The 72,089-nt window shown below is 33.8% G+C and overlaps 1 protein-coding gene across 1 annotated transcript; it reads left to right on the forward strand.

Annotated features, from left to right (window-relative positions):
* Window positions 1-18,056: 18,056 nt before the first annotated feature.
* On the forward strand, window positions 18,057-58,056 carry LOC142346149 (uncharacterized). The gene is made up of 9 exons (XM_075398657.1): window positions 18,057-18,084; window positions 18,804-18,833; window positions 19,395-19,517; window positions 20,135-20,197; window positions 32,507-32,689; window positions 39,029-39,256; window positions 45,285-45,530; window positions 45,940-46,164; window positions 57,830-58,056. The coding sequence occupies exons 1-9, from the start codon at window positions 18,057-18,059 to the stop codon at window positions 58,054-58,056; spliced, it is 1,353 nt and encodes a 450-aa protein (XP_075254772.1).
* The last annotated feature ends 14,033 nt before the right edge of the window (window positions 58,057-72,089 follow it).

Consider the following 72,089-nt stretch of genomic DNA (forward strand, 5'->3'; position numbering starts at 1 on the left):
ACTAGGCGTAACTCCAGAACAAACTTAAGTCACACCCTAGGAAGGAGGAGAGATGCTACTGCAACAGACAAACTAGCACAAGCCATTTTGGGGCTTAACATATGAAAATAACAATTTAATTTTCGGCGAAAAGAAGTATACTAAAAGGATGAAAAGAGCAAGAATTTTACTAGCCGTAACTCCAGAATAAACTTAAATCACACCCTAGCAATATTCAAACATAAACAACCGATCAGCATACCAAAAATATTAAACAACCTACAGTATAAGTTAAGTAATATGCTGCGCTTCTGTGGTCTATGATGCTGGAAAAGTTAAGAAACAATCTAGCCGTAACTACAGTATAAATTTATGTCACACCGTAGAAGGCAAGAACACAAACCAACTAACAAGCATACAACTACACGCAAACATACAGCAGCAGAAATCAATATACTACAACAGGGTTTCTAGTAAATTAGTAAGTTGGAAAAGTCCAGGAACCAACTAGCCGTAACTCTAGAACAAACTTAAGTCACACCCTAGAAAGCAATAAGACCAAAACAACAAACCAGCATACTAGCTTAATCAACAAACTGCAAAAAAAACACAACGTTCTTCATCATATATGACAACATACTACATCGAAATCCGGAAAAGTAGACGGAGAAACGAACAGCAAAGTTTTGGGAGAGCGACGTTATTGAAAAACAAAACGGAACACGGACGATTGACGAGTGAAAGGACGAAAAGGACGCGTGCGAAACCATACTAAAACGAGCGACGTAACAAAAATCTCGGGATTCGATAACTTTTTTGTAGGCCGGAGGTTGTGAAATTTTTGACACCTTTTCTCTGTATTGAGTTTCACACCTTCTCTCAATTAACGAACCTTCGATTGAAAATAATTATTTAGACGAATTTTTCAAAATTTTATGCCTTTGTTCATTTTTTTTTTAATTTAGGTCAATTTTTCTGCAAACCCGAGATTTCGGAACGTTAATGTAGTAAATTGAACGGTTTTATACTAGAAAGTATGGTTTATCAATATGCGGTTTTGATTTTTAAAGTTTTTTAGAATTGCGTTAAAATTGGCTAAATTTTTCAGAAAATTGAACACTTTAGCATAATGTTTTCTCTTTTTTCTCAATATCAGAGGTAATTTTTTGATATACGAACCGAAATGATCACTTTTTTACAAATTTTCGACAATTGTACCAAAAATTTTCAAAATCGATGTTTTTTTTTGTCTTAAAAATTATGATATGTATGGTTTGATGGTGACCGGTTATCTAAATAGCGGAATTCTTAAGATATCCGCGTTGAAAATTGCGGAAATCCTAATATAAGATTTCCGCGTTGAAAATTGCGGAATTCCTAATATAAGATTTCCGCGTCGAAAATCACGGAATTCTTAATTTAAGACTTCCGCGTTGAAAAACACGGAATTCTTAAGATTTCCGTGTCGAAAATCACGGAATTCCTAATTCAAGATTTCCGCGTAAAAAAACGGAATTCTTGATTTTTTTTTCTGATACCGTTAATTTTTTGATAACCCAATATGTTTGATAGAAAATTTAGGAAAATTAGGGGTAGGAGTTTGCCGTCTAAATTCAAAAAAGATACATCAAATTTTGATATAAAAAGTTTCTGAGATATAAAGAGTTTCTGCCTTACAGTTTTTGCATGTCAGTAACCCTTCTGTCCTCCAATGTGAAGTTTTCCAAACAAAACAGCTCCAACACTTGCACCTCAACAATCCACCACAATTTGCGTATTCTTTGTCCTTACTGGAGGGTCAGATTCTGACTCTGTATTTGAGGCACTCCAATTTGCTCAAATGCTTCTCTAGTCTTTGCCTTTTTGCGTTTCGTTTCATTCGTGCGTCTGTTTGCTTCGCACAATCTCCTTAGCCTCCAGAAGCTTCCTCATAGTGTTATTCAAAATGAGGTTAACAGTTAGACCCTCGAAATAAATCGGCGTCGTCAATTTCGGAATAATTTGCTGATTTGAACGCCCATTTTTCGTTTAGTTCGCTGAGAGCGGCCATTGCCTTGGCAATGTAAGGTGGATGCGTAGGGCCATTTGAGAGGGTGCGGGTGCTTTTCTAGGTTTGCGGATGAGGATTGACTTTTGGAAACGGTGGCTCGTATGGAGCGGCTCCAAAATGTAGCTAAAAATCTATTAAAACAACAGTCTACCGATAAGGTTTCAATTCAATATTTTTTCATATACAGCAACGTCTATACGAAGCAAAGGTTACAAAACAACGTCATAAGTTCGTTATTATAAAGCAACGTATAAGCTCATCGATGATAGCAACGAAATAAGACTGTGGCGAACATAGCAACAAGTGGTTTTTTAGACGGCAATTTTTGATGCTCTTTTAGCCGGTATTTTGTCTGATAACGAATCAGTTCAGTGCCAGTCACCATTTTGTACCAATGCATCCAAAAACCCAAAAATTACTGAGCCGAATCATGTCTTATTTGATAGGTCTTATGATTAGATTTACTTGAAGTTATGTTATTTGCACTTTTTCCGAGCTTTGTACGTAAATTGGAACGATTTCTAAGCGCATTTAAATACTCGATTCTGATTGGCTAAGAAAAATGACGCATTTTGATATATTACTCGCTTTAAAATTATTTACTTGTTAACAATCATACACTTCGCCTTTCTGCAAGGTGGTGAAACAAAAAGTACAGCTCGATTAGTGACTTAATACTTGACATACGCTAAACACTGGCTATCGGTCTGCAAGAGAGTTTGAGAATCGTTGTAATGAAGTGAGCAGTTTCTGTAATCATTTTTCTCCTTGCCTGACAATACTTTTTTCCCCGAGAGACCCAGCAGAAATCTTTTCACTGATTCTCGCACAAACCCTTGATCAGGGCTCTATGCAGAAGGCATCGACACATGAACTACTTCTGGTCTATAGATACGGATCAAGACTTCTTCATTTTTAATTTAAGAGTATCAGCTAAGATTCTCAATAAAAAAGATAAAATTGAATGCATCAAGAGGACAGACGAAGTTTGTAGAAACTTTTGAGAAGTGACTTTGTAGTAAAATACGACTATCTGTGTCTCTTTTCCCCGCAGTTTTCTCTCTCTCTCTCTCTCTCTCTCGCTCTCTTTCTCTCTTTGATAAGAATTGTAGGTGATTATTTGGCGCAACAAATCAATTTATAAATAACGGATACAGTAGTCCCCAATTTGACTGGATTAATAGAGCTTGTCTTTTAAAATGTCGAAGTGACATTTCTAGGAAGAAATTGTTTATCCGAAGACGCTTTAAAGTTTTTTTTAGCTCGACGGTTGACGTAAAAGTTGAAATCTAATTGATAAATTTAAAGCTGACAAAAATGCAAAAAAATTCTTACTCGCAAAGAACGACATTTCCGGACGCATCTTCAACTATTCACTATCCGGGACGGAAAACTTTATAAAAATGGGAACCAAGTATTGCACAGTGAAGACGCATACTCTTCACTACTTAAGATGCATCACGACGAAGGTCATCCTAACCGCGTGAAACTTGAGCGTCTGGCTCGTGGCAAGTACCACGTCGAACGATTACGTCCGATTTGTCAGCGAGTTGTGACACAATGCCACGAGTGCCAACGTCGTATCGGGGTTCGTAAGACCGGACCTAAGGTTCACGTAAACAAGCGGCGGGTAGAACGACGGTGCAAGCAATTGGGGATACCTTCTAACGGTACCCACACGCTTTCTCCAGCTTTCAAAAATTGAGTTTTATAGCATATTGCACGTACTACGTTTAAATACGAGGATAATTAAGTAACTGAATCGTTTCAGTTCCGAGTCCGTTGACGTCACCCAGTTCCGAATCGAGACTCTACGTACGAAACGGAAAGGCGTGAAAGAAAGGGCAGGGGACGATAAAGCAGCGAGCGGGAACGTCGGGAGTACTATGCTAGCAGACCACATCAACAATCTCAACAAAACAAACTAGGCGTAACTCCAGAACAAACTTAAGTCACACCCTAGGAAGGAGGAGAGATGCTACTGCAACAGACAAACTAGCACAAGCCGTTTTGGGGCTTAACATATGAAAATAACAATTTAATTTTCGGCGAAAAGAAGTATACTAAAAGGATGAAAAGAGCAAGAATTGTACTAGCCGTAACTCCAGAATAAACTTAAATCACACCCTAGCAATATTCAAACATAAACAACCGATCAGCATACCAAAAATATTAAACAACCTACAGTATAAGTTAAGTAATATGCTGCGCTTCTGTGGTCTATGATGCTGGAAAAGTTAAGAAACAATCTAGCCGTAACTACAGTATAAATTTATGTCACACCGTAGAAGGCAAGAACACAAACCAACTAACAAGCATACAACTACACGCAAACATACAGCAGCAGAAATCAATATACTACAACAGGGTTTCTAGTAAATTAGTAAGTTGGAAAAGTCCAGGAACCAACTAGCCGTAACTCTAGAACAAACTTAAGTCACACCCTAGAAAGCAATAAGACCAAAACAACAAACCAGCATACTAGCTTAATCAACAAAATGCAAAAAAAAACACAACGTTCTTCATCATATATGACAACATACTACATCGAAATCCGGAAAAGTAGACGGAGAAACGAACAGCAAAGTTTTGGGAGAGCGACGTTATTGAAAAACAAAACGGAACACGGACGATTGACGAGTGAAAGGACGAAAAGGACGCGTGCGAAACCATACTAAAACGAGCGACGTAACAAAAATCTCGGGATTCGATAACTTTTTTGTAGGCCGGAGGTTGTGAAATTTTTCACACCTTTTCTCTGTATTGAGTTTCACACCTTCTCTCAATTAACGAACCTTCGATTGAAAATAATTATTTAGACGAATTTTTCAAAATTTTATGCCTTTGTTCATTTTTTTTTAAATTTAGGTCAATTTTTCTGCAAACCCGAGATTTCGCAACGTTAATGTAGTAAATTGAACGGTTTTATACTAGAAAGTATGGTTTATCAATATGCGGTTTTGATTTTTAAAGTTTTTTAGAATTGCGTTAAAATTGGCTAAATTTTTCAGAAAATTGAACACTTTAGCATAATGTTTTCTCTTTTTTCTCAATATCAGAGGTAATTTTTTGATATACGAACCAAAATGATCACTTTTTTACAAATTTTCGACAATTGTACCAAAAATTTTCAAAATCGATGTTTTTTTTTGTCTTAAAAATTATGATATGTATGGTTTGATGGTGACCGGTTATCTAAATAGCAGAATTCTTAAGATTTCCGCGTTGAAAATTGCGGAAATCCTAATATAAGATTTCCGCGTTGAAAATTGCGGAATTCCTAATATAAGATTTCCGCGTCGAAAATCACGGAATTCTTAATTTAAGACTTCCGCGTTGAAAAACACGGAATTCTTAAGATTTCCGTGTCGAAAATCACGGAATTCCTAATTCAAGATTTCCGCGTAAAAAAACGGAATTCTTGATTTTTTTTTCTGATACCGTTAATTTTTTGATAACCCAATATGTTTGATAGAAAATTTAGGAAAATTAGGGGTAGGAGTTTGCCGTCTAAATTCAAAAAAGATACATCAAATTTTGATATAAAAAGTTTCTGAGATATAAAGAGTTTCTGCCTTACAGTTTTTGCATGTCAGTAACCCTTCTGTCCTCCAATGTGAAGTTTTCCAAACAAAACAGCTCCAACACTTGCACCTCAACAATCCACCACAATTTGCGTATTCTTTGTCCTTACTGGAGGGTCAGATTCTGACTCTGTATTTGAGGCACTCCAATTTGCTCAAATGCTTCTCTAGTCTTTGCCTTTTTGCGTTTCGTTTCATTCGTGCGTCTGTTTGCTTCGCACAATCTCCTTAGCCTCCAGAAGCTTCCTCATAGTGTTATTCAAAATGAGGTTAACAGTTAGACCCTCGAAATAAATCGGCGTCGTCAATTTCGGAATAATTTGCTGATTTGAACGCCCATTTTTCGTTTAGTTCGCTGAGAGCGGCCATTGCCTTGGCAATGTAAGGTGGATGCGTAGGGCCATTTGAGAGGGTGCGGGTGCTTTTCTAGGTTTGCGGATGAGGATTGACTTTTGGAAACGGTGGCTCGTATGGAGCGGCTCCAAAATGTAGCTAAAAATCTATTAAAACAACAGTCTACCGATAAGGTTTCAATTCAATATTTTTTCATATACAGCAACGTCTATACGAAGCAAAGGTTACAAAACAACGTCATAAGTTCGTTATTATAAAGCAACGTATAAGCTCATCGATGATAGCAACGAAATAAGACTGTGGCGAACATAGCAACAAGTGGTTTTTTAGACGGCAATTTTTGATGCTCTTTTAGCCGGTATTTTGTCTGATAACGAATCAGTTCAGTGCCAGTCACCATTTTGTACCAATGCATCCAAAAACCCAAAAATTACTGAGCCGAATCATGTCTTATTTGATAGGTCTTATGATTAGATTTACTTGAAGTTATGTTATTTGCACTTTTTCCGAGCTTTGTACGTAAATTGGAACGATTTCTAAGCGCATTTAAATACTCGATTCTGATTGGCTAAGAAAAATGACGCATTTTGATATATTACTCGCTTTAAAATTATTTACTTGTTAACAATCATACACTTCGCCTTTCTGCAAGGTGGTGAAACAAAAAGTACAGCTCGATTAGTGACTTAATACTTGACATACGCTAAACACTGGCTATCGGTCTGCAAGAGAGTTTGAGAATCGTTGTAATGAAGTGAGCAGTTTCTGTAATCATTTTTCTCCTTGCCTGACAATACTTTTTTCCCCGAGAGACCCAGCAGAAATCTTTTCACTGATTCTCGCACAAACCCTTGATCAGGGCTCTATGCAGAAGGCATCGACACATGAACTACTTCTGGTCTATAGATACGGATCAAGACTTCTTCATTTTTAATTTAAGAGTATCAGCTAAGATTCTCAATAAAAAAGATAAAATTGAATGCATCAAGAGGACAGACGAAGTTTGTAGAAACTTTTGAGAAGTGACTTTGTAGTAAAATACGACTATCTGTGTCTCTTTTCCCCGCAGTTTTCTCTCTCTCTCTCTCTCTCTCTCGCTCTCTTTCTCTCTTTGATAAGAATTGTAGGTGATTATTTGGCGCAACAAATCAATTTATAAATAACGGATACAGTAGTCCCCAATTTGACTGGATTAATAGAGCTTGTCTTTTAAAATGTCGAAGTGACATTTCTAGGAAGAAATTGTTTATCCGAAGACGCTTTAAAGTTTTTTTTAGCTCGACGGTTGACGTAAAAGTTGAAATCTAATTGATAAATTTAAAGCTGACAAAAATGCAAAAAAATTCTTACTCGCAAAGAACGACATTTCCGGACGCATCTTCAACTATTCACTATCCGGGACGGAAAACTTTATAAAAATGGGAACCAAGTATTGCACAGTGAAGACGCATACTCTTCACTACTTAAGATGCATCACGACGAAGGTCATCCTAACCGCGTGAAACTTGAGCGTCTGGCTCGTGGCAAGTACCACGTCGAACGATTACGTCCGATTTGTCAGCGAGTTGTGACACAATGCCACGAGTGCCAACGTCGTATCGGGGTTCGTAAGACCGGACCTAAGGTTCACGTAAACAAGCGGCGGGTAGAACGACGGTGCAAGCAATTGGGGATACCTTCTAACGGTACCCACACGCTTTCTCCAGCTTTCAAAAATTGAGTTTTATAGCATATTGCACGTACTACGTTTAAATACGAGGATAATTAAGTAACTGAATCGTTTCAGTTCCGAGTCCGTTGACGTCACCCAGTTCCGAATCGAGACTCTACGTACGAAACGGAAAGGCGTGAAAGAAAGGGCAGGGGACGATAAAGCAGCGAGCGGGAACGTCGGGAGTACTATGCTAGCAGACCACATCAACAATCTCAACAAAACAAACTAGGCGTAACTCCAGAACAAACTTAAGTCACACCCTAGGAAGGAGGAGAGATGCTACTGCAACAGACAAACTAGCACAAGCCGTTTTGGGGCTTAACATATGAAAATAACAATTTAATTTTCGGCGAAAAGAAGTATACTAAAAGGATGAAAAGAGCAAGAATTGTACTAGCCGTAACTCCAGAATAAACTTAAATCACACCCTAGCAATATTCAAACATAAACAACCGATCAGCATACCAAAAATATTAAACAACCTACAGTATAAGTTAAGTAATATGCTGCGCTTCTGTGGTCTATGATGCTGGAAAAGTTAAGAAACAATCTAGCCGTAACTACAGTATAAATTTATGTCACACCGTAGAAGGCAAGAACACAAACCAACTAACAAGCATACAACTACACGCAAACATACAGCAGCAGAAATCAATATACTACAACAGGGTTTCTAGTAAATTAGTAAGTTGGAAAAGTCCAGGAACCAACTAGCCGTAACTCTAGAACAAACTTAAGTCACACCCTAGAAAGCAATAAGACCAAAACAACAAACCAGCATACTAGCTTAATCAACAAAATGCAAAAAAAAACACAACGTTCTTCATCATATATGACAACATACTACATCGAAATCCGGAAAAGTAGACGGAGAAACGAACAGCAAAGTTTTGGGAGAGCGACGTTATTGAAAAACAAAACGGAACACGGACGATTGACGAGTGAAAGGACGAAAAGGACGCGTGCGAAACCATACTAAAACGAGCGACGTAACAAAAATCTCGGGATTCGATAACTTTTTTGTAGGCCGGAGGTTGTGAAATTTTTCACACCTTTTCTCTGTATTGAGTTTCACACCTTCTCTCAATTAACGAACCTTCGATTGAAAATAATTATTTAGACGAATTTTTCAAAATTTTATGCCTTTGTTCATTTTTTTTTAAATTTAGGTCAATTTTTCTGCAAACCCGAGATTTCGCAACGTTAATGTAGTAAATTGAACGGTTTTATACTAGAAAGTATGGTTTATCAATATGCGGTTTTGATTTTTAAAGTTTTTTAGAATTGCGTTAAAATTGGCTAAATTTTTCAGAAAATTGAACACTTTAGCATAATGTTTTCTCTTTTTTCTCAATATCAGAGGTAATTTTTTGATATACGAACCAAAATGATCACTTTTTTACAAATTTTCGACAATTGTACCAAAAATTTTCAAAATCGATGTTTTTTTTTGTCTTAAAAATTATGATATGTATGGTTTGATGGTGACCGGTTATCTAAATAGCAGAATTCTTAAGATTTCCGCGTTGAAAATTGCGGAAATCCTAATATAAGATTTCCGCGTTGAAAATTGCGGAATTCCTAATATAAGATTTCCGCGTCGAAAATCACGGAATTCTTAATTTAAGACTTTCGCGTTGAAAAACACGGAATTCTTAAGATTTCCGTGTCGAAAATCACGGAATTCTTAATTCAAGATTTCCGCGTAAAAAAAACGGAATTCTTGATTTTTTTTTCTGATACCGTTAATTTTTTGATAACCCAATATGTTTGATAGAAAATTTAGGAAAATTAGGGGTTGGAGTTTGCCGTCTAAATTCAAAAAAGATATATCAAATTTTGATATAAAAAGTTTCTGAGATATAAAGAGTTTCTGCCTTACAGTTTTTGCATGTCAGTAACCCTTCTGTCCTCCAATGTGAAGTTTTCCAAACAAAACAGCTCCAACACTTGCACCTCTACAATCCATCACAATTTGCGTATTCTTTGTCCTTACTGGAGGGTCAGATTCTGACTCTGTATTTGAGGCACTCCAATTTGCTCAAATGCTTCTCTAGTCTTTGCCTTTTTGCGTTTCGTTTCATTCGTGCGTCTGTTTGCTTCGCACAATCTCCTTAGCCTCCAGAAGCTTCCTCATAGTGTTATTCAAAATGAGGTTAACAGTTAGACTCTCGAAATAAATCGGCGTCGTCAATTTCGGAATAATTTGCTGATTTGAACGCCCCTTTTTCGATTAGTTCGCTGAGAGCGGCCATTGCCTTGGCAATGTAAGGTGGATGCGTAGGGCCATTTGAGAGGGTGCGGGTGCTTTTCTAGGTTTGCGGATGAGGATTGACTTTTGGAAACGGTGGCTCGTATGGAGCGGCTCCAAAATGTAGCTAAAAATCTATTAAAACAACAGTCTACCGATAAGGTTTCAATTCAATATTTTTTCATATACAGCAACGTCTATACGAAGCAAAGGTTACAAAGCAACGTCATAAGTTCGTTATTATAAAGCAACGTATAAGCTCATCGATGATAGCAACGTAATAAGACTGTGGCGAACATAGCAACAAGTGGTTTTTTAGACGGCAATTTTTGATGCTCTTTTAGCCGGTATTTTGTCTGATAACGAATCAGTTCACTGCCAGTCACCATTTTGTACCAATGCATCCAAAAACCCAAAAATTACTGAGCCGAATCATGTCTTATTTGATAGGTCTTATGATTAGATTTACTTGAAGTTATGTTATTTGCACTTTTTCCGAGCTTTGTACGTAAATTGGAACGATTTCTAAGCGCATTTAAATACTCGATTCTGATTGGCTAAGAAAAATGACGCATTTTGATATATTACTCGCTTTAAAATTATTTACTTGTTAACAATCATACACTTCGCCTTTCTGCAAGGTGGTGAAACAAAAAGTACAGCTCGATTAGTGACTTAATACTTGACATACGCTAAACACTGGCTATCTGTCTGCAAGAGAGTTTGAGAATCGTTGTAATGAAGTGAGCAGTTTCTGTAATCATTTTTCTCCTTGCCTGACAATACTTTTTTCCCCGAGAGACCCAGCAGAAATCTTTTCACTGATTCTCGCACAAACCCTTGATCAGGGCTCTATGCAGAAGGCATCGACACATGAACTACTTCTGGTCTATAGATACGGATCAAGACTTCTTCATTTTTAATTTAAGAGTATCAGCTAAGATTCTCAATAAAAAAGATAAAATTGAATGCATCAAGAGGACAGACGAAGTTTGTAGAAACTTTTGAGAAGTGACTTTGTAGTAAAATACGACTATCTGTGTCTCTTTTCCCCGCAGTTTTCTCTCTCTCTCTCTCTCTCGCTCTCTTTCTCTCTTTGATAAGAATTGTAGGTGATTATTTGGCGCAACAAATCAATTTATAAATAACGGATACAGTAGTCCCCAATTTGACTGGATTAATAGAGCTTTTCTTTTAAAATGTCGAAGTGACATTTCTAGGAAGAAATTGTTTATCCGAAGACGCTTTAAAGTTTTTTTTTAGCTCGACGGTTGACGTAAAAGTTGAAATCTAATTGATAAATTTAAAGCTGACAAAAATGCAAAAAATTCTTACTCGCAAAGAACGACATTTCCGGACGCAGCTTCAACTATTCACTATCCGGGACGGAAAACTTTATAAAAATGGGAACCAAGTATTGCACAGTGAAGACGCATACTCTTCACTACTTAAGATGCATCACGACGAAGGTCATCCTAACCGCGTGAAACTTGAGCGTCTGGCTCGTGGCAAGTACCACGTCGAACGATTACGTCCGATTTGTCAGCGAGTTGTGACACAATGCCACGAGTGCCAACGTCGTATTGGGGTTCGTAAGACCGGACCTATGGTTCACGTAAACAAGCGGCGGGTAGAACGACGGTGCAAGCAATTGGGGATACCTTCTAACGGTACCCACACGCTTTCTCCAGATTTCAAAAATTGAGTATTATAGCATATTGCACGTACTACGTTTAAATACGAGGATAATTAAGTAACTGAATCGTTTCAGTTCCGAGTCCCTTGACGTCACCCAGTTCCGAATCGAGACTCTACGTACTGATCATCCTCGGTACAACTGCGTGTGCTCTGCTCTATCGGTAGTTCTAACGGGTGCCCGCACTTCTGGCGGAATTATCGAGGACTGGGTGAAACGCCTGCGGAAATCGGGACCGAACCGTTATTTGTTTGATCTTCCCGATGGGGATCGTTCGAGTGAATCGACCGAGGATGTTAGCGAGCTGAGTTCAACCGACCTACGGATGATTGCCCGGGCGCTCTCAGTTAATATTTACGTGTTTATTAGTTCACCCGGACAATCAGAGGGTCATTGGGAATGTTACACGGGCAGGCACGCTGGCCCGTCGTTTCCCGCAATCTATCTTGCATTCTCGGTCACGGACAAAGGAACGGGTCATGTTAGCCCAGTACGGAATGTTGTCCCGAAACCGCAATAAACTAAATTCTAAAAAACAAATATACAACACGATAACGATGATGATGCGATGATGATATGATGACAGTTAATAGTTTAAGTTCTAGTTTGTGTAGTATTAGTTTTTATACTCCTCAGCTCTCATTATCCTTAACCACTCCTCCCTTGTGCGGTCTTCTTCATGCTGACCAACACACGCATTTCCATATTTAATAATTTTATTCTCCGCTTTAATTCCCTGTCTGCTAACTTCCTCTCCCAACTCGTCCCCAACACCTTCATAATCTGTGCTCCTCTTCTAACACCCTTATTCATGTTAATTTTTCATTGGCAGTTTACTGGATAGCAATATAACAAATCAGATTATGGTGGGTTTTGGTGTCAAGTAAACAAACTCAGCAAATTTGCGTTATTGTTGGTTCATCAACAACTCCGTCGGCCTTCGTGTTTATGGTCATCCTAATATGGTTAGTTCAATTTTACACGTAGGCATTTTGAATTCAGCATGATCTTTTGATTGGTATTCTGGGCCGCGGAAGTGTTATCTTTTGAGCCTTGACTTTTCATAGGTGAAGGAAATGTCTTTTGATAATGTCTCTTCAAACGCCTTTTTTTGCAAACATTTACATAAAGAATCTGCTTCTTGCACACAAAAGCAGCAAAGTAGCAAGACTAAAAACCCTTGCCTCAACCCAATCCCATTTAGTACGCAGTTGGAACCCAAAAAGTTCTATGATTCTTGACATGAAGCAGTTATCGCAGCTGGACTAAATTGACAAATTCGCTTGAATGAGACTAGGTAAATTAAGTCTAGTGGTCTTCTCATCGTTAGCTATGATGAGAAGCAAGGTTCTTCGGTTATTTTTCCTTCAATGTTATGAACTAACAATCTATTAAAAACAAGGCAGATTTTGATGGATTAGTTGTTCTTGTAACTCGCAAAAGTTGATGAAGCATTCATACTGACTGCGTTATAAGCAATATTGAGCCTAAATTTTAAACGAAGAAATGCAGATTCGTGATACGAAATTTGGTTGTTAATTGAAAATAGTTTTTTTCCCTAAATTTTAAACGAAGAAATGCAGATTCGTGATACGAAATTTGGTTGTTAATTGAAAATAGTTTTTTTTTCTTTCTACATATTGAGCTGGTTTTTCCACTGTATGCTACAGATAAACAAATAAATTATTTACCAAATTTTGACGACCATGTTTTCTCGTGATAGTTGAAACAAATGGCATTTCATGATTTTCTGATTGATTAAACGCTCAAATAGAAGGAAAGAAGGTTTGAACTCAGGCGGATAGAGAACTCTATTTTAGGATATAAACCGAATTTACGATTAGCTGGATTGAGTTGTTTTCGTTCTGAAATGTTTTTGAATGAAATCGCATTAACAATTCGTTTGATGGACTTTACTAAAACCTTTCTGCTTCTCAGAGCATTGAATATATTAAATATGAATATTTTAAAGCAGTAAAATAATTACCATATGAAATTTATAAGATAATTTAAGATTTATAATAAATTATTAATTTGATCGAAAAGTATTGGAAATTACGTTCAATTGGAAAATTTTGCAAAGCTTTCAAAGTATGAAAAGTAATTTGGATATTAACGGTCTAAGTATTTGTCATTTGTCTTCCCATTGTATTTAATCTCTTCGTATGTGATTGACCAAATATTCCTATAATACAACTGTTGAGGAGGTTGAAAAAATGACAGATGTTCTCATTGATATTTAATTTTGCAGCTTTCAACCGCAAACGATTAACGGCAAAAAAATACATTTTTTTCCTTTGATTGTCAATTTGAAAAGCGTATGCTATCAAAGATACTTCTCTCAATAGAAGGTATTTTAATTCGAAATCTATTCAAAATTCAAACACAAGAAAACATTTGTCACTGAGAAACTTTCATTCTTACAAACGAATAAAAAAATAATATCGCACAAAGTAAGAACTAGTAAGTCAGTTATTTAATTATACAATAATTGTTCCGACGCACTTGTAGGGGGAGAAACTATATACTCAGATGTTTTTTTGTTCAGTCAATTTTGGACGATAGATATATTCATCATAGAGAGTTGAGACTGGTAACATTAGAAAACCCGTCCAGCTTAGAATGTGGAAATAATTTTTATTTTACTTTCGGTTTTTTAAGCTAGTTATCGAGGTTCGAAGTTTTGTGAATAGCAGACGGAATTCCGATGCTTTTTTTGCATTTTCCGCATTTTTGATCAATTTTTGTCTATTTTGCTAAATTTTATCAATCGTTAGAAGCAAAGCTATTGTTTTTAAAACTAAGGATAGAAGAAGCTTGCCAAAAAGTTTCATTCTACTCTTTTGGTTGACATCTTTGCTAAATTTTCCAATTATGAGACTTTGTTTAATTAAAAAATGGCTCCAAATTCGCTTTTTGTTAATCCCACATTGACGAAATACGCCTGAAGTATAGATCTAACATCAGCAGTCACGATCATTCAAAACTCCAAGAAGCTAGTTGCACTTTCACTTACAGAGGAGTTTTCTGGAGTCATAGTTTTGCCCATGTTCCGGAAAAAGATCTTAATAACTATAAAAATGCATCATTTATTTTTGGTTCAAAGAAATATTTTTTCTAATTGATCTAATATGCAAACAAATGAAATAGTTATTTCTTTATGTTGAACCCGCAGATCCTATTCACAGCTATATGATGCCAAAAAAAATTATATTACGTCTTCAGAAACATGTAATTTTGTAAGGCTTTGGTAATGTGTTTCTGTAATTTTTAATTATACTCTCTGTTCTGACTTCATTTGTCATTCTTTTTGCAAGCTCCTCATAGCCAAAGATCAAAATTGGTTCTATATGGGCTATAGAAGAACTTATTCAAAGCTCTCAGTTGTTATCTGATGCCTAATTTTACTTTGAATTTATTTTTTTGGGAAAGTTTCCCTGAAAGTTGAATTTTGCCATTTGTTTATCTTATATACGTCCACATGTAGCTAAGTCTCAAAATTTATGAAAAAATGGGTCTACGCATTTTCAAAGAGAGCAAAGTGTGATTAAAGTGTGATATTTTTTCAATGCTGTTTTTTTGTTGCCACATTATCTCACTTAGCAATTGACCCGATTGTCATTAGAAAATTATGTATTTAAAGATTTCTTCGGTGTTCTTCTTGAGTAGATTATGATGTTAGCGGTTGCAACACCACTTTCCTGTCAAATTTAATTGTTCTTATTTAAGTATTTTAAAGTATTTTTTTTGTTTTTGCCGTCTTTTTTGTAGTCGCCTGTATAGTACGAATAATTACAGGTTTCAATCGTTTCCTATGAAATATAATTCATTTTTTTGATGAGCACAGTTGGCACGTACTGGTTTTAATTGTATTTGGTTGTTTTCAAAAACAGAAGTGTATATTTCAACTTCGCCCTTTTGCGCACCCTCGTCAACCTGTTACCGAGTCTCAATTTAGACATGTATCATATTTTATCTGATGAATTCAAGGTTACTTTCTTCAGCTCCAACCACATTTGATTTCATTATCTTTTTGTATTTTTTTGAAATCTGGAGATTGCTTTTGATTGTAGCTAATAACCGGATTTATTTCATTTTTATGTTTGCTTTGTCGCGTAATCCTATTAATCCCGTAGCAAGTCTCATCGGCCCTCTAGCACAGCATTTTTTCACTTAGATAATTTTTGAAAGATGTTCGAATGTTTCAAAGTTTTTGTTCTCCTCCCCATCTGGTGGACAATTTAATCAAAAACCTGGAGAGGCGGGGTCGGAACCATAGGTGCGAACGCACTTTGTCGAGATTGCTTTTTTCATGATCTATTCGAAAGTTGGCTTAAAACAACCGCTTTTTTCGTGAGTTTTCAAAAATTAAAACAAAAACTGAGACTAATAGTTTCATCAAAAATGATGGGGATAACTTATAAACTTAAAAAATTATTATTCAATAACGGTAAACAAGAGCTCACGAAATTTCCGTCTTTCGACGGAGCTCACAAAAACTTCTCAAATAATGATAGTCAACATTTTTTTAAAAAAACTCTTGCGCTCGAATAATCAGCGCAGTACATAAAAAGATTTTGTATCGTCAAACAACCAATTATAGCCATAAAACTTTTGCCGAACAATTAAAAAGAAAACACATAATTTACTACATTTTTGGTTTGAAGCTTCCACAAAGAACGAAATACGAATTAAGTTTTGTTGCTTTATAACTTCATAAACTGCCTTTATTGGTATTCTTGATGGATTTGAATTAAAGAGGAGCGACAAAAAGGCTGAATGTAAATTTGCTTGAGCTCTAAAAGTAACTACGACGAATCAAAGCAAATAATTTTCACATTGATAAACATTTAAAACAAAAGTTTTAGCTTTGAACTCAAAAGAGAACAAAGTTTTCCCCTACACTGAGTTTTAAAAGTTCAACTGGACCTCAGTAATCATTTTTTTTTTCAAAAAAATGTGTTTAATTGTTATTGTTTTAAAAAAATCAATTGAACGTGAAATTGACTAAAAAATTGTCAATCGTCTGGAAAAATCATTGTTTAGATAAAGTGGACATGATGATGCTGCCCAAAAAAAACAAAGAATAAAACAGATCTGATTTTCAGAAAGCAATAGAAAAAGCAAGCAACAACTATCATGAACATATTATCATCAATTAAATGAACAGCAAGAGAAAAGAAAATGTTAAGTTCCTGATAGTGCCTCAACCTCTGGTTTTTCTCGCCAACTATTTCATTTTTCGCCAACCTTTAAAGACCATTAGCAGACGGACCGGACCTCTGATCAGACCATCACCTGACCGAAGTAACCTCTGATCATACTTTTCAGCGCTCGAACCAATTTCTAGTCCCTAAAATTTTTGCCTGGAATTACACTATGTGCGTTTAACTTAGATCTGGTCAAAGGTTATTTTTAATTGGGTCATCAGCCTGGGTACCCAGGTTGCTGTGGCCAGACTGAATTAAGCTCTGATGGAACAATCTTTGAGCGCACAAATGTTTTCGGTGCGCTCGGATTTCATGTTTTGGAAAAGACTTCAAACGCATTTTTTCCTGACAACTCGTGTGATTGTAGGTGAATTGTCTCTGAGACTGTCTGAACAGGGACAGTTTCACGCAGGCATTTTCCCCATTAGAAACCGAATCCAGCGCATACTAGTCTGATTAGATGCCAAGTCGAGCAATTTTTTTTTTGTTTTTCAAGAATTTTGTTTCTGACAAAAGTTGTCTTAGCTAAGAGTCAACAATACAGCAGCTTTCTGATCAGAATCCCACGGAATGTCTGATGGTGTTGATCAGGGCATGAGGTTCAGCTGATAGAAACCCCCGTCCCCTCATGCAAAAATTTGTAAGCACTGTAAATCAAGACGTTTTTATGCAGGGCTGTCTAATTTCATCTATTCAGTTACTCAGTAATTTTTTTAGCACTTAGATACATTTTTATAAGCAATACTTTTAGAATTGACTTTTCGTTATTTGAACGTATGTTTAAATAAACCATTTTTCTTGAGATGAATATATGATAGCGCTACTATGATAATCGTTCATGTTCAAAATCATTCTCTGATCAGACTATTTTTAACGCACTTTAGTGTTGGGTTTGTTCTTTTTTAGGCGGGAAGTATATTTTCAAGGTAACTCCCAATTATGATGAACACAGCAATGTTATTAGCCGCAGTTTTTCACCTCACGGCATCAATGACATCATTGATGCACACTGACTACAATTTAGCCATCACTAACTCTGAAAATCTGGATCTGAAACTTCTGATTTGGGCTGAAAATCAACAAGTGTGTTACTCTCATTGCGTAGAGAGAGTAGGCGAGGAACCGAGAACAGTTGCCAGGTTTTCAAGAAATTTTCAAAAATGTGAATGTTTCCTGACTTTGTATGATTTCCTGATCCAGTTTGAAGACACTGATCCAATGACGTCAGAAGTGTTCATGTATTCACGTGAGTTTGAGTTAACGTTTGTTACCTTTTAAAACCCGATCAATATAGTTGCGTGTTTCTGTAAACTGTGAGGCGGATTCTTGTCAATTGTTGTCAAACGCTGAAGACCTGTCAACACTAAAGTTTAGATTTGTGACCTGTCAAGTCTAAAAGGTGACATGGTCAGGCAGGGCTCTGATGCAAAACAGATCCAACATTTTCAACTTCACTAAATCAGTATCGATACTACAGACATAAAGGGATATAGTTATCGATAAACAAGCCTCAACTGGAAAGAGTTAAATTTATTATAAATTCCCATACATTTGATCGGAGCGTTGTCTAGATTTCCATTGAACCGAAGTAATTGATATTTGAGAGATTCCAGATTCAATTATCAAGTTCACGCCATCTATGATTCAAAAGATTTTTTAGTCTATTTTGGTATAATCGGACACAGAATCAGGTCACTTGTTAGATCTTAGCCTCTTAGCAGTGCTCCCTCCTATGCGACTTTAGATCTAGTCACTATCCTGAAAATTTTGAGATCTTTATCCACAATTTTTTTCTTCTGAGTCTTATGTCAGTCCGAAAAATTAGAGTTGCGTTTTACCCATCAACAAAGGAAACCTTCAAACTAAGATAGGTAAATTTTGTTTTTCATAAATCTGCTCGTTTATATTTTTAGCAAAAAATGATTATATACTGCATTGGAATTTAATAGTTTCTATTTGTTTCAGACTCTCTGCAAATTCAGGAAACAGTTGATAGTAAGTATCTCAGTGTCATTCCTCACCTCGCAGCTGTATCAATACAGATCGAATCAGAATCTGATACAAAATTTTTTCTTCTTCATATGAGTTGTTTCGGATACATTTCGCAATACCTGCAAGTTGCAAATAATCAAAATCCGAGAAACTTGTATTTTGACCTTAGAAGAACTGCAATTATTTAGGGCCTAATATGCCAATTGAATTCAACCAATTCAAATTTGTATCACCAAATCCCGAAGATATGTTTTTCTAATACACAGTCTAATGATCTATCGTAGCCTAAACCAAAAATACAAAGCCTTGATTATTATCAAAATCGTCGAAGCTTTTCCTAAACACATGCACGCACGTGCATGTTTTGACATGCTGAAAGTCGGCCGTGTTAGTAGTTGAAGCGCCGAAGGTTATAATAACATATACACAAATTAACCTTTGTGTATTTTAAGTAATGGTATTGTAGAAACAACTCATTTTCCCGAAACGCAGCGCTTTTTTGATGAACACCAGAAATTCTCAGTGACTACAAGCTGATTTACTTGACCTATTCTTACTTTCCAGATCTCTGTGAGACGGGAGAGCACAAATGTGACGAGCTAGCAGTGTGCTCTTTTGATGGCAGAGAGGCTAAGTGTCTCTGCTCTGACCCTTCAAGGTTGTTTGGTCATGGAAACCTCTGCACAAGTACGAATGATTTAAAAATTAACATACCCTTCACCCTGTCATCACAGCTATTGGCCCCTAGTTGCAAATGTATTTTACGCCATTGGTTGTTACTATTTGCGAATGAAATGGGTAGAGGACATTTGCATCAAAAGTGGATAGAACTGAGCAGAAAAAGGATCTATTTATCACCCATAATTGATTTTATGACCACCAGTTACAAATTACTTATTGTTTTATAGCAGTTTACCATGTAAATAAAGAGCGCGTGCTGCGCCTTTGGGCGTCCTAAAAGCTATACGCCATCGAAGCGGGGGAGGGGGTACACCGGCACCGGCTTTGACAGATTGAAGGAGTCAGAACGTCGCAAATTTTAAAAACCGCAGACTGGACAACAAACTCAAGTTTTTGAGTAACATAGCTATAATTGATATTAAACGATGAGCGCATTTTCTTACAATTTGAATTGTTAGTTGTGTTAGAAATTTGTTCTATATTTCAAATTTTCGAGAATTATGTTTTGATACTCAGTTGATAGACATCAATACAGTGTTTTTGTAGCACTTAAGTTACTTGTTTGCAGTACAAAGGGAAGGTTACTTGTAAATCATCTTTCTTGTTTCTTTTCTCTATTTCAGGTTACAGGCCTCTGCGTGGATTGGACAGTTTGGACATTGCAATCACAAATGCCCAAATAATAAGTAACTATAAGTTTTATTTGGAAAATTGAAATTTGTTTATGAGGCGAGGTGTTGAAGAAGCATTTTTGAAACCATTATTCATATACATACGTCATTCTTTTGCCTCGAAGTCTTGCATCAGACCACAAAATTGATAAATTTTTAACAGTTAGAAATTGAATGTGACATAGAGTATTTTGATCTCTTTCCCATAATCCTACAAAAGCGACACAATTTAATGACGTTTGGTGATTTTTGTTTTTATTTCAAAACAACAATGTCTTTCTTGGTAATTGCAAATAAACTGAATGTCTAAATACCCATGAAATATTTTTCAAACTGATAAACTATCAAAGTATTTAAAAAACTTGGAACCGTTGAAAGCCATTGGACAGTTTGAAGGAGATGAAAACTTACTGGAGAACTGGCCTGCGGAATTTGTTTCTCATATCAAAGTGACAGAAAACCAATTTTTGCGCTTGATATAGATTACTGGAGCAATTGATCACTCAATGTGCGTGATGACCCCAGTCTACTCCGAATGGTTATTTTGAAAGATCTTGCAGGAGACTTGCAATCGTTAATTTGGAAGAAACTTGCAAAGAAGATGCATTGTCTAGCAAAAAATTCTTCAAAAATTGTTTAAGACCAGGCAACATAACAAGAAGACTTATCTTTCAAGATTGTTCAGGATAACCAACTAATGTGTTCAAATTTGAAAACCCAAAGTATTCGACATTAAAATGGAGACAACTGCACTAGCAAAATGGAATAAGGAAAATTTGATACAAGAAATTTTGAAACTAAGAGAAAATAAAAGAACATCACTTAGTACTAGTTTGCAGCAATGTGAAATAGATGAGCTCAGGAAAGATGTAGAATTATATAAAGAAAGATTGCGTTAATTTAACTGTACCATTGATTCGTATTCAACAGGAACAAAGTCAGAAAGCCTTGGGCATAACACCAATGGGCATAACACCTTGGGCATAACACTATTGATCAGGGTACTGATGGAAAAAAGCAGCAGAGCAAGTTGGTGATCTGGCTGGCAAATGTATAACAAAATTCAAGCCACATAATGTTGCCATTTGCGTAATACCGAATATAAAGAATGGTCTGTATGATAGAGATGTGAATAACAAAGAAATTAATGAATACAACAAAGAAGTCAATAAAATAGCCGATCAACTTAATGTAGAATTTGAGTCGTATAAAGTAGAAGTCCTGAATTACGACTTGGAAAACACAGATATAAGGCATGATGGTGTTCACCCTAATTTACATCAAAAGAATAAAATGGTTGCGACTCTGAGAAATCACTCTGAAACGGAGTGTTTAAAATTGTTGAACAAACGAGGTCTCTTTGGGACAAATTCCACCAAAGCGCAAAAATCTTTTTATACTCATGAGAGACGGATGAAATAATTTCAACAATCCTTTTGAATTCTGATACATTTGGATGACTTCTTCGAAATTATTAAAAAATGTTTTATTCGAGATGTAGGTGGATTTTTATCTTGGTTTTAATTTTGATTAAGTTTTCTTTTTTTTTCTAGAAAAGATTGAGTTTCTCAAAAGTCACTCAAATTTATGCAAATTTAAAACACCTAAGTGCCTTCATATCAATCAGATCAAAACTTTTTTTCTGTTTTTCGGAATATCTAACAGGAAATATCTAATTATTATCATCGTTGTTATTCTACAAAATTGTGGTGACATTGAAAGAAACTCAGGTCCATTAAATTTCAATAATATAACAACAATTGAAATGTACAATGGTGGGTGTCCGAGAAAATGGGAGATTCCCAGGATTTGGTATAGGAATTGCAGAAGCCTCAATAATAAACATAAGCAAATGTCTCATTTTTTGAAGAATCTTGATGAAACTTCATTCCTAGTTGTTACCGAAATACGGATAAATGAAAAATCTTTCCTTCCCGAGTTTTATCTGTGCAATAGTCATTACTTGGCTAACCAAGATCGTCATTAATTATTGTACAGAGAGGCGGAGGGGTAAGTATTTTGGCTCCCAAACAGTTTACAGTAAAAATGAGAAATGATTTGAACGCAATCAATAGAAGTTTTTTTGAGTCAATGTGGATTGAAATTGCTAAGCCTTTAACACAAAAGCTTTGTATTAATGTAGCATATTGCCCCACTGTAAATCTTTCTAACTTTTTCTGGACGAAATGACTGTAGAAATCTCAAATGTGTGTTCGTATACAGATAATCTAATTTTATTCGTAGATTACAAAATAAACTTGTTAGGCGGAAAAGGTAAACAGTCACTTGATATTTTCACAGCAAACAATGGACTATGTCACGTTAATGAAACGGAGGCAATTTGGACGAAAGGTGAAAAATATTCGGTAATTGATCACTGTTTTATCTCGAAGAACCAAATTTTTGAAGCCAATGGTCTAGAGTCGACTTTTGGTGTTGATCACTTCACAATAGTATATCAGTCATCATTAAAGATAGATCACAGTGATAAGAAAAGACGTTTTTTGATACGTAATACAAATAAGAAATATTCAAGAATAAATTTCAATAGTGACACTGCGCTGCAAGATTGGTCGTCTATGTACAAGATAAATGAGGTTAACGAATTGTTTCTGAAATTTATCGACATTTTTGAAAACATACTCAGATGTCATGCACTCTTGAAGTTGGAAGAAGGTAGTACCAAAAAACCACAGAAGCAATGGTTCACAAAAGAATTACGTGGTCTCATAAATGAAGAACAAACCATTACACAATTCAGTGAATAGAAAGCTAAAAAAGCTACAGATGATTATACAATGAGTTTTTTCCAGCAGCTATCAACATCAAAAGAACAATGGAAACTCATCAAAAACAGGATCAACTCCAACAATCAAATAGAAAAAGTTTACAAATTAAGGGAAGCTAGTCATTTTGTTGAGGATGACAGAAAGTTTGCCGATATTCTTAATAACTGTTTTGCGAGGCTCGGATTATACAAAGGTTGAGAGGTTTCTCCGAATCATTCTACCCTAGCATTTGAGGGACCGGAATTTAGCTTCCGACCAGTCATCAGAAAATAAACTATAAAAATCAACTATACAAATCATATAACGTTTTTGATAATCTACCTAAGCATAAATCGCCCCGACCGGCTATTTACCATCATGGGTGCTAAAAGATAGTAAACTGTCTACTGGAACTCCTGTTAATAAAAACACGTTTCCTAATTTTTTGAAAACAGCTCAAGTTGCACCTGGTTTTAAGAAAAGAGACCGACTAAAACCACAAAACTATCAACCCATATCAGTCACACCAACTCTGACAAAAATAATTTTTAGCGATTAGTACTTGAAAAACTAACTCACCAGCTAACACTTAATGGTCTGAGTAACAATAATTAATTCGGATTTCAAATGCGAAAGTCCTGCCTTGATACTATAATTTCATTAACCGAACAAATAAACCAATGCATTGATGAAAACGAAATTGTTGTCACATTATTTTAGGCTTCGCAAAGGCTTTCAACTCAATATCTATAGATGTTTTTATGAACAAATAAAAAGGTATGGAATTGGAGAGAATGCAAGAATCTTATTATACTCCTTCCGTTGTGATAGAAAACAGTGTGTAAAAAATGGGATAGCAAAATCAGATTGGGTTGTCAGAAATCACGGTGTTCCTCAGGGAACTGTCTTAGGGCCTTTAATTTTTATACCTTATCTCAACGACTTCAAAGAAGCTGCATCAACGAATTGTGGTATATTAAGGTTTGCCGATGACAAAGCAATTCTATTTCATGCAAAGACTGAAGCAAATTTGCAGCTAGTATGTGAAGGTACATTGAACAAGACAGATCAAAATTTAAAAAAAAACAGGTTAATCTTGAATGAGGAAAAAACGGAGTTAATGGTTTTCTGGAATGAAAAATTGCCCATCACTGAAACTGTCGATTTCAAGGGACACCTATTGGAATCATCTCAAAAATGTAGATATTTAGTGTAATAATTGATAGGGAACTGACAAACCAAAACCAATTAAATCAGGTTATCAGTAAAATGGCTACAGCAATCAGATCATTATATTTGGTTCGTTATCAGGTACCGTTGAAAAAAAAAGTATAAATCTTTTGAAATCACTAGTTTTGTCTCATTTAGATTTTAGTGCGTTTTTTTTCAAAATTTACCATTTTACTCTATTGACAAAATTAACAAACAGATAAACTTGGGCATAAAAATGGGCTTTATGAAAACCAAATTTGATACTGCCAGAGGTCTACTTCTGGAGACTAAAAATTTTCCAGCTCAGCTCTAAATAACACGGGTGTAATTAAACAGAGTTTTAAATATTCTCCAACAAACAAAAATCGCTCTAATAATCATTTCAGATTTTTAGACAACGTGCCAATTATTGCAAACAAACGAACCATAACCTTTTCTTAGAACAAAAATGTAAGTAAAAATGGAATAATGGTTCAATTGTTGGTAACTTTATTCAAAAATGGAACACACTTCCCACTACACTTAGAAAAGAATCGTCGAAGACCAAACTTAAACAAAAAGTTACAGCGGAAATGCTTAAACGACACGAAAGAGTTCCAATTGACAGTAGGGTTGCAGGATTCAAACATATTTTTTCTTATACTATTTTAAGAAAACCGAGCATTAGTTTGTAATGAATTAGAAAATAATAATGTTTGATTAATAACTTTCTAACATGTAACAATAACCAAGTGGTTATTTTAATTTACATGTTTCAGATTTTAAAAAAATGTTCATAACATCTGATCAAGTTTAAGCATGATAAACATAAGACAAGCTGAGTGATTTTTGTCAGATTCGTTGTTAAAATCAACAATTAACTGTAAAAAATTGCAGTTTTGTAGTTCTTGAAGTGTTGATTAAAAAATCAGATAGGAAATCGAGAGTTTTTAACCTATAAAGTGTGCATAAATATGACAAAATGAAAATGAAAGAAGAAAGTTTAGTGATGTATAAGTTACTAAAAGTTGTAGAATTATTTTCAAAGAAATTAATCGATGCATGTACTTGTGATAATTCAAAAACGATTTAAATGGTTCTCAAACTAGGATCAATAAGAGTACCATTGGAATAGTAACTGACTGTAATTCATGATAATCGTTTAAACTTTGAATCAGTTGTTAGAAATTATTTCTGGATTAATTGGTCTCGTAAAAACTCGTAACCATATCTCTGAAATTTCATTGCAAATTGAAAGATAAATCGTCAAAAAAACCAATGAGAGTAGAGCTCGACCGGATTGAACCCGGAAAAAACTTGCAAGTTAGGCATCCACCTTGTAAAATCTTGCAGAAAACTATAGTTTGCGCACAAAGTTACCAGAGTTTGCCAGATAGACCTCTCGTCTTGCCTTTACGCAAAATTTATCAAGCATATAGGCTACACTTAAAACCGATAGTTGGTCTTTCTCGTTCCGAACAAAATTCATTTCCATTCAAGGAATACTCGCAAAAATAATTTCTTTTTAGTGAAAAATTTTCAATTTATATATCATGTGAAATTTGTTTCATGTAACATATTTTAAACATCACCCATATTTTCTTTCGGTTTGTTTAAAACACTCAATTGGTTTAAAACACTATTGAATTTAAAAAACTTATGAACAATACAAAGACAAAATGCACTGGCACGATGGCAGTCTTTTTTCTTCAAAGCATAGCATTAACAAAAATTTTTTGAAGATAAGATACTGTAAAAAAATTTTTGGATCAACATGACTTCACGCCATGAGTGATCTTTTTATTTCTGTTCTTTCTTTCTCTTTTGAAACAACTCTACAATAAAAATTCAACTGATTCGGTAGTTTGTTTCACAGTTTTCGCAGTTTTCCCAATTTCCGGTACTCGTACGAAGAGACCTTTTGCTTTTTGGAGCAAAGCCTTTACTTGATGAAACGAATTTTTATCAAAGATGGGATCGCAGAAGTATGTTTTAACAAATAAATGTGAGTAAACCACGTTGAAGTAGTAGCTGAGATTTCAATTTTCAGCTAAACTTCGTGCTAGCAGAACTTTTAATGGATTTGGAAAAATTTAATGTACGAATGAATTAAAAATTTGTACTCTTGTTTAATTAGTAACTTTCATTCGCTCAGGGGTCAGAAATTCGATATCTCTGATATATAAAATAAACATATTCCCTGGATCAATGGAACTATGGTAATTGCTACAGACGATTCGTCAATTTTCTAAAATTGTTGGGAAACGAAATCAATGCAAGCAGTCCAACTCAGTCTCACAGTGGAGATTTTTATGGAGTGGAAAGCACTCAATCATGGGACGTCCTGAACATGAAAAAGGGGGCGTGCAGTGGGATCAATTTTGAAGCTCAAAACTCTTCAAAATTTTGGGTGCACTGAGTTGCCAAGAAGTGTAAAATGCTGTAATACTGGGGCTACCTAGGTGTTAAATGATGCCAGAGTAGGGCTACAGTGGGAGGACTTCCTCAAAAGTCCTCCCATTTCACCTCGACTCTTATATTGTCTTACTCATTTGAAAGCTGCACCCTCTCCCTTCAATTTTCAAACCCCATGCCCTATTCAGAGACCGAAGCCAGTTTTGAATCTACAATCTCTGCACCCTCAACCAATATCTTTGGCCTCCATGCTACAAATACTTACAGTTCTTCTCCAATACTCGTCAGTCCATCATCTAGTGGGAATTTTTTGGAGAGTTACACTGTTCTACACCTCTCAATAAACTAACCCCTTCCCTGCCTCCATTTTTAAATCTTATTACTCCATTGGCAGCTCAACTGTTACATTAATTGATCCCCTCTTGGTAATTTAATCCCTCATTCATACATCATTTTACTCTCATTTGCAGACCCATAGCTATATCATTTGACTCCTTATTGGTAGATTACACCCCCAATCTTTCAACTTTATGCCCTTATAGAAGCCTCATAATTGTTCCGAACCCTCTTGAGGGGGGAGGAACTATATACTCAAATGGGTTTTCTTTGTTCAGTCAATTTTGGCCGATCGATGTATTCATCGTAGAGAGTTGAGACTGATATCATTAGAAAGCTTGACCAGCGTAAAATATGGAATTAAAAAGATTTTTCTGATTTTCGTTTTTTACAGGGAGATATTGAGGTTTAAACTTTCGAAAAAATAGAGTGAGTTCCGTTGATTTCATTCACCTTTTTAAGGAATTTTTGACTAAAATTTCGCCAATTTTGATAAAATTCACTAAAATTTTTCAAGAAAACGTTGTTGATTCTTCGTTTAAAGACAAAATATATTGTCGGCTATTTTCAATGATTTTTTTTTCATAAATTCCGGCCAACTATTTCACATAATTCAGACTTTTTCATCAAAAACGGCAAGATTTAAGTTTCTTTAGTCCACTCTGATTAAATTTGCTGGAAGTGCACACCCAAACACCACTAACACAATCGTTGTAGACTGGAAGTGGGGCTTTTTCTACTTCAATTTTCGTTGAGAGTGCTTTGTAATTAAAACTTTGACGTTTTTGTTGCTAAATTTATCCGTTGATTATCAAACACGCAGCATCTATTTTTGGTTTTTTAATTAACAAAATATCTATATCAATGACATTCTACTATTCAAGGAACTTTACAAACCAAAGTTAATTCAGATTGTCATCAGTCGGTTTTTTATATAAAAAACTCGATATTTTTTTTATTATTTAAATAACAGAACATTTCAAGTCAAAGTTCACTAGTGACAGGTCCTATTGGCTTCCTAATTAACTCTAAATCAATTTTTCTAGTTGATTGCCTTAAAGCATATGGTCGTTTTGACATTTAAAATATTTGATTTTTAAAAAAAAGCTTATTGAACTTTGCCTCAATTTTTCTCTTAATTTGGTCAACTTGTAGCTTAGTGTCAGCAATCAAAGTGTGCCCCTTCTGTCTGCTGAATTCAAAATTAGTCTTTTCTTTGGTTTTACGCCTTAAGTTATGGTGTTCTGGTTTTGATACTACTAGATTTCACAACTTTTTTTCTAATTTTTAGGTGTTTGCCAAATTTTCATATTTTCTAGTTTTGTCAAATTATCAGGTTATTGGCAGTTTATATGTCACATTTTTTGTTTAAAAACAATGCACAGTTGATAAAATTTAAATCCTTAAAGATATAGATTGTGGTTCTTTACCGCTTCGGCAATACTTTCCCGAAGAATCATTTTTACATTGTCTGTTTAGTCGTATTTAATTTCCTGTACAATGACCCAATTTGATTGGCTTTTTTTGAAGGAGTAGATGAGCCGATGTTCTGATATTTGAAGATAGATGATGGCTCTCATGATTTTAACAAAAAAAAACACTTCAGTTTCTCAATTTTGTTCCTCTTATTGTCTGTTTGTCGCCTGGTCTCGTTTATTAAAGGCTAAAGACGACATAATTTGTCAAGGGAAGGTGTCAAATGTTATTGGTGTCACAAAATCCAAAGTTTTTCACGAATTCATTATGACTTTACTGTCTTCGACTCGGGTTTTTCACAAAAAAAGTATATTAATTTTTGATTTTTGTCGTATTTGACGTTCTTTTTGGTAGACGTAACACATGTTCTGGATAGTTGCAGGCCTCAAGGGCTTCCTTTGGGAAAATAAAGGAACCTATTCGGCTTTTTCATTTTTTAACTAATGGCTTTCATTTTTTTGGAGATAAAATTTTTTCGATAAAAACAAGTATTGCAAAATCTTGTTTTTTTTCTTTTTTGTCAAATAGTTACAAAGTTTCGTTAATAAGAGTTGGCATCATACTTTTCGAGGGAAGGTGTCAAAGGGATTGGTGTTACAAAATCTAATACTTTAAGAGAATTCGTTATGCCTTTACTGGCTTCCACACGAGTTTTTCACAAAAAAAAATAATTGAATTTTAGATTTTTGTCATATTTGAGGTTCTTTTTGTAGTCGTAAGACATATCGAGGATTATTGCAGCTCTCAAGGACTTCCTTTGGAAGAATGGACGAACATATACATATTTTCTTTTATAATTAATGGCTTACATGTCTTTGGAAATATATTTTTTTTCGAAAAGGAAACAATTTGTACACAATTTTGCATTTTTACCTTTTTTGTCTAATTGCTACTTAGTTTCATTATTGAGCGGTCACACAATACATTATCGGTATTCGACGAAGGTGCAGTTGAGCATGTTTTGGGGGCCAAAGTATGGCTTTACGGCTTCCAATGCATTTTCTGGCAAGTTTTAATTGATTTTATTTGTTGTCTATTTGTTGTTCTTTTTGTAACTGCATAAAAAATTGAACATCGAGAGTTCTTAATTCGCTTCTATAGAAGCATTGGTAATTTTAAACCTATGTTTTAATTGATTCCTATTATCTTTCCTTACTTTGAAAAAAATTGTTTTTTAAAAAAAATTCAGCGAATTTTCTAACTTTTTTAACCTAGCTTTATTATGATCTGGTGAATAACCAATTTTTTCTAATGAATTACAAGTTATTTTGTTATACTCAGTTTTATGTGACGCTTTTTTGACCTCGTTATTAAGTTTTGTTTTTTAAAACGGACATAAATTTTTTGATGTGATAAATGTTTGTTGCTGTTGTTTGATGTTGCCGTTCGTCTTTGCTCGCTTTCTTAATATCGGCATATCTCATCAATCTAATGCATCATTTTTACTCCACTGAGTTCATTGATTTGGAGGCTATCTTTTTGTTCATACACCAGTTTTTTTGAAAAATACTTGAATTTTTGTGTGCCTTATTTGGTAGACAATTATGCCAAAATTGTGGATGTGCGGGGTCGGAACCTTATGTGCAATCGCACATTACCGATCCTCCTTTTTTTACTATATTATCGGTTCAGGACAAATTGTATCCTCTTAAAATGTTGTCTAGCTCAACTGGAGTGGCGGGAGGAGGTCTCTTCCTGAGATGAGTAGTCCCCTTGCAGTCAGACCAACTCAGCCCATCCCAATAATGCAGCCCTCTCTTCTATCTTGATTTATTGTCACGGGATAGTTTCTCGGAAATCTTTTCATTTCAGACCATGGCAGTAACTCTTTTACATCACTTTAGACCCTCTGAGCCAAAAAGACGACTACATGATTTTGCCCCCCTCTCTTTAGACAAACTCTTAGTTTAAGATGGAATGAAATTAGAGGTGACTTATATCCCCCGTTTTTTGATTGGTTCAATATGCAATCACTTAGCGTATATGTTGCTGCATATTGCATTCACTCAGTTAGATACTCTCGAAACAATTAAAATATTAAATCCAAAACTACAAGAAATTTCTCTCCCCGGTCAAAGAAAAATCGGAAAAATATATAAGATAAGCAATGTTTTTTCACTGCAAATTTCTTAGATAATTAGTTTTTGCTGTGAAATGCGGTGAAATTATGTAAATCCACCGCTATAATAAGCGGTGAACTTACAAAAGTTCACACCACTTCACCGCCCTTGCAAGGGTTTGAACCCCTCACCTCCTGGTTCTCATGCACTTATTCTTCCACTGTGCCATCTCTCACTAACGTTTAAAAATTTTGTTTTGAATATAAATCAGTATCACTCTACTTTCTGCAGAACATGAGTGGTGAATTTTCGTAAAATTTCCGATTTTTAGGGGTGAAATTACATATTTTAGCCGTGAAATGTAGTGATTTTTTGTAAGTTCACCTCTTACTCTAGTGGTGAAATTACAAAAATTCACCTCTTAGAAAAAATTTGTCAAAGAGATGTAAGAGTAAGGGGTAATTTTTTTTTTGGGGGGGGGGCTTAAATCTAACAATTCCTCTCTTGTTCCCCACCGCATTCACTGCTGATCTCACACAATTTGAAAACTTTTTTCTTACCGGTGATTTCATTGCAATCATCGCTAATCTCACATAATTTGTACTTTTTTTAGAGCGCTGAATTTCCGTAAATTCACCGCTAAAATCAGCGGTGAAATCATGTAATTTCACAGCTACCAAGTGATAAAGATTTTTATCACCGCCTGATTTACGTAATTTCACCACATACATCGCTTTTCTTACAAAATTTCCCACATTCACCGCTTATCTTACGTAATTTTGCGTTGAATGACGCACCTCAACCCAAGCTATTTGTTCCAAGTAAAATGCAAAGAAAATGCTGATCGAACTTCATTTTGGTTCGACTAGTTTGGAATCTTTTGCATTTTTGAACCATTTTGCAGGGAGTAAGTTAACTGTCGCATTTGCATTGACATGCAAAGTTTTACCCTTCTTTAGTTACAAATGCTGGCCAGCTAAAAATAGTAAGTCAGAGTTTCGAAGTGACTTCCGCAGAGTCACTTAGCCATGCTTAAAACACGAAACGCGCACGTTTTGAAATGTCGAAAGTCAACGGAAGTCACCTTCTGGCTAAGTAGCAACTTCTGATATTTTAAATTCTGGCACTGCAGACTATCGGCTTTTAAAATGTGCACGTGAGTGTCTTAACGAGAAGATAGGTCTTGATGAGCCGACAAAATTTCGTCCATTGAAAAACTGAAAACTTAATGGTATTTTTGAAAAAAATTTTAACAAGAAAGATGAATTTCACGAGGAACTTTAAATCAGCGTCATGCTATGTTCCAGACTTCATAGTGTTTATTGTATTGATTGTTGTCAAAGCTAACATTGTTGATAACAAGAAGAAGTAATTTTGTATGAGTATGGAAACAAACAGTCCATTAAACATTTGTGAATTTTTTGTTAACTACTGATTAGTTTCCAAGAAACGTCCTCTTTGAATTTTTTGTTCAGTTCTTTTATTAGTTTCAGGCAAAATTTCTTGAGCGCTGCTTTTTGTCATACACATACATGTATTTGAAAAAAGAAACAGCGCTCAAGAAATTTTCCCTCAAAATAGTAAAAGAATTGAATAAAAAATTCAAAGAGGAAGTTTCTTGGAAACTGATCAGTAATTAACAAAAAAATCACAAATGTTCAATAGACTGTTTGTTTCCATACTCTTATACAAAATAACTTCTTCTTATTATCAACAATGTTAGCTCTGACAACAACCAATATAATAATTACTATGAAGTCTGGAACATAGCATGACGCTGATTTAAAGTTCCCCATGAAACTCATTTTCTGGTTAAAATTTTCTTCCAACAATACCATTAAGTTTTCACTTCTTCAATAAACAAATTTTATAGGCTAACAACAAAAACCATTTAGCTTACTTGAAATTAATTAAGTTGTTCTTCTCTCTAGCGTGAAATTTATAAATTGTAAAGGCTAGCCCGCTTCTTGGAATCTAAAAACAAAAATTGAAGTAAAGTAGACATGAATTGTTTCACAAAAGGTTTCGATATGAAAAACAACTTATCGCAGAAATTATTGCCTTTTTTGTCTGTTCAGAAGGTGAATTAGACTACCTTGTGGACCTGAACGAACATAACAGTGATTATGCTTTTGATGTTAAACACTGTTTGGAATTGGGTCCTGAAATCCTCGGAAATGCGTGGAAATTTCAATTGAACTTGGGAGAGAGACATTACATTAAGGCTGTTGGATTCTACAATCGCCGAGATCAACTGACAGGTAAAGTCATTTCATAAATTGTTTCTTCGAGGTGCCTTTAAAAACCTGTTTAATATTTCTATGGAGCTATATAGATCCGATCATATGTGCCCAGTTTGCAGTCGAGATCGTAGTGGCCTCAAATCAGACCATTACTAGAAAAGCAGACCATACCTGTTTCAGAAGCTTTATTTTTGCGCGATCTTTTTACAAGAACGTATGTCCAATATGATCAACATGAAAAACGGAAAAAGGATTACATCCCGCGGTGTTTGCCTTTTATTGGCCACCATATCCAATAACCATATATGAATCCATACAATTCTTACAGAAATTTCCATGCATGATCTTGCCATGATTGCCGAGATTTGCATAGAATTTTTTTCGGCATACTGAGGATTTGACAAGTTTGTCTTGGTAAACTAAATCATATGAGTCATCTATCTCAACAAGTTCGCATCCAAGAAACCATATACATGACATCTAAGCTTAAAGCAACTAGTCAAACAGTGCTCGTTGTTTTTAGATAGGTTTCATTTTTAATTGCTCTCAAACGAAGTTTGTAGCAATTATATTAGTCCTTTTGGTCTTTTTTACAACTCGAAGATGAGTATTGAAATTCTACACGTTTTTTAAGCTGATTTCAATAAAAATGTAAGGTTAGATAATAGTTTTTATTGCCCGACTTTTCTCCATATCTACCAGTCATAGAAACGGTTTTAGGGAGTTATACTTATGGTGCGAAGGGCGGTTCTTAGAGGTCGAGCCCCACCTAAACCCCTCGCCCCATCAGCCCCTTCACTTCACACCCCCACCAATCCCCACCTCTGCAAATTGTTCAGGCCATAAGGGCCGCATGCAGACAAAGACCTCTCCCACCATCCCTCCTACGCCCCCTCCCCCGCTGCGCTCACCTTACGCGTCTTCAATTAAGCTAAAGCTAGCCTCACAAAAACCGTGGCTAGCTACAAAGAAGCCAACTGTTCGTCGGTCGTTTGAGAGAATTTACCCGACATTAGTTGGTTATGTTTATCATCTATGGTCATCCTTGGCACCATGAACCTCTATGGTCTTGGATATGGTTGCCAAGAAACCATAGACTTGACTTTTTTCAAAAGATTTTTTTACACCCTGATTGACCACCATAAACCTTTCCTGGCAACCATATCCAATCATACATCGAGTATATAGTAACTTGGCTTCCATATAGTTGACCATGAAAAAAATCAATATTGCTCAAAGAGCTCTTAAAACACCCATGCATTGCACTCTGAATGGGAAAAATCTCATCAAGACACTTGAAAAAAAAAGAGAAAAACATGGTGTTTTGGGAACCATATCCAAGGCTATACACATTTTCGGTGCCATGTAGCCATGTAAGACCATAAAAGTCAAGGTCAAACCATACAAAAAATACAGAAAACAGTTCAACCAACATCTTTGGACTACATTAAAACTTCCAAAAAATTAAATTCGTTTAGTTTAATTTTTATGTCTTGGCGACCATATCCAAGACCATAAAAATCTATGGTCTTGGATATGGTTGCTAAGAAATAAAAAAATTGAGAATCATATGGGGAAATGTTGGCAATCATGGCAAGACTGTATTAGAAATATTTGTATGGCCTAGATGAAAAATATATGTATGGTCAGTTATATGGTTGCCAATTTTTGTATGACGCCATATATGGCCTGGGTATGGTGTCCACGATTTATCTATGGTGTTCAAACCAATATCTCAAACTCATATATGTTTTAATTGAGGCAGTCACATGTGCCAGCAGAAGTAGCAGCGGTAGTTACACTCGGATGTACCGTTCTAGTAAGTGATAAAATCTCTATAAAACAAAAACCACCAAACGCCAATTGGGCATAAATGCAGAAATGATAACAGAAAATTGAGCTGTGGGATAAGTTTCTAAATTAGCCTGATAATAAACAAATTGCGCAACAGAAAACCTATTTTGCAAATTTTACAATTACTTATTGATCCGAACCGTTTTAGTAGGGGGGAGGAATTATATATTCTAATGGTTTTTTGTTCATTCAATTCTGGTCGATAGATATATTGATCGCAGACAGTTGTTTATTGCTCTCAAACATTTTTTGAACAATTATAACCCTGTTTGTCTTTTTTATGCAATTTTCGCCTGACCAATTTTTCGTCTGACTTTTCGTCCTCAAAAACGAGATAAACAGGTAGCAACTAGAGAATTTTAAGTGCTCTTAAGGCTCATCAGCTCACTAGTCACTATATATGCGATTCAGCGAAACTGTTTTGGAGACTTATACTTATGCTTTTGTCTTTTTAAAAACACTAATTGATGCAACGTCTTACTAAAAAAAAAAACAGCATTTTTTGTTTTTTTTTCAATATTTTTACAGACTAGAAAAATTGCAATGGAGCCTTGCCTACTAACCATTTTTTTCAAAATGGAACCCCATAATGATTTATTACGTTTTGAGAGAGAATTTGATGGCTTTTACGACAAAATGTTTTCTTTAAATTCGAATCGAATTCTTGTGTTTTGCACGCATTTTTTGTCCTTTTCTGATTATTTGCTATATAGTTTCTAATATAAACAGCGATTAAATCGTTTTTCAAGAGAAAAGTTTTATCTTAACTGCCTGGAGACATAAGCAATTATGTTTCATGATTTCGTTTAATTGTTAATGTTAGTAAAAACTTTTTGAAATTTTTCCTATTCAAAAATTTGGTTGACTTTTTGAACTCTGGCCATTCCTATTCTTTTGACAATTTGTATCTTAGTATTTTTTGGGACATCTCCATCCAATTTTGGTGGAGCAAACTCTAATCCGTTTATTGCTTTTATGTTGCGGCTGATGGTTTCATGCCTATAACGCTATGTGGTTTCAGTTTTATTTTTTTAAAACTTCGATGACTGTGGTCATTTTGTGTTGTTTTTTCTCACAGTCTTCTAGAAGCGAGGGCTCCCTATTTTTCAAAAAAAACCTCAATTCATCAGTTGTTTAAGAGTTCAATTTATAGCTTATCGTTTAAGGGGCTTCAAAAATGTCTTGTTGGTAAAATCGTTTTTTGAAATTTGAGCTCTGTCTGCACTCGTTTTTGATTTGCTGTCTGAAGACTTAGTCCCAACTGAATTAAAACACAATTGGCATCACGTGAAAATTAAAATATTTTATGATTTACTAAATTTGGGAATTTATGTTTCTTATAAAAATTTTGAAAACGTGTAGTTTAACTAAATCGTAAAATTTAATAATTTCGGCAATTTTTTTTCTCATTTTTGACAATTTGCTACATAGCTTCAGATATAAACTGCACGCAAATCTTTTCTCTAGAAGAAAAATTTTATTTTCTATCTTCTGGAGATATAAGCAATTGTATTTCACGATTGCAATTGTTTGTTAACATTTGTCATGATTTTCAATTTTTTTGTTTCCAAAAAATTGATCGAACTTTAGAACTCTGATCATTTCTATTCTCTTGAATATTTGTATCATAGTTTTTTTTAAAGCTAACTCTCAAAAAAATTGTTGTGAATCAAAGTCTAATCCTTTTATTGCTTTTACTATAGTTTAAAGTTTAAATTTTTTGGTTTTAATTTTTTGACTTTGTTTTAATAATATCGTAAAATATATTAATTTCGGCAAATTCATACCTTGTTTCTGACTATTTGCTACATAGTTTCTAATATAAACAACGTTTACATCTTTTTTCTAGAGAGAAAATTTTTCTTCGTCCTCATTAGAAATAAGCAACTGTTGTTCAAGATTTCAGTTAACTGTTCATGATAAAAACGATTTTTAGTTCTTTTGATTTTTCAAAACTTTGCACTACCTTTTGAACTGTAGCCATTTCTATTCTTTTGAAAACTTGTATCTTAGTATATCTCTTGTCCATTTTTGGTGGAGCGAACTCCAATCTTCTTATTGCTTTTGTGTTGCAGTTGATGGTTTTATGGTTATGACGCTATGTGGTTTCAGATTTTTTTTTAAATTTAGATGCTGGTCATGGCTGTGGTCATTTTGTGTTTTTGTTGCATTGTCTCCTTGAAGCGAGAACTCACTGATTTGTCTTGATCTCAACTAAATAAAACACAATTGGCGTCCCTTGAAGATAAAAGTTTCGTCTGATTCACTAAATTTCATAGTTTCTTGTTTAAAAGTTTGGAATATATTTGGTTTAAATAAATCGTAATATTTATTAATTTCGGTGATTTCTTCATCTAATTTCGGGAAATCTGATTCATAGTACAGAGCTTACCTATAAACAGAACTTACATATTTTTTCTAGAGAAATACTTTCATCTTTTTCTGCTTGTGACATAAGAAGTTTTGTTTCATGATTTCAGTTGATTGCTAATGTTAATATTTTTTTTTATTTTGACAAATTTGATCGACCTTTTGAACTCTGATCATTCCTTTATCGTTGAATTTTTCACATATTTTATCTGGGTGTTTTAAATGACATCTCCCATTCACTTTTGGTAGAGCAAACTAATCCTTTTTTTTCGTTTTTATATAGCAGCTAATTGTTTTATAGCTATCACGCTACGTGGTATAATTTTTTTAATTTTGATTCTTTTGCTATTAATGTTTGAATTATATATATATATATATATATATATATATATATAAATATATATATATATATATATATATATATATATATGTACACACATATATATATATATATATATATATATATATATATATATATATATATATATATACATATATGTATATATATATATATATATATATATATATATATATATTTTATATATATATATATATATATATATATATATATCGGCCATTTCCAGTGGTCATTTTGTTTTTTTGCATATTGACTTGAAATGAAGGCTCCTTGATATTAAAACAAATACGTTGAACTGGTTTGAAAGAAACAATAATTTTTTTTATTTGAGGCGTTTTTCTTATCTTACGACCATTTGCTACAAATTCTCAAATGGAAAGAAAAACTCCAGAGTAAAAAAATATTCATTTTATTAGTTTTGTTTATTAGAGGTTTTGTGGCATCAATATTTTGTGTTTTCCTTATTATTTCGTGATTTGATTAATTGTTCCTTTATAATATTTTACCATTTTTGTGTTTTTTTGATCCCTGCCGGACTACAACACTAAAAACGTATTTCTGGATAATGAGATATTTTAATGGCTGCCTCCATTAACGTTTAAAAAAGCTGCCCAAAAAAGCTTTGATTTTTTTTCTTCTCAATTATATTTTAAAATATGAACGTTTTTCTTCAAGTTTCGCTCTTTCGTTCGTTTTCTATCTAAGCGTTACATTGTCTCAATAAGAACCGGTCCCACATGGATTTTTGGGCGAAATGAAAGTTTTTTGCTGCTGCCGAATGAAAAGTTAATTGATTGTTTCAATTGATACAATTTAGACGTTTGGCCTGGTACTATCTGTTTAAATTTTGACTTTTTAGAAGCGTTTGTAAAAAATAGAGATTGATTTTTGGTCGTAATTAACAGCTATTTTTCGTATTTTTCATCCTGTTTCATAACCTTATCATAGTCAGTAATCAGTGGTTCTCCAGGGTTGCGTTAATCATTTCTTTTTTTTCGTTAACGAAGGCTCCCAATGGCTCCGATGGAGTTACATAAGATTCTATATAGTATTTGCAGTTGACAGCTGATGATTGACTTTTCCTCTTTTAATTCTTGTTCCTCTTGACTTATACAAAGTCTCATTACGGAATGGTCTTATCTGTTTTTTTTCAGTTTGCTTTTAAGATAAATTAATTTTAACAAATTATTTTCGAAGAGAATGGGTATTTTGTAATGTTGTATTTTCTTTTCCTCTTTTAATAGACAATTAAGTCAAAATAAGAGCAGATCTTTTCATTGTCGAATTTTACTGCATTTTTCTTTAATAAATGAAAAATTCAAATTAGCCACGAATATAGCTCATCTTCGAGTTTACTACTTCATTGCTGAATTTTGCTTGATCGTGTTGTGTTACCTTTGCAGAAAAATTATCGAGCGATCAAATAACTTATTTTAGCTGTTTTGAATTTTTTGCCGAAAAGAAATTTGCAATTTTTGCGTATTAATTTATTATTTTCATTGTTTCATTTTTATCATAGAAAAGTCATTTGCATATAAATTTTGGACTTTCTGTTTCGAAATGTGAACTGGGAATTGAAATAGCCCCTAGCTTCGGTATACAGCAATGAATTCCTACTAATAGACTGTCTTGAGGTTAGCTGTTGGAAGCTTTGAATTTTACTGAGTAGAGGCATTTATAGAATTTTTCCCATTTATAGAAAAGGCCTTTATTGAAAAAGTTCTATGCAATAACTCATTATCCGCAAAAGCTGCCCAATTTTTATGCTGTTTCAGGAAACTTGATATCATCAACAGTACCTGTTCACGTCTGTGACGATTCAAATGGATGTTTCCCATGCGAGGGTGGTGACGAAAAACTCAAACTGACTGGAGTTCCAGGTTGGAACTATGTCATGTGTGAACAAATAGGAGACAGTTTGAAAATCATGACAGCAGCTGACGACCTCTCAAGTGATGAAGCTAAATTGGGTGTTTGTGAAGTTGAAATCCTCTCACAACCAGGTCAATTCATAAGATTTTCCGACTTTCACAAAGATCTTTTAAACACAGTTTAGAATGAGACAAATTGAAACTGTTTAAAAAACTTTTTCTTGCGCTGAATCCTCCCGGGTAAACCAAAAGTTGTTATCCTAGAACTTGCCTTTTATGGATCCTTAATGTCATAGACGAAAATGGTAAGTTACAACTTTCCCATAAAGGAAAGTTCTATGCGTTACAACTTTAAAAGAAAGTTCTATGACTACAACTTTCTCCTGAAGGAAATTTCTATGATTACAACTTTTCATAGACGACATAATAGGAAGTTGTAATTTTAGAACTTTTTCAATTATGAAGTAAACCCGGGCTACCACCTGGAGTGTAATTGAGTTATCTTTAGAGTTACTGTAGACATTGGGTTGTTATAAAAGGTGAATGTCAGCTACAGGCGACTTTGTATCAATCTTAGCACCAAAGTTAAAACTACTTATAATGACTTTGGATAAACCGCAGAGAAAAGCAGCAGTCTATTTTATCGAAAGTTCCAATTTTGATTCATGTAAATGATGATACAAAGAAATGGTTGATTAAAAATCAAATATTTGTAAGATATATTGACATATTATCTGTGTTCAGCCAACGGAAAACGTAAAAACATTTACTCATATCGATGTGTGTGATATCAAGCCGAAAACTGAGCCAAAAACCGTGTGTATTTAAATTGGAATAAAGCTTTATTTTTGTTGGTATCGTTGGTATGTTTGCTTTTCGAAAAAAAAAAAGAAAATCGTTGGCATGTTTGTATATAAAAGCAGGAAATCGTCGATATGTTTGGTTTCATATGCAAGAAACTGTAGGTGTAGCCATGATGGGTTTCAAAGAAAAACAAGTATTTGTTCTCCTATGGTAATAAAGATAATACAAGAGTGTGAAAAAGAGGTGACTGAATGTCAATGGTTAAAATGTCTGCTAAGAACGAATGTTAGGAGAGTGTCAACATGTGAAACAAGCTTTTTCAAATTATTAACATGTAAGACAAATAAGATTGCGCCATCTTTTCAAAAAAATCATGAACTTTCATTTTAGATTGATGAGAACAAAACGTTATAATGAGGTTTAAAAACAAAAATTTGGAAAATCTATAGGCCAAAGCCAAGCGTATCAAAATTTTCCTAATTTCTAACACCAACCTTTCTAAGCAACTCTAATGAACGATTTCAATATTAAAAATGGAAGATTCTTTTGAAATCTTATGATCCAATTAATAAAGCTCGCCATCCAAATAATAACTCTGACGATCGCTATCATATTTTCTATCGCAATTGTTGTACTTTCTGTCAAAAACTACAATTTCTTATTTTTGCTTTATGTCCGCTTTACGAGCTCACAAACAAATGTTGCGGGACTTAGACTTAGTACTTTCGATCTAATTGTCACCACCATTCGCAAGAATGAAAAGCTCATAAACAGAGTCAAACTAAGAGAGGGAAATAATCTATGCTGTGCAATCAAAGCAACTACTCTTTTTTTTTCATAGCCCACTTGTTTGGGGGAGGAACTAAATACTCAAACGGGTTTTTTTTGTTCAGACAATAATGGCCGATCGATATATTCATAGTAGAGAAATTTGAGTGGTATCAAAAAAACTCGTCCAGCGTAGAATTCGAAACTAAGAATTTTTTTTTGAATTTCGTTTTGTTTAGTTATCGAGGATTAGAGTTTTTTAACATAAGATTTTTCACATGATTTTGTTCACTTTCAGTATTAATTTTCCAAAATTAGGAATTTTTTTAATAAAAATATTGGTTCAGAATTACATTTCAGGCCACAAATACAATGAATTTTGAGTTCCTAATAGACGAAAGGCGATAAATAGAATATTTTGGTTCTCATAGAGAAGTTTACTGTCAACAAAACTCGAATTCTACTTGAGAGCTTTTTTTAGAAAACTTTTCATATTTTTTTGTTTTTTAAGTCGCCTAGAGACTAGTCATTTTTCAAACCAAGGCTCCGTTAATGTCAAACTTGGTTTACATTCTTATGAAGCTCAAGAACAAAAACTTCGTTTTCAAGAAATCGCTTGTGTTTTTTTTGGCTTCAACTCGGAGTTTTCATAAATTTAAATGAAATTTTTTTTGAGGTTTTTCTAAACTTTGCAGTCCTATGGCAAGACTCGTTGACTAAACTTGCAATAGGTTTTATAATGAGTAATAAACGGATCTGTCTAGAGCTTTGAATGGGCAGCTAATGACTGTTGGGACTTTAAATAAAGATTTTTCGAGGAACTTTTTTTAATATTAACTGATAACCCAGAAACGAGAGGAACCCGTTTTTTTACTGCAACCAAATTGAATCTTGTTAGCGGTGTTATGTTCTCACGATTTGTTAAATGACTTCAATGCCAAAAATTTAAAAATTAAATAAAACATTGGATATTTTGGTATTATTGGTCCCTCTTGACACTTTTCACTGAATTTTTGGTTTTTGCGTGTATTTGTTGTTGTTTCCATAGTCATATGACTGAGTGTGATATCCTATTGGTTACCTATGCTTGCGAAAAATCCTTTTCTTCAAATCAACGGAAAACTGAGCGTATTTATTGACTTTCGTTGAAAGCTCTTGAATTAAATGGCTGTTATGACTTTAAACATGATTTTTTGAGAATTTTTTTTAACATTAAACAATCTCAATCCTTATTTTGTGAACTGTATTTCAGTTCAGTAATGACTGGACCTTTTTTTTCTGCTCCAACCAAAATTAATCGAGTTAAGGGTTTTCTGTTCCAACTATTTTTGTTATGACTTCGATGCACAGGTTTTCATAATTTTTTAAAAAAACTAACTGATTTTTTTTCGTAATTTTCATTCCTTTTTGGAATCTTATCAAACTATTTTAATATTGACAGATGCCTTGTCTTAGAGAAAACGTTCAATGGACCTTGCATAAAGTTTTCAGAGAAAATCTTACGGTTTAAAGGGCTTCGACACTTTCTTCTGGCCTTTTCTACTTATTTTAAGGGTTTTGCCGGTGTTTGTTGTGGTTTTCATAATCAATGACTTTTGTAAGGTCATCTTGATGAATTATCAATGACAAACATCCGCGTCGTCTCATCGAGGCATAACTTAATGTAATTTTTAGCTTCCACTGAAAGCTATTGAATTTATTGGCATTGTTGCTACGAGTTTTCTCAAAGTTTTTGTGGTTTTAATGTATTTGTTCATGTTTTTGGTTTAATTGGAGTCAAAATTTTGAAAGAAGAAACCCACTGCTTTTAAAAATTAATTGAGACTTGAAAAAATTACTGAAAAGTTTATTTTTTTAATGGCTTCGACTCTTTTCTCGTTCAATTTTTTGAATTTGGTGTGTTAGCCTGTTATCTTTAGGTAGCCGTTAAATGATGACTGGCCTCATAAGCTTGTATTTGAGGATTGGTTGAATAGTTTTATCCGAAGCAGTCAGTTTATAGTGAACTGTCTTAATGTTTATAATATTTTGCACTTTTAAGATTTCAAGGATTTTTCCATTTTTTATTTTTTTGTTGTTGTTTTCGCCATTTTGTAACAAATTCTTATCATTGAGAGGTCCCATGCTATTCCCCGTCTTTTATAAAATATCATGTTTACTGATATTACGATCTAACTGATGTTTTAATTGTTAGACAATCTGCATGTTCATAAAAAGTTGTGTAAGTAGTGTGTTTGTGTTTCTTTTTCTCCTCCTTTAGCACAATCGCGTATTGATGGAACCAAATGATTTTCAAATTTGGCTGAACTCAACCTATTTCCTCATTCAGCATAATTTTAGCTGAATTTTTTCAAATACAATTGAATTAAAAAATATTTGAAAATCTGATAATAGCTAATGATTTGTTGTTCGTAATATATTAAGTTTCTCTTTATTTATAGTTCATTCCTAAGGCTTATTTTAACCAAAGAAAGGTCCTATTGGTTTTAATATGACTTTTTAGAAAAATTATCTACAGTTATTCTGTTAAAAGCTAATGAGTTTTCAAGACTTGAAATTATTTGTTTTCTTCTTTTTGTCAGCTTGTTACATATTCTCATTAAGGACAAATCCCCTCTGCTATGTTGTTAGGAAAATTAAATTTGTGTATTTAGGGTTTTGTCTGATTGTAATTTGACGTTGCTAACGTTGTTACTAGGTGCATTTATATTTAGATATTAGAGTCCTGGCGTGAAGTTACTGTTTTTGCTTTTTGTTGTTGTTGATGTTGTTGTTGCTGTTGTTGTTGTTGTTGTTGTTGTTGTTGTTGTTGTTGTTGTTGTTGTTGTTGTTGTTGTTGTTGTTGTTGTTGTTGTTGTTGTTGTTGTTGTTGTTGTTGTTGTTGTTGTTGTTGTTGTTGTTGTTGTTGTTGTTGTTGTTGTTGTTGTTGTTGTTGTTGTTGTTGTTGTTGTTGTTGTTGTTGTTGTTGTTGTTGTTGTTGTTGTTGTTGTTGTTGTTGTTGTTGTTGTTGTTGTTGTTGTTGTTGTTGTTGTTGTTGTTGTTGTTGTTGTTGTTGTTGTATTCTTGTAGTCTTTTCAATGAAAAGCACGTTGCAATGAGGCATGAGTTTAGTCAAAAATGTAGATGAGCGCGGCTCGGAACATCATGTGCAAATGCATAATAACGAGGCTCCTTGTTTCATCTTCTTCTCAATAGCGTGTAGGCACCCAATTTGCTAATTAATCAAGGTCACCCCTCATTTTTTTTATTTATAACTATTTCATATGTGAGTTTTAGTAATCATAGAATGAACTACATGATTTGTATGATTTCTTAACCAGTCAAACAAGGATCATATATGGTTTCCAAGGAACCAAACGAAAATTTTTAAACCAATGATTTTCATTGTATTCAATTGTGGTAAAAGTTGAAGAACTCATAGAAGGTCAAAAACACGCCAAACAATGACTGGCGCCAGATTTTTATCCATAAATTAGTCATTATAAATTGGCATTGAATATATCGAATGTGCAGTCTACATGTGATTGCGTGGCTGCACCGCAACAGTAAATTCTAACCAGTGCCGGCTTTTTTAAAAGCAGGTTTTTTAGAACTGTTGATATGAAAGTACCTCATTAACGTAAAATCTGGTCAACCACTCAATCAAGAGCTATTAGGAAGATGCTAATGATTCCTACATTTCTCGTTTCCTAAGAGGATTATGATGGTTCGTTTGAGTTTCCAAACCGTAAAACTTTAAGGCTTCGGGCCATATGTAAAAACTTCTATGCAAGAATGCTAATGTGAAAATATGCATTGCTTTTTTGAATGAGGAAAATTCGCTACGAAAAAAGGTCACTTTCTATCTATCACCAACTATTAAAATAAAGGTGGTGTCATTTTCATTTGACTGTTTTTCAGTTCTATCCACGGATGAGTTTAGTTATGCATTAGTTACCACCCTCAACCTGACTTTTGGACTCTTTATTGAATATAGTGAAAAAAGAGCTGCTCTAGATCAGAGGCGAACTGATTTTGCTTTACTTTGATAATGAGATCCAGGATCATTTATGCAAGTTTGAAGCACATTTACAAAAAAAATGCTATCAGCCTTAATAGAGCTCATTTGTATAGCGATATCTAATGTTACGAACAGCATTAACAGCAGAAAGTAGGTGTTAGAGTTGACGTCGGCTTGATTCCCGAATGCAAACGATATCGATCACAACTGTATAGCCTCCGGCATGAGCAGTACTGCTCTTGGTCAGTCCATCCAAACAAATAACACTGCTAGTGACATTAATATTTTGCATTTTGTGAATTTTTGTACCTGTTCCTTTTTTGGTAAACTGACATTCAAAATCAGACACAGACGTCTCAATTCAACTATCCGGCAAAAAGCGCGACACCTTTAATTGGGATCGTTAATAGTAGGAATAATTTTAAATATTCTGCACTAACAAATTAGAAACAGGAATGATTGTTTGTAATTCAAAACTGTTTGCCTATGACCAAAAGAAACACCCGAAGTCAAGCTTGAATGACGTTTTTACATATACATGCTCACAAAACACAATAGATGACAATTTTAAATGACGTTTATTTATAGTGGCGCCTGTGGGTTCACGAGTTTTGCCCATTCGAGGAGCTTTCTATTCTGGCGAACAGTCTCAACTTCTGGACAACCAATTGACCAGTGTTATGGATAACATTGACAATGTTCAAATTAGCAGCTGTATGCAATTAGTGGAGACAGATCACTTTACAAAAGAGCAAATCTATCGCAACCTAACCGTTGAAGTTGACCTCAATTTTGTGGGCTATATACAAGTTCTAGCACCCAATCACGATTCCGGTTAGGTTTTTTAAATCTAAAGCTACTCATATTAATAGTGGCAGGATACAACTCTGTTTTCCCTATTCAAGTGCTTCCCCACGCTATGCAGTTAATTTAAAATAACTTTATTTACTTTCAGTTAATTAATAGTTATATTCAATTTTGAACCAGCAAGCGCCAATGAATGAAATCAAAGTAATTCTTTTGCAACCGAGTTTGATGTTTGGCAAAAACGTCTATCTTTTCCCATCTCTGTTTCAAACCCAAAAATACTAAAATTTGCTACTAGTCTAAGGAGTCAAAACAAAACGCAACCAAATCTCACCGCGGTTTCTCTAATCTAAACCCATTTTTTCTTTTGCTTCTAGTTCATATAAAAAATTGTCCTATCTTTCGGACAAATAAAATGACTTTATTTGATCTTTAGTCACGTCCATGGGTGCCTTGCAGACTTCCCAGTGTTTCCTGGACTCCACCTGCAGTGTGTGTGGTACCCTGGATGGTGCATTCAAAGGTGCCTGGATATCCACGATGTGTGTGGGCGGATCAAATGATGACCTGAAAGCTGCAACAAGTGTTAAAATATCTCCAAACACAGGTCACCGTCGAATTACAGAAGATCTCTATATATGTGGGATTGACGTTTTTGAAAGTAAGTCTACATATTGATCTCACACAACTTTGTATCCAAATCATTTTTTCCGCGTCTTTTTTTTGCAAAGGTCATTTTTCGTGTATTCAATTTTTTGTCTAACTTATTTGAATCTCCTCTGACTTTTTTGAAAGTGTTTGTGTGATCTTATACTGCCAGATTTCTGAACAGTTTAACCATTAATATATGTGGGAAAATGGTATACCATTTCCATATATGTGGGATGCTTCAGCCCTTTACAGCTTGAACGCTTTCGCGACCTAGGCTGAGCTCAATTTGCAGAAGGACTCCCAAAGCTATTTTCTCACATTTTTGTGCCAAATTTTGCTACCTATTGCTTCAGATTGCATCGAGAGAAAATCGGAAAAATAAGTAAGATAAGCGATGAAAAGTTGGTTTTTTCACCGCAAATTTTGTACATAAACTTGCGATGAAATGCGGTGAATGCGGTAAAATTATGTAAGTTCACCGCTAGAGTAAGCCGTGAATTTACAAAAATGCCGCCCTTTCACCGCTTACTGCAAGTTACCGTCCTTGTGTGGATGCGAACCTCGCACCTCTTGCATGGCAGCAACTTCTTCTTCCACTGCGCCATTTCCCACGCTAATCTTTAATATTTGGTTTGAAATTATATCAAATTCACTCTCCTTTATGTAAATCATACGCGATGAATTTTTGTAAGATAAGCGATGAAATTACAAAGTTGAGCATTCAAATGTGGTACATGCGGTGAAATTTTGTAAGTCCGGCGCTTACTCCAGTGGTGAAATTACATAAATTCACCGCTTAAAAAAGTTTCAAAAAGATGTATGATTATTCGTGGGTAAATTTTCCGTGCGTCGTTTAAAAATTTATCTTAACTTTGTTGAACAAAAGAAAATTCGAAACGTTTTCTAAGCGGTAAATTTGTGTTGTTTCACCACTAAGTTAATCGGTGAAATTGTGTAATTTCATCGCTTTGACTGCTGATCTCACACAACTTTAACATTTTTTCAAAGCGGTGAATTTTTGTAACTTCACAGCTAAATTCAGCGGTTAAATTATGTAAATTCACTGCTATCTGGCGGTAAAGTTTTTTCCACCTCATTCACAACCTGATTTATATAACTTCACCGCATTCACCGCATGTCTTACCAAATTATCCGCATTCACCGCTTATCTTACATAATTTTGGGTTGAATGGCGGTGAAACTTCGACCCCGGGATTACTCTATTTTGTTTTTTCGTTTGCTCTACGCGTTGAAATTTAAAAAAAATCGTTCATTCCTCTTTGAGAGGAACACCTGTACTTGGAAAAACCCACAATTTGATAGCTGCTCCAGGTGACTGCAAAATTCGTAGAAGAAATTCACAATTTACAAATCTTTCTTTTTTTCAAACCATTCCAGGGCTGACGCTTAAACCTATAGTTTCAAGCGTCAGTCTCGAAATAATCTGAAAAAAATGAAATTTTGTTAATTGTGATTATAAACTTTTTCTTAGAAATTGGACCTCAGGAATCTAAGGAGCTTTTTAAGACCGTTATCGATAATTTGTCAGTCTATTGACAATTTTCATGAAAAGAATTGAATCTGAAGTGAAATTTGAATGCATGAAAGATATCCGTACAATAACTTCTTTCAAAAAAATTGTGAACTTAGTTCTCATTAATAGAGCCTCTATATACATGAGTTATTGATGGAAAAAGTTATTGAAATTGTTAGATTGATCAAATTGCACTAACTCTAATTTCGGACTCTGTGCATTTCGCACTAAAACGCTTGCTTTCACTTTTTCTGTTCAAAATGAGGATCATGAAAATTTCACAAGTCTTTTGAACATGACCATTTAAATTTGCAAATGGCAATTTTAGATGCGCATCCTTATTAGAATTGAATCAGCTTTTAAAGAATATCTTTTCTCGCTTATCCAAAATCTTTTTTTTTCTCTAATTGCGTTTATCACTCATCGACTGTAGATTTAATGGAAAGATTTTTTTCGATCCCCATACATAGTAATAATTTGCCAAAGTTTACAAAAGCAAAGTTATAAGTGAATTATTGTCTGATGTGGTCTGTCCTATGCTCTCTTATTGCCTAATAAATGTGCTATCTCAGACCTGATAATGACATGTAATACTAACAGCTCTATTTGAACCTGGTACTGTCCTCCCCGAAAGAAAAGCAAAAGAAAAATATTACAGTCTCGGTGGTGAAAACTCAGACAGTTTTTCTTCTGTTTCAATCCTCAAGCGAGTTTTCACTGGAATCACTTTCAAATAAGTCTCCTTTTTGACAAAATTATCCAAGATTTTTCTGCTGGGTATCTTTTTCTTGCAAAAATTTTAGATGATCTTAATCAAACAGTTATAGATTTAGTCGGAAAAACATAACGGATTTTTTTAGGGCTGAGCAGACAGTTAACAAACAATTTCTTTCAAAAAAATCTCAAAGATAGGTGACAATTTTTTTGGATCAATTTTTTTCTAACAACACAAACCAATCAACTCTTATGAGCTTCTAGAGTGACTCAAGTCAACTTAAAGTTTCTGTGAAATCACCGAGTTAAAATTGGAAAATTTTAAATCACTAATTGGTGGATAGTTTTCAATGAAGACAGTTATTTTTTTGATCTAGCATTTGAATTAAGTTTTGGTAATCCTGTAAGTGCTGACTCAATTAGTCAATTGCTAACGCAGCTAATTTTGTTTTCGTTAGTAAAATTGTTCATTGTTTTGTTTTCGTTAGTAAAAGTCGAGAGGGATGCAATTTTAAAGACAATTTTTGAATCGAGTCAATTTTTTTGATCCTTACTTCTCAAATTTAGAAAAAAATGAAATGCAAAAATTTGAGTTTATGCAACTTAAATGCTTTTTACCAAATAATTGCCGGACAAAAAGATGTTTAACTTTCCTATGATTATCTTTTAGATGCAATCATTGTTCATTCGGTTACAACCGAACACACTAGTGTATCACTTAAAAAACGGCTGCTCACGATTATTTTTCCCCCGGCTTGAGAAAAAAGCGGATTATACTTATGATAAGATATCAAAAGTTGTTTTTTTTTCACCGCAAATTCCGAACTTAATTTTGCGCAGAAATGCGGTAAATGCGGTTAAATTATGTAAGTTCACCGCTAGAGTAAGTGTTGAACTTACAAAAATTCATCGCATTTCACCGCTTACTACAGGGTACCCTAGTTGCACGGAGACGAACCTCGTACCTCAACCACTTCTTCCTCTGCGCAATGTCTCACTAAAATATAGCATATTTGTTTTGAATTTAAATCAAATTTAATCGACTTTTTGTAAAAATTACGCGTTGAACTTTTGTAAGATTAGCAGTGAAATGTTGTGATTCTTTGTAAATTCCCTGCCTAATCTAGTGGTGAACTTACATAAATTCACCGCTTCAAAAAGTTTAAAAAAGATGTGATTATTTGTAGGTAATTTTTTTTAATTGTGTTTTATTTTGTTGAACAAAACAAAGAAATCGAGGCGTCTTCTGAGCTGTGAATTTATGTAAGATCATCACTAAATTGAGCAGTGAATTTTTGTAATTTCACCGCTACCAGGCGATAAATGTTTTTTTCACCGCATTCAACGCCTGATTTAAGTAATTTCACCGCATTCACCGGTTATCTTACAAAGTTTTCCGCCTTCACCTCATATCTTACATAATTCATATCTTACATTTAAACTCATATCTTACATTTAAACTCATATCTTACAAAACTCATAAACTCATATCTTACATTTAAACTCATATCTTACATTTTTGCGTTGAATGGCGGTGACACCTCAACCCGGGCCAGATCTTTAGTTTGAAAAAAAAAGAACGAAGTAGGTGAAATCATTCAAAATGAGTGTCTGTCGTTGAAAAATGTCAAAGATTGTAAATGAAAGCTTTTGGTAAGTCACAATTGTTTGCTAAGAAACTTTGAAAACAGCGGAACAAAAACAAAATCTTTTAAGAGCAGATTCACTTGTTCAGATAACAGAACAAAGGAATCGACGGTATGCTTTGTTTGTTCGGAACATTTTCTTAGTTCGGAGCATATAATTTGTTCAGTATTGAACGAATGAACTCTTCATTAAGTTTTTGGTTCCGAAAACTTAGGTATACTCGATTCTTAAACGTAGAAAACAATCTGCATGATACGTCGGCTTTTTTTTCAACGGATAGATTGTGTTCTTTGTTTATGTTTTTTTCATTGGTTTTGATTGCTTTCTCTATGCAGGAAATTGAAATGAACTTCAGGAGAAAAGCTCTGAAGGATGGAAATTTTTATGAAAATTCTTCTTTTGCTCGTGTGCAAAACTAGTTTAATAACTGAAACTTTCTTGTTTTTCTTTATGTTCTTGTTTGAATTTTTTTAATTCTGCCATTTTTTCGAGTTTTGATTTAAAAATAAAGGAAGTTTACTTATTCTTACAAACCTTCTTATGTTTTTTTACAACTAATGAACTAACTGCCGTAGAAGTAAGGTAATCCATTAGAAACTCTAATACCTTTATCATCAAATTTTATCATCAAAATTTTTGTTAGGTCTAAATGAGGATAATTTACCAAAACATTTTACCATAAAATGTATCATTTTTCTTTTATATATCTCTCAGTTAAAAATAATTGATCAATATTATTACCACTATCCATTAGTTTCTTATGTTACCATCATCAAAAAATTTTTAAAATTCTTGAAATCTTCATACATTGTTCAGCGTTATTAAATATGCTCCATGCATCTCTTTAGCTTGTGTTGTAAGGCTATCTTTAAAATATTGTGAAGAACAAAATGTAAAACTAATTTTTTCTGCGAAACATTGTTAACATGTACTTTTATTTTTTTTCGAAAAGTGCTATAAATTTGATAATGAAAAGTGTTGGTTCGGGTAAAGTCAGAGTGCACTGCGTCTAGTTTCTTCCATTTTAACTACAAAAACAATCTTCAGTTTCTTTCATTTTATCTTCGTGATTAAATTCACACTGCCCTTCAAGCCTTGCCTGTTCGTTGTTGTCGATCAGTCTGCATTCCAAGAACTCTGCTATTATGTTTTCAGCTATTTTATTTCTAAGAGAACTGTTATCTGTTTCAAACTTTTGGATCGAAATTGAACATATCAACTAATTGTAAGTTCTTACTTTTCTAATTTTTAATTCTAAGTTCAAAATTTATTTTATTTAGAGATAGCGCCACTAGCAACTTCATTACAAGAGTTAACAGTATTTCTAACACTTTTTGCTGATTTAATAAAATTCTGTTTTTTTAGTTATCATTTAGTTATCAAGGATTTAGTTGTCATTTTATCAAACTTGCTTCTTCTTAGCTCAGTTATATTTTTAACTATAATGTCTTATTTTTTGGAGGAGGACAAAAAATTGTCATCTTAGTACCCTTCATTTTTAGCGTCTTTCATTTTTGTGTGAGTGTGTAAATTCTTAATTCATAGGTGTATCTCATGTCAAAGTTATTTTTATCTTTATCTTTCATGAACAATTAGTTAGCCATACTTGTTTATAGACTCTATATACTTGATTGATTCTGTTTCTTGTCATTTTTTTACTTGTTTACAATCAGAATTGTATTCAGCTTGCTTAATATTCAGGGTAACTGATTCACCGGTGACCGAATGTCTATGGTTTGTTATTCCAATACCTTAGTAGTGGATTCAAAATCCAAATCAAAATTTAATAATTCTTGTTTATAGTTTTTACTTTCTATTATTTCGCCATCGATATCTTCTATTTTAATATGTTGGGGTCCTGTTTTTTGAACTACATTAACTTAAAATATTTCCCTAATCCAATCGGATGTATATCTTTTAGCAAAATTCTTTTGTTTATCAGCTTTTCTAACTTAATCACGAACTTCGAGTTTTGGTTTAAGTTTATTCACACTTTTTTTTTGTGGGAATTGGACCATGATACTCCATCTAATCTTTTCAAGATTGTTTGATGCGTCAACGGTTGTCATATTGATTGCTGAATGTTTTTTATTATATTATGTTATTTTCTGCGTCTTCTAACAAATTTAGTTCTATTCAACCTTGCTTTAAATGCAGACTAAAAATGCCCTGTTTTTATAGAACATTTATTTCTTTTCTGCTTTAAGCAAAGGTTTAAAAGTGTTATAGTAGGACTCACTACATCTATCAACCCATAATTTTTCTGTTGCCCTACCCTCTTTAAGAATTGTTTTTGAAAGCAATAAGCATGGGTATGCCAGATTTATTAATTAGTGTTATAGCCCAGGCATATTTGATAAGCATATCTAAAAAAATTAAGAGATGCATACTTTAATTATTATTTTTACTTAAAGACGGCTTGCCAATCAAATCGGCATACCATGTTTTATATGTGAGTAAAGGTATTTTTTCTATTTCAAATTTTGCTATTATTGGACTAGACATTTGCTTAGCCAATAGGTGTTCTAGTTGTTTAAATTTTGTCAATCATTGTAGTTCTGAATTAGCCTAATTACCGTAACTAAAAAAATTTTTTTATCATTTCATCATATAATCCATCATGACATGCTTTTGTTTCTAGTTCAATTAAATCTAATTTTTTGCGAAATTGTTGGGGTTGACCTCAGTAAGAGCTCTACTAAGAACGTTCTCTCTTATAATCTCAATTAAGCATTTTGTTTTTCAAATCAATTGCTTTTTTGGGCATCTTTCAATATATCATGTCTTATTTACTGAAAAGTCCTACTTTTTGTTCATCTTCATCCTCGATGCCCCCATATTTACAATCTGGATCAGTAAAAAAAATGAACCCACCTGAAAATTCATATAAATTTCCATCCTAGAAAAACCATCCTGCTCTAGTGTTACAGCAAAACCGTTTTTTACATACCCTTGTAGCTAAGTCTCTGAAGTAAACGTAATCGAGGATTAGATTTAGCGCCCATTATTTGAAGAGTGTTAGACATATCATTGTCAACTGTTTTTACATCATGCTCAATTTCATACGTGAAACGACTTCACCGATCAGATATCATTGTTTGAGTTTCTAGTTCCTTTAGCGTTGAGGCCTTTTCTTCAATGTGTGAAACAGATTCGCTAAATCACTGAGTAGCAGCGTTGCTGATCTGAGACGCCAAGTCACCAATCTGCGAAGCATTTTTTCTCACTGCCCTAGTTTGTTTATCTATTTCTCAATTTTGCCAATTTAATGTCCTTAAAGTCTGTTTGGCCAATGCTAAAATCTCTTCATAATTAGCAAAATCTGAAAACTCTTCTTTTTTACAAACTAAATTTGCTTTCTCAGTTTTCATTCTAATCTATTCCTTCTGTTTAATATTTAAAGTCAATTTAGTTCTAGTTATGTTTCTAATTTACCCATTGTGTATATATCAAATTATAATATCGAGATCTCGGTATAATCTCGGCTTAACCGTTGATTTGGTCTATAGTGTGTTCAAACCTATGTCCCTGAATACGAACGATTAATCTACATCTGTAACTTTCAAATCATAAGTGAGAAATAAGTTCATTCATTGTACACATTCTGCATGTTAGAAACTGATTAGGGTCATTACATTGAAAATTAAATTGACAAAATCCAGCTCTACGTTTTATAATTTCATTTTAAATGAAACGTTTTGAATGGTTTAATTTGACCTTCATCACGACTCCTACAATATGATTTATCTTTACTTTTATTGCACTTAAAATTCTTTTAGATTCAAAAAGTTTTTCCAAAAAATATTTTTAACAATTTGTCTAGAAATATTAGTGTTTTTGATTAAAAGAAAACTTGGTAATGATAGAGTTGAAAAGCATTTTGGTGGCGTTGCTGTTTAGTTGCAACCAGTAAATGATGAGGATCCGCAAAACGCCTTTGCCGATGATGATAGTAAAAAAAACAAGGGAAGGGGGTGGTGTGATTTTTGTAAAGAACAGAAGTTAGTGGAAACTATTCAAAGACATTATGAAACAATTGAACACAAGAAGAGTTTAAGTTTGTCTGTTAAAAATGTTAGCATAAAAGATTTCACTGAAACGGGTCTATATTGTGGTAGGTACTTTCATGAACAAAATGATGAGCAGTTTTCTGTTTTGAGGGGATTTTTTTGTGATAGCAGTACTATATATTTAAATAGAGAGGGTGAAATTAGTGATCATTTGGTGCATTAAAACTCAAAATTAACCTTTCGGGACTTTTAATGGGGAACTTGTAAAGGCAAAATAATGAATAAATTCTAAAGAAAGATATGAATGTCTAACATTTGAACCATCTCCAAATTCATATAGTGTTCACAATAATTTCAAAAAAAAGAAACATTGATATAAAATTACCGGCATTGGCAAGGTTATGGCTAAAATTGAAATTAATGATTAATTTAAAGAGAAAATTGAATCTAAAGTTAAGCCTCGTTGTTATTGTAATATGTGTAAAGCAAAATGTGTCTAAAAAAAGATAAACTTCATTATCCTACTCAATAAAAAAATACCAGCGAAAAAAGGTCAAATGAGGAGAGTGGAAACTGAATATAAAAGAATGAAAATGGTTAAAAACACAATATGAGGATTAATCAAGTAACGCTGGCTAGTTGCAATTACAATGATTCCATGTTTGTAATTACATAAAAAACATTACATGATTTTCATCTAGATGTCTAAACTCGACACCTTTGATGTAGCAAAGTATGCAAACAACCTGTTCACAAAATAGAGGAACATAATTTTAAATTCTCTTTTTTGACTAGACAGTATAATTATCCACATGCTCTAGTTGATCTAAAAGTGAAATGCAAGCTAGAATGCAGTGAAAGAGATGATTCATTCTGGATTGAGTTTGCAAAAGTTTAAACTAAGAACAAAGTTCATACGTGAATTTTATCTGACTGGTGGCTATCATACAGATTTTTATCTAATCTAATATTGATTAAATAGAGTGATAGAGATCTTTGTTTTTTGTGGAATCTAGTGTCCTATATACATACTGCTACGAATATATGCCATAGTGTTAGTAATTTTAAGAAACCAGAGTTTTCTATTGAGATACAATTGCCTGCTTTCCCTCATCGTTGTGTGTTAAAAAAGATACGGGAACTTAAAAAAATGGATTAAACTTATTGTGTTTAGTCCAAATAAAATTAAATCTGTTCACCCGGTTACAACCGGTCTTAGTGATCTCTAAGGTTGAAAAATATTTTTTTCTAATGAACTAAAAATTTAAGTGCTCATGTATTTCATGTTTCTTAAGAAAATTACTGAATCATAAATGTAACCCATTTTTAAGATGTTGTGAGTTAGTTCAAACTAAAGATGCATTAAATAAACATTTAGATCCATGAAAAGATCCATATATATATATATATACTATCTAAAGTTTGTTAGGTTTTAGTATAAAAACAGAGTACCTTTCCTTCAAGTATATGATTTTGAGTTTATAAAGACATATCCCAATTTCCTTGGCATTCATAATAAAAATCTTTATTCAGATATACTGGAAAGCTTTTTACTGTGTTGAGAATGTAGTTCCATGGTTTATAGACAGAGTTGATAATCATAATACCTTGATTGGAAATATATTTAAATGGACATACCGCCTTAAGACGAAACTGTGGACGGTGGCATGACATTTTTACCCTTATCTGTTTACAATTCATCCTATTGTGACAACCATTTATTCATAGCAAAACTAGCGAAGAGAAAAAGGATGGAAGTATAGGCAGGCTAATACAGTTTAGAACTATATTAACTTTGATCTGGCTTATACTAAAGCATTGTATTTAATTAGAATAGATAATATCATACCTGCAGTTTAGATTCGATTAGTAAAACATCAAGTAATTAGGAGTGTGTGAAAACGAATCAATTTAAGTTAGAGGGAAGAATTTTTTTTTCATTTGAATGGATGGATAGTATAGATAAATTTCATAAATCAGAATTACCTCCTGAAGACCAATTTATTCGAAGCTAAAGCAGAAAGGAATTACTGATGAAGAAAACAGTTAGACAATAACTTTTTGTTAAGATACGAAATGCAAAACAATAAAAGAGTTCATGTTAATCTGTCCTAAAACAGATGTTCTTTTATCAGCAGAATTGCTTGAAATATTTAGAGATATGTTCAGAAAATTATTAGATATATCCTTGTTATACATTTTCGTCTTCAGATTTAACTTGGTTATGTGGATTGAAATACACTGATGTTAGACTTAATTATTGTAAAGAAGAAACAGTAAAAATTTATGATTCAATACAGTTTTACTATTAGAGGTAGCTTCAGTTTTGGGTCATCTTCATGTTAAAGGTCGTAATTAACAAATACACCATAACTATTCTCGCAAAAAAAATTAAAACACTTAGAATAAAATTTATTGTATGCATCTGTTTTACCTACTGGTGGGTTTGGGGTTTATGACAATAATAAATACGAAGTAATTACTAACAAAAAAGTTTATATATATAGTATTGTCGTTATGTATAGTGAAGAGTTAAAAAAAACAAAACAGTATCCATTTCTTCCTAAAAAGACAAAATAAGATAATTAGACAGTTTATTTTTTGGCAAAATGAGAATATGAAGAAATATTTTAAAACTAAAAAACTTAAAGTTAACTGTTGGATTGCTTTTCAACTAATTGAGAAAGGTTACAAGATATTATAACAAAGGAAAAGGTTGAAAAAAGTAAGTGTGAAAGTTTAATATCCTAAATAGAGTACAAATTTCAGCAGAGAAACGATGCTGAAGCTAGAAGTGATGAACTTGATGATGTGTTCTTCAAGTTAATGAGTGACGCACTCCACGGAAAGACAATAGAAAAAACAAAATATAGAGACAATGTTAGTTTGTTAATGATATGGATAGATATATCAAATTAGTGGAAAAAATTAGTTTTCAATCTGCAGTGGAGTTTGATGTTGACCTGGCTGCTGTACATAAAACAAGAAGTAATTTAGATAAGTTTAATTATATTAGAATTGTTTTATTACAAAAAGCTAAACTATTTATTTATAAAGCAATATATGAAAACTGAGAACTACTTATATTGACGCTATCGTTATACAGATACAAATTTTACGTTTATATTATTGCATTGTTCCTATTGGTTTAGACTTTAATCAAGAGAATTTAATAAACTAAAATATATAATAGGTAACAGTGAACCAGGTGAGATGAAAGATTAAAAATCTAATGACACAATCGCATAAGCCTATTTCCTCAAAGGTAAAGAAAAGTGTTATAAAACAGTTAATGACGAAGAAGAGAAAAAGTGAAGAACTATAGCTACTACTCCAAATCAAATAACTATGGAACATTATTAAAATTGCTATAAACAAATTTAAAGGTAAATATGTAACTAATTGTACAATTGATAGTAAGAAACATCAAGTAGAAACAACAGAACATAAAAGTATTAGAGTTTATTGGATCATTTAAATTTCCTGGCAGTTAGTTCTTTTTTAGTAATAAAACAAGAAAACGTGTATGAACTAGTAAATTTTCTTTTTTTTTAATAAAAATTGACAATTGGCAACATTTTAAAAATTTTATTTTTTTACTACTTTTTCTCCTCGTTCCGGGGGTAGCCATATACACATTACTTTTGTTTGGGGGAGTTTCCGCGGTGTTGAGCGTTTTCAAATTGTATTAGCAATAAATCCAAAATTTGATAGGTTTGGTAATACCAGCAGGAACTTAACTTTGTAATCATTGCTCTCTTGCTCACCAGGAAAGATTGCGGTTCAAGTATCTGCCAATGCTCGAGCACTTTCTCCCACATCGGTGTGGGTGTCGTGGTTTGTCAACGTCTTAGGAGCCTCAACAACTGTCACATTGAGCCCGTACGACCCTGCTGTACCTACTACAACAGTTCAGCACAACTCAGATGTCACCGGATCTCGCGAATTCAGCGGACTTAAACCAGGAAAGACAATTGTTTTTAAATGTGCTTTCTAAACATTTCTGAATATCGATTAGTTCGATTGAATATATATTTTTTGATGATACAACGATTGATACAAATGTAAGCAAACTATACTTTTCAAACTTTCCACCGGTGCGTTGGTTTTATACATCCTACGTTGTGATGAGCTCATAAAAATATATTTTAGGTTTTGATGTGTTAACATTCAAGAAATTATTTGTTCCAGCCGATGATAAAGAGTTAATTATGTAACTATTCGCAGAATCAGTATTTCGCATTTACGTACGTCTTTATAATTAAAAACATTAAAACCTAATCTACCAGATACAATTTTTGTGCTTCAAAAACATACAACTCTGCCAAATGCGATTGAGCTTAAAAGATATTTCATGTGTTTTCTTTCTGTAATTAATTGAAATGGTGACTTGCCTTTAGTAATCATGATAGATCATATTCAAATTTCAAGGTTTCCTGCTGTTGATGTCAAATCACGCCTAAAAAATATGATTCATTTTTTGAAGTTTTGCTTGTCAATGCACTAGTAATAGAATTGACTGTCAAGCGCGGTTGAGTCTGATCGGAGACAATTTGGCTCTGGATTGGTCTGATCAGGACAATTTCAAGAGCAAACCACAGCCTGGGCTGTTTTCAGAATATTCTTATATCAATTCTACGTATTAACCGCATTAATTACTCTAGTACACACTGTAATGTGGAAATTCAAGACCCGGGTCGAGAAGAACTAAGTAAGAAGTGCACTGAAATGCACTGATTAATCAAAAAAAAATTCAGCGGAAAAACCTTACAAAAAAATGCGCTGATTTGTGCTGAAATGCGCTGAAATCTTGCAAGAAATGCGCTGAAAACCGCTAAACTTTTGAAAACTAGCTATCACTGAGAATCACACCCTTCTCTCCGGTGCCGCAGCCTTCACCCAATCCACTGCGCCATTCATACCTAAAATTCTTCCTACTTAGTTTGATTTTATAGCAATAGACAGTTTACGAATAAATGCGCTGAAATTATTTAAGAAATGTGGTGAGTTTTCAATGCATTTCTTGCATTTTTTTTGGCGATTTTAGCGCATTTTTTAAGACGAAAGTTATTCGTTAAACAAGGATGAAAACTAAATGGTTCAAAATTAGGGAACCGGTGTCAAAAACCGTTTAAATCCACTAAGTAAAATTAAGAAACGCGCTGAATTTCAAATAAATTTCTTACAAATTTGCAGCGCAATATTTTGTAAGGTTTTTGCTCTGAAAATTGAAAAAAATCAGCGCTTTTTATTTCATTTCAGCGCATTCAACTCATTTTTTCCATAATTTTAGCACATTCATCGCACTTCTTTCGAAATAATGCGCTGAAACGGCGCTGACATCTCGACCAGGGAAGCAAACTATACTTTTCAAACTTTCAAACGGTGCGCTGGTTTTAAAAGACAACTGGAAATTTGTTTCGAAAGCTGCATAAAGTTTAACACATCAAATTATATGCCTAAGTTTTATTTATACATCCTACTTTGTGATGAGCTCATAAAAATATATTTGGGTTTTGATACAAATTTATACCGACCGATCGCAATTTTGCACGATGGGAAAACCGCAAATACTTGAAAGGCAAATATACAAAACAATCATCGAGACATCAAAATAGAATTTTACATCATTATACGCTTATTTAGTTTCCGATTTCACTGCCTGAATTTAAAAACCTGCTCTTCTACGGACATCCAATTCTTCCGAAGACTAATCCTAGGCATTTTATTTATAGAAAAATATTAAAAGTATTTTTTATCATTGCAGAGGACTCGAAAATTGTGCCAAATCCTAAGGTTTATAAAAAGACAGCAATCATTATTATCAGTATTAACATAAATTGTGGTTCCTACGAGAAGCGGTTTTTCTTCTCAGTTGCTAACTTTTTTGTTTTTCCCCACATTTCAGACTGTTGTTTTTATGAGCAGCATCGCTTTTTTGGTGAAAAAACATTGCCGCAAACATTTGTCATGCTATGGTCAACCTGAAGCTATGGTTAAGTAAGAAAAACACAAACCTTGAATCACAAACCTTACCTCTCAGCTATCACGCCACAAGATTGGAATTATCAGAAAACAAATTATAGTGTTAACATTCATGAAATTATTGGTTCCAGCAGAAGATGAAGAGTTAATTATGTAACTATTCGCAGAATCAGTATTTCGCATTTACGTACTTCTTTATAATTAAAACATTAAAACCTAATCTACCAGAAACAAATTTTGTGCTTAAAAATACATACAACTAATGTGATTGAGCTTAAAAGATATTTCATGTGTTTTCTTTCTGTAATTTATTGAAGTGGTGACTTTTCTTAATAAATCATGATGGATCATGTTTATATTTTATGATTTTCTGCTGTTGATGTCAAATCACGCCTAAAATAATATGATTTTTTTGAAGTTTTGTTTGCCAATGCACTAGAAATAGAATTGACTGTCAAGCGCGGTGAAGTCTGATCAGAGACATTTTTGGTCTCGATTGGTCTGATTAGGACAATTTCGAGCGCACACCACAGCCTGGACTGTTTTCAGAATGCTCTTATATCAATTCAACGTATTTACCGCATTAATTACTCTATTACATACAAAATATTGTAAAACATAGAATCCGATTACTATAATGTGGAAATTCAATACCCGGGTTGAGAAGTGCACTGAAAAGTGCTGATTTTTCAAAAAAATTTCAGCGCAAAAACCTTACTTAAAAGCGCTCTAAATTGTGCTGAAATGCGCTGAAACGTTGCAGGAAACGCGCTGAATATCACTAAACTTTTGAAAACTAGCTATCACTGAGAATCGAACCCTTCTCTCCTGTGCGGTAGCTTTCACGCAATCCACTGCGCCATTCAAACCGGAGAGTCTTCCTATTTAGTTTGTTTTTATAGCAATAGACAGATTAGGAATAAATGCGCTGAAATTATATAAGAAATGAGCTGAGTTTTCAGCGCAGTTCTAACATATTTTCAGCGCTTTTCCGCGCATTCTTTAAGACAAAAATTAGCCGTTAAACAAAGATGAAAACTAAATCGTTAGAATTTACGGAGTCGGTGTCAAAAGACTTTTAATTCCACTAAATAATTTTAAGAAATGCGCTGATTTTCGAAAAAATTTCTGACAAAATTTCAGAGCAAAAGTATGTAAGGTTTTTGCGCTGAAATTTTTTTAAAAAAATCAGCGCGTTTTAGCCCATTTCAGCGCATTCAACTCATTTCTTGCATAATTTTAGCACATTCAGCGCACTTCTTACAAAATAATGCGCTTAAACGGCGCTGAGGTATCGAACCGGGAGGCGAACTATAATTTTCAAACTTTCAACTGGTGCGTTGGTTTTAAAAGACACATTGAAATTCGTTTCGAAAGCTGCGTAAAATTGTACACATTAAATTCTATGACTAAGTTTTATATATACATCCTACGTTGTGATGAGCTCATAAAAAACCGCAAATTCTTGAGAGGCAATAATACAAAATATTTTTTGAGACATCAAATTAGAAACTTTCATCATTATACGCTTATTTAATTTCTGATTTCTGTGCCTAAATAAAAAAAACCTGATCTTCTACGGACAACCAGTTCTTCCGAAGACTAATCCTAAGCATTTTATTTATAGAAAAATATTAAAATTGTTTTTTATCATTGCAGAGGACTCGAAAATTGTGTCAAACCCTAAATTTTATAAAAGACAGCAATCGTTCTTATTAATATTAACAAAAATTATGGCTCCTGCGAGGAGAGACCTGTTATCAACTACCAATTTTCTCGTTTTTTTCCCCCACATTTCAGACTGTTCTTTTTATGAGCAGCATCGCTCTTTTTTGTTGACTTCGGCCATATTTTTTTGGCTGATTTTTTCCCATGGTATCCCCATTGCCGCCAACATTTGTCAGGCTATGGTCAACCTGAAACTATGGTTAAGTAAAAGAATCACAAAACTTGAATCACAAACCTTACTTCTCGGCTCACAAGATTGGAATTATCAGAGAACAAATTATAGTGTTAACATTATAGAAATTATTGGTTCCAGCAGATGATAAAGAGTTAATTATGTAACTTTTCGCAGAATCAGTATTTCGCATTTGCGTAAGTCTTTATTTAAAACAGTAAAACCTAATCTACCAGAAACAAATTTTGTGCTTCAAAAGCATACAACTCTGCCAAATGTGATTGAGCTTAAAATATATTTCATATGTTTTCCTTCAGTAAATAATTGAAATGGTGACTTGTTTTTAGTAATCATGACAGATCATATTCAAATTTCATGGTTTCCTGCTGTTGATGTCAAATCACGCCTAAAATAGTATGAATCTTATTATAATATTTTCACGTGCGTGAATCCTCTGAGCAATATCCGACTTAGGCAGCAATCAAGTAGACAAAAATGGTTTTAATATGAAGATAGTTGATATCTTTTTTTGCTCTCAAACAAATATTGCAGCCATTATATTAGTCCTGTTGGTCTTTCTTCATATAATATTCGCTTGACCGATTTTTGGTCTGACCCATTTGACTTTTCGTCCTTAAAAACAAGATAAACAGGTAGCACCCAGTGGGCGTTAGGTTTCATTAGACCGCGTTTAGTAGTCCCTAAAGTTATTGGTGCTGTGAAGCTACTGAGAAGGCCTTATTTTAGGCTTAAAAGGTCATTTTCAGGAGATTTTGAGAACAAATTGTTGCATTTTTTGAGTCTTTTCTTCCATTTTTTTTGTTAGGCGAGCCTAAAATGTAGGCTGGATGAAACTGATAGTGGCCTATGCGAGACGTTAGTACTTTTTATGACCATTTTAGGTGCAATTTATAGTAGACTAGAGCATAGTTTCTAGATCTAATGAAATGTTTTTCAAGATTTTAAAATCAAGAATTTTAGCAATATTTAGACAAATTTTGCAATTTATTCAAACATTTTTGAATTTTATTTCAATATTTAGATTTTGTTCGGGCCCGTGGGGCCAGAAAACCTCCTTTAGGGTTTGATAATAAGTTGTTAAAAATTTTGAATGGCCCTGGAATGGATTTCTACTTTCTAACGGAACAATTTTTAAAATTTTTTGACAAAATCTGCAATTTTAATGTTTTTTGAAAAATTGGACATTTTTCAGGTTTCTCCAGCCTCAAGAGCTATGTTACCTCCTCTACAGTTTGATCATAGGCTACTACATTTATTCTGAATAAAATAATTTGTTTTTCAAGATTTTAATATCACGAATCCGATTAATTTTTTTTAGGATTTGCAAATTTTGCAAGTTTTCAGAAGAGACCAGGTACCTTTTCCAAGTTTGATAAAAACTTGCTGCTTGGTTTCTGGAAGTTAATGGAATGGTTATCAATATTTTAATATGGCAAGTTTTTGCAATATTTTGATGAAATTTAATTTTTTTAAATTTTCTAATTGCATGCTCCAAGTTTCGGGATCTTTTTGAACCCTTGAAACTAATTAAGACTTGATCTAAGGATTCTGCATAGTCTCTTGACAGAATAAAATGCTCCTGAAGACATCAATGTAACAAATTATAGCTACGTTTGTTTCATTTTTGTAATTGTTTTTAATTTTTTTGATATTTTTTTGTCTTTTCCTTCGTTTAACGATTCTTACTGACCGACAAAACTTCAGAAGTTTTAACGATCGGTTACATGACGGAACTCCAGAGACAACAGAAATTGTTTGGATTTTTTTTCACAGCTAAATCTGAAAATGTTTCTCTCTATCTCTCCAACTCCTTTGTTGATGCTGCACTTCAGCCGCTGTTATGTGCCGTGATGTCATCAACTATTACTCTCATTAACGCTGTCTTATAGTAGAAATATAATAAAAATAATTTTTTGTCAACAATGAACTAACTAGCATTTTTCTAGGAAATCATTTTTAATTGCGCTCAAAAGAAATTTCTAGCATTAATTTTATATCTGTTGGTCTTTGTTATGCAATTGTTCGCTTCGTCCGACCAATTTGAATTTTCCTCTTCAGAAGCGGGATAAAGAAAAAGCACCCAGTGGGCATTAAGGTCTCTTAGAGCCTTTCAGCTCCCTACTGTCCCAGTTTGCGAATCACAGAAACTGTTTTGGAGACCTACACTTAGGTTGTGAATGGCGATTCTTAGGAATTGATCCCACAACCCCACCCCACCCCAACCCAACCCCTCCCGGACATCAGCCCCCAATCCCTAGCCATGCACCTGGCTCAGGCCGTACGGGCCGCGTGCTGCCAAATCCCCCCCCGCTGCGCTCACTTCACGCCTCTTCAATTATGCTAAAGCTAGTCTCTTAAACCGTGGCTAGCTACTGAAAAAGCAAACCGCTCCCCGGTGGTTTGAGAGCCATTTGCCCTTTGAGGCGGTAATGTTATATGGCTTTAAAGAAGGAGCTTTTCAAAAACTCAATTTTTGAAATTATTGTTGATCTTTCAGGATCATTTTCTTTGAACTGTTTCCCCCCCGGGCCGAGGACTTTGACCAAAATTATGTAAGATCAGCGGCAACTAGCGTTGACCAGTCGGAAAATTCACCGCAATTCTCTTACATAATTTTGCGTTGAATGCGTTGATTTTAGAGACAAAATTCAACGCATTCAGCGCAAAATTATGTAAGAAATGGCGGTGAATTTTCCAACTTGTCAACGATAGTTGCCGCTGATCTTACATATTTAGCGTTGAATTTAGCGTAGATCTTACATATTTAGCGTTGAATTTAGCGTAGATCTTATATATTTTTGCGTTGAATTTAGCGTTGATCTTACAAAAATCAACGCGTAGAACTCTGGGTATGGGACTCGAACCACTGACCTCCTCTTTACTTGTCGCCTCTTCTACCATTGCGCCACCGTACCTTGGTTTCCTTAAGAGCGGAAATCCTTATAAAGCGTAGATCTTACATATTTTGCGTTGAATTTAGCGTAGATCTTACATATTTTGCGTTGATTTTAGCGTAGACCTTACATATTTTGCATTGAATTTAGCGTTGAACTTGCATATATTTCGTTGAATTTAGCCTAGATTTTACATATTTTTCGTTGAATTTAGCCGAGATCTTACATAATTTCAACGTATTCAACGCATTTATCATGTGAGAAGTACTGGGGAAAATTTAAAAATTTTTTTAAGTTTTGAAAAAATTTGAATTCCTAAAATGGTCTGAAATGGTTTTTGCACCGTAAGAGACCAAATGGTTATTTTTGCTGACTTCGTTTTTCTCAATTGTGCAGTATAGGAGTCGAAACAGTAAAAAAATTAATTTTTCGAAAAAAAACTTGAAAAATTTGAAATCTTCAAATGGTCTGAATTAGATTTTGCACTATAAAAGAGCACTAAAAAAGATTTTTTCTGACTTCTTGTTACTCACCTCTGGAGTATAGGGTTCGAAATAGTGAAAAAATTAAATTTTCGAAAAAAAAACTTGAAAAAGTTTTGAAATCGTAAAATGGTCTGAAACGGATTTTGCACTAAAAAAGAGCACTAAAAAGTTATTTTTCTTACCTGTGCAGTATAGGGTTGAAACAGTTAAAAAATTAACTTTTTGAAAAAAAACTTGAAAAATTTGAAACCGTAAAATGTTGTCAATTGGATTTTGCACTATAAAAGAGCACTAAAAAAGAGTTTTCTCTGACTTCACATTTCTCACCTTTGCAGCATAGGGGTCGAAACAGTGAAATTGATTTTTCGAAAAAAAAATTTGGAAAAGTTTTGAAATTGTAAAATGGTCTCAAATGGATTTTGCACTATAAAAGAGCACTAAAAAGTGGTTTTTTGCTGACTTCGCTTTTCTGCTTTTCTCACCTGTGAAGCAAAGGGGTCGAAACAGTGAAAAAATTTTTGAAAAAAGACTTTTTGAAAAAAAAACACTTGAAAAACTTTTTAAATCATAAAGTGGTCTGAAATGGAATTCAAAAAATTCAACCTTAAATTTGTAAGATCTCTGCCAAAATTCTACGCAAAATATGTAAAATTGGTGTTGAAAGCGTTGAATTTATGTAAGATCTACGCTAAATTCAACGCTAAATATGTAAGATGTACGCTACAATTCAACGCTAAATATGTCAGATATACGCCACACTGCAATGCAAAATATGTAAGATTGGCGTTGAATGCGATGAATTTATGTAAGATCTACGCTAAATTTAACGCTAAATATGTAAGATCTACGCTAAAATTCAACTCTAAATATGTAAGATCTACGCCAAAATTCAACGCAAAATTATGTAAGATTGGCGTTGAATGCGTTGAATTGATGTAAGATCTACGCTAAATGCAACGCTAAATATGTAAGATCTACGCTAAAATTCTACGCTAAATATGTAAGATCTGCGCCAAATTTTAATGCAAAATATGTAAGATTGGCGTTGAATGCGTTGAATTTATGTAAAATCTACGCTAAATTCAACGCTAAATACGTAAGATCTACGCTAAAATTCAACGCTAAATATGTAAGATCTACGCTAAAATTCAACGCTAAAAATGTACGATCTACGCCAAATTTCAACGCAAAATATGTAAGATTGGCGTTGAATTCGTTGAATTTATGTAAGATCTGCGCTAAATTCAACGCTAAATATGTAAGATCTACGCTAAAATTCAACGCTAAAAATGTAAGATCTACGCCAATTTTCAACGCAAAATATGTAAGATTGGCGTTGAGTGCGTTGAATTTATTTAAGATCTACGCTAAATTCGATGCTAAATATGTAAGACCTTCGCTAAAGTTCAACGCTAAATGTGTAAGATCTACGCCAAAATTCAACGCAAAATTATATAAGATTGGCGTTGAATGCGTTGAATTTATGTAAGATCTACGCTCAAGCGTAGATCTTACATAAATTCAACGCATTCAACGCCAATCTTACATAATTTTGCGTTTTTTAGCGTTGACATCTCGGCCCGGGCCTCTTTGTGGAAAACATCGCCGTATTTAGTTCTCGTCTTTGTGGCGGTTAAAATAACGTCTTGAATGTATTGGGAGTAAAAGTTAAAAACCCACTGAGAGGAGGGGGGTAGATGCTTGAAACAGGCTTGATATAGGGGGCAAGAGATCGGGGCATTATATATCGACGGGTTGTTGTTAAAGAGCATTCTGTTGGTTTTTGCTCCCAGTTTTAGTTTGTCACCCCCCACCCCCGGAACAGATCCGGGTGGAAGTCGAAGCAGAAGATCGAGGACTAATAGATCCTCTTGAAAGATGATCCGGTTGCCCGGGTCGGAATTTTTCACACAAAATTAATGTAAGAAATGAGCTGACAAGCGCTGAAAAAAAATGTTTAGCGGATAAATCTTACATAACTATCCTCTTAATGTTTTGAATTTTAAACACATTCCTTACACAATTTCAGCACGTGTCAACACATTAAGCGGATAATTATGAAAGCGCAATTCTTACATATATCTTAGGTTCTTCACTGCTCATCTTACATATTTTCAACATTTTCCGTACACATTTTCAGCACTTATATTACATTTTTTCAACGCTTTCCGTACACAAATTCAGCACCTATATTACATTTTTTCAACGCTTTCCGTACACAATTTCGACACCTATATTACATTTTTTCAACGCTTTCCGTACACAATTTCAGCACCTATGATACATTTTTTCAACGCTTTCCGTACACAATTTCAGCACCTATATTACATCTTTTCAACGCTTTCCGTACACATTTTCAGCACCTATATTACAATTTTTCAACGCTTTCCATACACAATTACAGCACTTATATTACATTGTTTCAACGCTTTCCGTACACATTTTCAGCACCTACATTACATTTTTTCAACGCTTTCCGTACACAATTTCAGCACCTATATTACATTTTTTCAAAGCTTTCCGTACACAATTTCAGCAGCTATATTACATTTTTTCAACGCTTTTTGAACACAATTTCAGCACCAATATTACATTTTTTTCAACGCTTTCCGTACACAATTTCAGCGCCTATATTACATTTTTTCAAAACTTTCCGTACACAATTTCAGCAACTATATTAAATTTTTTCAACGCTTTTTGTACACAATTTCAGCACCTATATTACATTTTTCAATGCTTTCCGTACACAATTTCAGCACCTATATTACTTTTTTTCAGCGCTTTCCGTACACATTTCCAGCACCTATTTTACATTTTTTCAACGCTTTCCATATACAATAGCAGCAACTATATTACATTGTTTCAACGCTTTCCGTACTCATTTTCAGCACCTACATTACATTTTTTTAACGCTTTCCGTACACAATTTCAGCACCTATATTACATTTTGTCAACGCCTTCCCTACACAATTTCAGCACCTATTTTACATTTTGTCAACGCTTTCCGTACACAATTTCAGCACCTATATTACATTTTTTGCAACGCTTTCTGTACACAATTTCAGCACCTATATTACATTTTGCAACGCTTTCCGTACACATTTTAAGCACCTATATTACATTTTTCAACGCTTTCCGTACACAATTTCAGCATCTATATTACATTTTTTCAAAACTTTCCGTACACAATTTCAGCACATATATTACATTTTTTCAGCGCTTTCCGTACACATTTTCAGCACCTATATTACATTTTTTCAAAACTTTCCGTACACAATTTCAGCACATATATTACATTTTTTCAGCGCTTTCCGTACACATTTTCAGCACCTATATTATTTTTTTCAACGCTTTCTGTACACATTTTCAGCACCTATATTACATTTTTTCAACGCTTTCCGTACGAAATTTCAGCACCTATATTACACTTTTTCAACGCTTTCCGTACACAATTTCAGCACCTACAATACATTTTTTCATCGCTTTACGTACACAATTTCAGCACCTATATAACATTTGTTTCAACGCTTTCCGTACACAATTTCAGCACCTATATTACACTTTTTCAACGCTTTCCGTACACATTTTCAGCACCTATATTACATTTTTTCAACACTTTCCGTGCACAATTTCAGCACCTATATTACATTTTTTCAACGATTTCCGTACACAATTTTAGCAGCTATTTAACATTTTTTCAACGCTTTCCGTACACAATTTCAGCACCTATCTTAAATTTTTTTCAACGCATTCCTTTCTCAATCTTTGTTACCTCACTGCTTGAGCGTGCCTTCCTAATAAAACATGCTTCATTAATTCAGCGCATTAGATACATAACTGTCTCCCTTTTTGAGCACCGCACAATTTTGTTGATGTCTATGAGTTGAGCTGAATGAACTGATTTCCGGGAGACATGATGAATTATTGGAATGCCTCCAAAATTATCTGTTTGAACAGAATTCTTTTGAAAAATGAATCTCGCTTATCAGCGCTTTCCGTACACAGCGCTTTTTTCAGCGCTTTCCGTACACATTTTCAGCACCTATATTACATTTTTTCAAAACTTTCCGTACACAATTTCAGCACATATATTACATTTTTTCAGCGCTTTCCGTACACATTTTCAGCACCTATATTATTTTTTTCAACGCTTTCTGTACACATTTTCAGCACCTATATTACATTTTTTCAACGCTTTCCGTACGAAATTTCAGCACCTATATTACACTTTTTCAACGCTTTCCGTACACAATTTCAGCACCTACAATACATTTTTTCATCGCTTTACGTACACAATTTCAGCACCTATATAACATTTGTTTCAACGCTTTCCGTACACAATTTCAGCACCTATATTACATTTTTTCAACGCTTTCCGTACACATTTTCAGCACCTATATTACATTTTTTCAACACTTTCCGTGCACAATTTCAGCACCTATATTACATTTTTTCAACGATTTCCGTACACAATTTTAGCAGCTATTTAACATTTTTTCAACGCTTTCCGTACACAATTTCAGCGCCTATCTTAAATTTTTTTCAACGCATTCCTTTCTCAATCTTTGTTACCTCACTGCTTGAGCGTGCCTTCCTAATAAAACATGCTTCATTAATTCAGCGCATTAGATACATAACTGTCTCCCTTTTTGAGCACAGCACAATTTTGTTGATGTCTATGAGTTGAGCTGAATGAACTGATTTCCGGGAGACATGATGAATTATTGGAATGCCTCCAAAATTATCTGTTTGAACAGAATTCTTTTAAAAAATGAATCTCGCTTATTCTGATGTGCACTTTTCAAGATGATAATAGTTATGTGTACCTTTGCCTTAGTTAAGAGCTTTCAAACACTATCGCTCACAAAAGTGTGTCGCTGCTTGTTGTATTTTTGAAAGAGTTACTTGACAGATCTTGCAAGTTTTCTGCAGATAAAAGATATGATAATGGCGTGTTTCGAGAACCTTGTGATCAATATATACAGGCACACTAACTGTAACAAAAAAATGTTCAATCAAAGTAAACAAAAAAGAACTAAGTCTCCCATTACTATATTGTTTTACAAATAGCATATAAGTTTTGATTATTGCTGCCTGAAGAATATGCTTCTGCTCATAATTTTTCTTTTCTGCTCTGTTTTTTTAAATTTGTTCTTTATTAAAAGGAGAGATTTTTTGTGAGTTATTTAATAGCTGTGCTTATTACTTTGACTTTGATGTTACGGCCAATTTGGCTAAATTTTTGTTTGTAGAGTATATGATTCAATTGGATCGTTTTGTTCTGAATTGCTTCCCAAAAATTGTGTTTGAAATCAAAAAAGATTTGTTTTTAAATCATTCAGTTTATTTTTTTAAGAAAACAAATTATAAATGAGCCCCTACTAATTGCTCAATAGCGAAATTGTTCATGGTTGCTTCTCAGCTTGGACAGTGTCTCCGACTTTCTATCATGAGTGGCACCAAATCTTGATCACATCTTATCTAGTCGAATCATTGCAATCATTTGGGAAAAAACATGACTTAGAAAGCAAATTTGTTATAGAATCACTAAACTTAAGTTTCAAACTGAAGACTTTTTATGAATACAATACAATGACGTAAATAGAAGCATTCTGATCGTGAGCCCCAAAATCAAAACTCTTTCCGTGAGTCAAGTGAGTTTTTCTGGAACTGTTGAACGATCGGAGCAACTGGGTTCATGTTTTTGTGAGTATTGAAAACAATTCACATGTTTTTTTTTAAAAAAAGCTACCTGAAATTAAACAATTGGAAGAAAATAGGTTCGAAACCATGCAAAAATCTTGACTTTGCCAGTTCCTGTATTTTTGTCAGCTTCCATATGTATTGATTCAATGAGTTAGTTCTCCAACTTTTTTCGAATGTAAAGACTCAATTCTGAAGGTCATGGGACTAGCATTCAGATAGGATGTCAGAAAAATCGTCTTGTGATAATTTCAAGATGTTTGGAAAAAGCATCAGATAAAGAATGTTTTCCAAGCGCAATCTTTTAAAATCTACGGAGGCAAACTACATTTCTGTCTGGATATTCCTCGTTTATTCAGGTAATTAAAACAGAGGAATTGGAAGAGTTGAGCTTCCGCATGGCTCATAGATTTTGTCAAATAATCTAATTAAAGTTTTGAGTAAAAAGTAGGGAAAGGTATCCATATAAATGAGAAATTATACGAACAAGATAGAAATTTAGAAATGTTTTCAACTAAACAGATGTTGAGGAATAGATTTGATTGAACTGAGTTCCGTGGGACATAATGAATTACAGCAAGGCCGCCAATATTGACTGTTTGAACTGACTTCTATTTTAAAAATTTGCCTATTCCGACGTGCTCTACTCAAAATCTTAATTTTTATGTGTGCCTTTGCCTTGGTTAAGAGCTTTCAAACGCTATTTTGTTACAATTTGTTTGATGATTAATGTTTTACCACGTCTCGGGCCAAAATATCAGTTTTTGTCATCATTTGCCGGTTTTATGCTTAAACGTTAGTGTATCTTTGGAGGCCCAGTTTTTCTTCTCGTAAAAACGATGAAGTAATTGTTTATATTTTGCAGAAAAAAAGATAATATAGTTCCAGAATACTTTTTAAGACTCTATGACGAGAGTTGTTCTCTTGAAACATCACAAATTATCGGACAGAAAATCTTGAGTTATTGAGGCAAAAAGTAATACCAGTTCATTACAGTTTGTTGTTTGTTGTTTTTTTTGCGGTTCATACCAGTTCATTGTTT

The sequence above is a fragment of the Convolutriloba macropyga genome, chromosome 9 (assembly GCF_964194025.1).
Source record: "Convolutriloba macropyga chromosome 9, txConMacr16.3, whole genome shotgun sequence".
Classification (NCBI taxonomy): domain Eukaryota; kingdom Metazoa; phylum Xenacoelomorpha; order Acoela; family Convolutidae; genus Convolutriloba; species Convolutriloba macropyga.

Excerpts from the sequence above, each read along its gene's own strand:
- LOC142346149 (XM_075398657.1), top strand. The coding sequence starts at position 18,057 with ATGACGTCAGAAGTGTTCATGTATTCAC. Across the intron at positions 20,198-32,506 it reads CACAAATGCCCAAATAATAA|AAGGTGAATTAGACTACCTT; the intron begins GTAACTATAAGT and ends TTGTCTGTTCAG. Across the intron at positions 45,531-45,939 it reads AGCACCCAATCACGATTCCG|TCACGTCCATGGGTGCCTTG; the intron begins GTTAGGTTTTTT and ends TTTGATCTTTAG.